Raw genomic sequence first — 72,089 nt, forward strand, 5'->3', positions numbered from 1 at the left:
ATTGGAGTACCAGACTGTGACATCTGGTGGACTCGGACAGTAATATTTCAACCACTGCACAGTGTGTAGTCCAGGGACAGAGCCGAAGGCTGGGAGCTGAAGAGATTCAAACATCATATAAAAAGAGATCACAGTATCCTAGACTGCTTGGGATTAGAAAGGCCATTGGAAGATTATCTAGTTCAAAGCCCCCGCTAAAGTGGATTCATCTAGAGTGGGTTGTACACGATCACATCCAGGTGGGTTTTGAATATCTCCAGAGAAAGGGATTCCCCAGCCTCTCTGAGTAGCCTGTTCCAGTGCTCTGTCACCCTTGGAAGAAAGGAATTTTTTCCTCATATTCAGATGGATCTTTCTGTGGTTTAGTTTGTGAGTGTGGGGTCTGGTAAGAAATAAAAAAGATGCTGAATTTGGCTCCACTTTACTTGCACCAAGAGTTCTGTGGCTTGGTCACTTCAATGACTAACAACAATTGAGGGTCACAGTTGTTGACACTAACTTTAGGACATCAGCTCCATGGTACTCTACACTCTCAGCTAGTTAAAACTTTTGGAGATTTGCTACTTTGAGCTAGTGACATGGAATAGGAAGCATGACCTGCAAAAATTAACTGTTAACATAAATTATACTAATAAAGACCTAGTAAAGTTTTTGTTTACAGGTTGCAACTGGCTTGATTTATCAGTTTTATAAATATTTTAGTGATCTAAAATTCCCTAAGTAATATATGTGTATCTGTTATATACTTTCTTATTTCATTATAATTAGTTGTTATTTGATTCTTGGTCAAAGGGAAGCTGTTGACCATTAATATGGCAGTAGCTGTACCTGAAGTTCAGACAGGCTTCACACGGCATCTGGAAACTCAGCACTAACCAGCACAAGTTAAGAAAGCTCATACACCTGAAAGATGCAAACTTTAAATGGTTTTGATCAGATCTATTAGATTCAGTAAGTATAGGATCTCCAGTTCTCAAAATGGTTGGGGACTAGATTTACCTCAAAGAAGGCCTTGGACACCTTTAGCTAGAGCAACCTCATATTGAAAGCCTATATCCTCATAATTTTCCACATTTTTTGTTTTAACTTAAAATGTCCATGCATTAATTTAACTGAAACAGGTATGTTACCGCATACAAAAGAGCAAATGTAGTAATTTTAAATTCTTGTGATGGTGTATTGCAGCTGCTTTATATGTAGGGCCATATAAAATTACTTCATATTTATAAGGTTCATGTGAATGCCTGCAACACAGCTCTTTAAAGAATATTTAAAAATCAGGTCTCTGTGGTACATTTCATACAGTCAGCTCTGAACAACACAATCAGAGCATTATATATTTTCACAGAGAATCTGACAGAGGTCTTTCTTCAGTACTGTTCTCTAGCATCATTTTTTTAAATGAAAGCTTAGCTACACATGAAATATTTTATCCCTTCTTTTATTTCCCATCTCTTATATATTACCCAATTTTTGTATCAATTTCTTATACTTTGTTTAGCAAAATAAGTTTTTCATTTTGTACATATGTGAGATGCACAGGCAATATCTGAATAAATACATAGATAATATATAAATACATTTACACATTTATTTTGGTGTCCATATTTTGCCTGAAAATCTGATGGCATCTCTTAGCAGAAGCATCCAAATATTACAAAGTAATGGTGGATAACTACTCTTTGTTCCTATATAAATAAGTTATCAATTTGTTAACAGCTGAGCACTTTTCAAAAGAAAAGTCTTCACTAAAAAATGAAATAAATGGGGCTTTTAAAAAACCCACAAAAAAATTACAAATGGATTTTTATGAACTTCAGAAATAAAAACTGATACATATTTTGGAAACTAATGAAAAATCTTTTTTTTTCTTCCTAATTTATGCAGTTCTAAATATATTTTCTTCCACTATACCTTTTCATGCTCAGAAATTGTTGCACTCAAAACCTTATTATAGGCAATAGAGAACGCACTTTAAAACATATGTAAAATATTTTCCTAGCATCTACCTACTTTCCCTGATGTTATGCTCACGCTCCCAGTACTCTTCTTTTTTTATATATATACCTTCACAGAGACGCTGGTTTTTAATGACATTTGCATTGAATAATTATTGCTTGCAACAATTAGTGCAATGGTTGATGTTTTGAAATGGGAGACAATTGGTTAAATATAGCACTTATACAGCACAAATTAGTACTATTTCAGATTGCTACATGACCATCAGCTGACTTTCTAAGAGAACATAAATGTACTCTGCACTGTTTTCACAAGGCCCATGTGGATATTCCACATGCCATCAGACACCTTACATGAAGCTGCATGACTGTTAGGCAAATAGTTTTGGGAGGAAGATTTAAACGCAGAAAAAAGCACCTCACTTTTTAAAGGGTTTGCACTTCGCTAAATAAGAAAACTAGCTTGGTAAACTTTCAGTAGCTGCCTTCCCAAAAAGGGCTCATGTAAAGAATACTGTATCAGGAGTTCTAAAATGTCATGTTTTCATCTCTCAGAAACAAATCAGAGTAACAGTGTTTGATTTAAAGGTTGTGATTTATCTCTACTGGTTTTTAAGTGCTGTACTTTGTGCTTAGAAAGTAATTATTTTACAACATGGTTTTCTTTGCCCCTCCATCTGGTTGGGATTCACACTTAGGGGCTTCAGTTATATACCTGTGCTGTTTCTCTATTAAGATGTCACACATCTAACTGCAGGGTAGGAAGCAACTAAGTGTGTTAATCAATGAAAATAAAATATTCATTTGACTGTGGCAGGAATCTTTGTCACCAAGTTTGTCTGATAGACTCTCTTCGAATTTACTTCTACTTCCTCTCTGTTTGTTTTTCTGAAAGACAGATAGTGGGAAAGGTGAGGGGAAGAGTTGAGAAGGGGAAGTGGAAGCTGAGGAAGGGGGAGGAGAAAAGAAACAATACATTACGCGGGCATCAGAATGAACAGACTCCAGGCTGTCGATAAGTGTCAGCAAGGTAACAGTCACACTTTAACTCCCAGGAGAGACCTGGGAATTAAAGACGTATTAATTCTTTGACTTTTCTTGCAATGACTGTGATGGGGAAAGTAGCCTTGGTCTTAATCAACACTATTAGAAACCACATAGTGCCTTTCATGTGGTGCTTCTACAAAGTAGATCTTAATTAATTCTTACATTATCTGAGATTAGTTTACAGAGTGATTTTAAAAGAAACCCTAAATAGAGCTTTTTTAAAAGTTGGTTGGTAATTATTTTGTGAAGCTTTTTGCCTATTAATGATAGTAGTTGTAGCTGAGGTTTGTTAGCTTTAATGCTATAGTGGTATTTTTCTTCAGTATGGTACAGGTATAAGCTTAGTCTTACCTGGGTTTGTTGCCACTGTATGAGCCTCCGACTTAGTAGTTTGCCCAAATTTTCCTTTCCTAGCCCTTCACTGACTAATGTAGCAGTATAAGCTCCTCTTACCATTCTCACATATTTAGCTGTGAGTGAGCCTTTTTTTCCCTCATGTCACCCCTACATTTATGCATGGGCAAGGTTTCATTAGGCTTTTCAAAGACCCTTCAAAGGCTCTTCAAAAACTCTGTATGTTAACCAAGTATCTGCAGAAAATGCTCAACCATGGTGTCCCTTTTACTTACCTCTCCTCTGATTGTAAGATCCATAAACTCTCAGCCAGCTGGTTGACAATCCCACAAAAGGTCTCCATAATTTGAACTGCTGTTTCAGAAGTATGGATCAGGTGGACCTTGTCTCTCCCCACCATTTCTTAATCTTCAAATAGGTTTTTAGGATCACAAGTGCTGAATCCCTACTGACCACATGACCTGTGAAACCAAGAATTGACCTGTAGAATCCACCTGCTCCTCCCCATGTCTTGCTCTTTCACCAACAGGATGGAATAGGAACCACTTGGACTGCCATGCCCTCCTTCACTTTTACTCTCAGAGCTAAATAATGGCTTTGGTTACACCAGAAGTCTCTGCTGGCATTATTATTGGTTCCTACATTAATAAGATGAAGTGACTTCATTTGAAGGCCAGATGAACCTTGGCAGGTTCTTTGCAACATCCCTATTCTGAACACCCAAGCAAATCTTTCAGATCTCTAGATATGAAATTAAGGTTGTCAGATGCTGTTTTCTCAACTGATTTCAGTGACCAGTTCTCATCTGACTCACACCCTCTTAGACATAACCTCTTCCCTCACCTTTGGGATCAGGTCACAAAACCTATGGAGATTAATATCTATGGGAGGAGAAGGTGGCTTTTTTTCCTCTTGATAGAAATCATAATATTCTAGATTTTCTCTTTCTCAGGAATTTCTATCTGATGCTTAATCTGGTCTTCCACTTTTATACACAGTTGGGGGTTCAAGATTTTCTCTCTGCAAGGTCTCTGTGAGACTCCTTTCAATCCTTTCATTTTGTGTGGTGCTGTTCAGTTTAATATTTAAATCTTTTTGTATATTTACCATTATTTTCACAAAAAAAATCCAGACAAAAAATGGTAGCCTGGAGTAGCAAAACTTATCAGCAAAATGTACAAGTAAAAGTCAATTTGATGGTCATAGTATATAAGCCAGTATCTATGAGATGTGAAAATGGAAGCATTAAAATGCAGGGTTCAATATATTTCTTGTCAGTAGCAACAGGTTGAATAAATATGCAATTAATGAACTCATCATGCTTCATCTTGTCATTATGGAGAAGTACAAATAAGTCTCTCAACCCATCATGCTATGGAGGAGATCACTTGATTCATTCAAAATATCAACATAAATAATGCCTTTAGAGGAGATGATCAACACAAATGTCAGGTTTGCATGTAATTTCACAAAATAATCAACTTCACAGACAGAAATTATAGAGATTCAATTAACATCATGCTACTCAACATGCTACTTCGAAAACTGTATAATATTTGGTAGCATTTACATAAATATTATCATTACCATTCTAAACTCTGGTAGATTAAAATCCAAGCTCTTGCTAATTCACAAGTCTTGCAGGGAAGAACAAATCACAGAAAAAATGGAGATGTTTATGGAATCTACATTTGAGTTAATTAACTTTGACTCCTTTCTCAGTTCTCTCAGGCTACGGAAATAGATACTGTTGTGACATTGTTCATCTCACATAGTTTAATAATTTATTTCTGGACAAGACAAATTGTGGCACAACTTATTTCTCTGTATTTACTGTAAAAAAACTAGCTGCACTTCAAATTTGATTCATCTGGTTTCATCCAATTAAAAGTGAAATATTTAGTAAAGAATAGTCTTCTGAACTCTCTGTTGTATTTATCTTCATCCAGAGTTTGGTTCTTTGTGTCTGTTCTATTCCAGGATTGGATGAATCACCCTGATTACATCTATGGTTTTTTACACATGGATGAAATCTAAGTGATATATCTAGAATAAACCCCAAAAAACTAAGGATACGAGTCCTTTTATCTAGTTATCTTTTATCACTGTGAGTGACTGAGCACTGACGCAGGTTGCCCAGGAAGGTTGTGGAGGTCATTCCATATAGGTATTTAAAGGTCATGTGGCTGCAGTTCTGGGAAACCTCTTCTAGGTGGCCCAGTTTGCACAATCTGGTAGGTTGTGCCTGTTGTACTAGTTCCTCATTAAGAAAAGATCAATTAGTTTTGGAATAATCCTGCACAAAGAATGATAGTAGGGACTATTTGTGAATACGGAAGGTACAAGTTTTTTACCAAAAGAATACACTAAAATAATGGATGCAGATAACATCTTCTTACTGTGCACAAACCACAGCATAAGTAATAAAAATAATTAAGATTGAGGATTATAGAAGGATTTTAATGATTATATCTGATATATACTGATGCCACATATGCCAGTAAACCAAAATTTAGATCCTTAAATATCTGTTCAAGAGTCACATAATTTTAAACATATGTAGGGTCAATAAACTTCACCAGTAAATCCTCTAGATTTCTTAAAAATTCTTAACAAAATATATAATTTCATTTTCGTATCTCTTTCATGTTTTGGTTCAATAACCAGAGCCCTCAGCCCAGTATTTCAGTATCCCAATTTCAGTTCTCCTCTCTTTCTAAAAGAAGTGTTTCATATATGATTGATCTCTCCATCCTCTGAAAGTGCTGCATCTTGTAAGAAGGAATTAATGGGGTGAAAATACAAATCTGATTCTGCAGTTGGTTTTTCATGGCAGTTACCTGCTAAGGTGAGACAAGAACTTTAATTAAATCTCCGGTGGGTATATATCAGAAATCTTTACAGATAATTTTATGACCCATCCAGGCCTCAGCTTTGATATTTTTGATCTTAGTAGAAAGATGACTGAAATTTGAGCACTACAGCAGTTAGTACTGAAATTTTGAAATCCTTTTCAGATCTAGCCTTAGCTTGTTTCTTGTACCTTGAGTAGACAAGAGTAGTCACAAAAGTTAACTAGGGAGGCTTGATGCATAAAAATGTCTCTATGATTAGAGGAGGAAAGTCAGTTTTTCAAGAGAGGCATACAGAACATATAAAATTAAGCTCTTGAACAGCCCTTGAGTGAAGTTCTTTCTACCCTCAGTAGTGGAGAGGTGTATGGAGACCTGTTGCACAAGAAAATTCTGTCCTGCACACACACAAAATGTTGTTTCCCAAGTAATTTGAAAATTAGGCAAATATCTAGCAAGAATTTGTAATGGTAAATGGAAGCTAGCTATGTAGTTATGAACATTTTTAAACATTACCAACACAATGGTTTTACCTCAGTCAGTTTCCAAAAACAAAAAAAGAAATTGTCTTCTCCTGGCATTCTTCCCTCTTCCTTTATTCTTCTTCCTTTGGTCATTACATCATTAGCGAAAGTTGTATAGATTCCTCCTAAAAGAATCTAAACCAGGATCTCCCAAGCATCATTTTAATAGCAAATTTATGTCCAATGAAATAGCTATAGCCTTAATGATGCACATGTTGTGAGCTCATATGAATAAAAGATTAAATTATGATTAGGAATAAATTAGCTGGATACAGGTTAAATAGAAAATAAACCAAAATCCCCTTGCATTATAGCTATCAGAGTTCTATAATTGCCTGATAAATCTAATATAAATTGGACTTCCCAGAATGAAAACCTTACATGTTCCTCTGTCCCAAAGCTCTGGAAGACCAGCCATTTGAACAAGGAAAATTTCCCCTTGTTATATGTACTTTCTTTCTTTTTGAGAATCATGTAAGCTAGTGAAAGGAAAAAATGTACTGGGTTTGAGAAATGTGGATTATATTTTGTAAGGCTTCATGGAGAATGAAAGTGTAAACAGCATAAATACATTCACGATTAGATATTTCTCTTTGTTAAACAGCAACAGAGTAGCATAAACTCTGATACCTTCAGGGAGGAGGAAATCCCAAGGAAATAATTTCCTTTATTTGCATCTAACTGTTAAATAGTAAACTATCAAAAACATCTTTAGACTGACTTTTTTTTTTAATTTATTTTATGAAATCTGTTTATTTGATGTGGGAACCTTTTTGGATAATTACTCATTATTGATGAAGAACAAAATAAGTCTTCAAGTGAGGTCATATATAATTTATAACTACATATGTTTCAGCAGCTGCAAGTATTATGCTGCTATACATGTTTTATATTTGCAATGTTCTCCTTTATATTAGAAAATACGTCTATTTCTAGCTGAGAAAATCTTTTCCCCTCAAATCTTTACAGTTGGTATAAAAGAAAAATTTTTAATTTACTCATGAAATCAGATGAACCACATGAAGCCATGTTTTACATAAGAAACAATACTTTATGCAGAAAAAGAGCTGTGAAGATTGTGAAGTGGAAGTGACAGCTTCCACTGCTTTAAATGGAAGTCTTAAAGCTTCCTCAGCTTTAAGACATCTGTGGAGAACAAAATATATTTAAAGTATTTTCCTAATAAACTATAACATAAGGCCAATAATAAACTTTAAAAGGTGTAAATTAATACAAACTGTGTGATCAAAAATTAAGAAAGTATAGCCACCAAAGATTTGTGTGCTTAATTGCATTTTTTCTTTGTTCATTAGTTGACATGCAGTGTTTACTGTTACTGTAATGAAAAATATCAACATTTAATTTTCTTTTTCCACAGAAAACATTTATATATGTCATTCTCAAGTTATGACATTATATATAATAAATAAATATACTATTTATAAATCAAAACAAAACAAAAACCTACCTAGAAGAAATATAACAAGTTTAGAAATAGAGACTTTCTGAGAATATGGAACAATTTTAAAGTGTCCTTGTGAAAAGATCTGATAAGCTATGACTGCATAACTTTTTCTCTACATTCAGGATGTGCTAGTACTACTTTTCAATACTTATTACAATACTTATTACAATAATATTCTAAGCCTCAAAAACTCAGTGTACTGATGAATAATTGCAATGGGAAATGTGAAATAGCCTAAAGCTGAATTAATTATGGTTTTTATATCTGCATGCTAAGGACATGTCCATATAGGTATGTAGTTAAAAGAATACAAAAGTTGAAAAATGAATCATTAAGATGACTACGAAATGTGAGAATAAAGGTTACACCTGCAAATACAATTCAGCCCCCAGGCAGATAAACATCATGTAATGTGGCATAATAATACCATTAGAAGCTATTTTTTGCTATAGGACAGCCAACATTTATTTCTGTTTTTCCTAACTTTTTTTGATTGCTTTGTAACTCTAATATTCACCAATGCATTATTTTATGCACAAAAGAGAGAAAAATCATAGCACTGAAAAATGTTAGCCACCCCCTGAAGTCATTGACAGGCTCAGGATCTTTACAAGAATTTCATTATGCTTATCATATGAATTAATTGAGTGAAATATAGCACTAAGGTGGCTGTTAACTACTCCATTAGCCTAGCTTTACAGAAGGATGGAGATATTCGGAGTTGTGAACCACTATCACAGAAACTCTTATAAATTAAAAAGGAACATTAAATTCAGGAAGAATCGTTTTCCACTAAAACTCTGGAGACAAGTTTGTCTGATATGAATGACTTCTACACTCATTATTATTATTTGACTTTCTTCTGACACTACCTTTCTATGTTCAGTGTCTGTTCCTGTTTTTTTCACTATTGCCATTCCAACAATCCCATGCTTGGCGTCTCCATTTCCTGGGTTCTAATACATATTTACTATCTCCTGCCACTGCCTAATTTGGTCCCTGCATGTCTCCTTCATTGCTGTACTTGACCATCCTCTTCCACAATCAGCTCCTGTCTTTACTGAACTTTGCCATTTCCCCTCTTTGGTAATATCCCTCTCTCATCTTCTCTACCACACAGGCCTACACATCTCCAATTCAAATACAGAATTCCCTATTAATTAATGAGAATATTTTTTCTTTTAATCAATCTACTTTTCAGCTATCAAGCAAACTTAAAAAAATGCTACTAAAACAGAAGAATGGTAAATGTAAAAAAGCAACCAGCATGACTGTACTTCAAATATGGAGATCTTTTCCTCAAATTCCATTCTAAAAAAAAAAAGTGCAGTCACTGCTGTGTCATTAGGCAAACATCCAGGATGGGCATTTTAAGTTTAAATGGTTTAACACTGGCAAAATTAAGAGCAACTGAAAGCATGATTTTCCTACAGGCAGCATCAAGGAAAATAAAATATCTACACTGCCTATAAATGGAAGATCATCACCTTGCAATGAAATAAATTTTTTTTAGAATTAAGGAATTATTGACAGAATAAAATTGCAAGGTATATCTGAGGATTATCTAATCCAACCTCTTGTTAAAAGCAGGGCTATTTTCAAAGTTAGGTCACATACTCCTATCTTTTCTAGATGAGCTATGAAAATATCAAAGGGTGGAGATCTCACAGCCCTTCTGGGCAACCTCCTCTGATGCTCAGATTCTTTCACTGTCAAGCATTTTCTCCTCAAGGTCAACCACAATTTCACTTATTGATTGGTTTTGCTTATTATTCTTCTAGATACTTGACAGGAGAAACTCTTTTCTTACAGCCCTGATTTGAGTAAATGAGAACTATAAGCCAATCAGTCCACTCCTTTATCCTTTTATTCTCCAGTTTAATCAGACTCAGCTCCCTTACACATTTCATTGCATTCTCTGGTTTGTCAACATCTGTCTTATACTAAGGTATCAAATATGGGACACCATTTTCCTATCACCTTGAAGTTTTCCAGCCTCATAAGTACCAGAACAAGGGTACTCCACTTCCCTGATATAATGGCTGTACAACATCCTTGCAAAAGTAGCCCAGTATGCAGTTGACGGTCATCACTGAAAATCCACAATGCACTTTTAGTTTACAGAGTTCACAAGATTCTGCTTCAGTTACACTAAAAACTTATATAATTATCCTAATTCATTCTTCTTGTATTTACTATTTTTAAAACATGTTTCATTCAAGAGCTTTGGCCAATTTTCCCATATATATGAGTATAAAATTATTTTCACAGTTTAAATATTATGAACAATTCAAGACTTTTTTAAAAAATCAATTAATAAATAGTATATGCTATTTCCAACTACTTTTAGTAAAACCTGCAGTTTCTAAAAGCTGCAAGAAGTAGGGTTTTACAAACATGCAGGTGTCCTTTGCTATCTGGCAGTGCTCCCAGGTTAATACCTCCATGCAACAGGCTATGGGTTCACTGTTGTTTTTTATAGACACCACTCTACTGCAGATATCACAGCAGCCTGTCAGGATTTAACCTCAGCAGACTGCTCAGCTCCATACAGCTGCTCGCTCACTCACTCCTCCACAGTGAGATGAGGAGAGAATTGAGAGGCTAAGAGTGACAAAAAATGGGAGTAAAGACAGTTTAATAGGTAAAGCAAAAGCTGCACACACAAGCAAAGCAAAGCAAGGAGTTCATTCACCACTTTCCATTGGCAAGCAGGTGTGCAGCCATCTCCAGGAGAGCAGGGCTCCATCAGGCGTAACAATGACTTGGGAACACAAACGCTATCAGTCCAAACATCCTCTCTGTTCTGCTTCTTGCCCCAGCTTTAAATGCTAAGCATGACACCATATGGTGTGGGATATCCTTTAGATTAGCTGGGATCAGCTGTCCTGGTTGTGTCATCTCCCAAATTCTTGTTCACTCCCAGTCTCCTCGCCGGTAGGGCGGGGTGAAGAGCAGAAAAGGCCTTGAGACAGTGTAAGCACTGCTCAACAATAACTAAAACTTTTCTGTGTTATCAATACTCTTTTACTCACTAATCCAAAAGACAGTAATATATATAGGGTTTTATAAAGAAAATAAATTATGTTTCAGTCAAAACTAGTACAGGAATACAAACTGAAATCCAGAGAAGGCATGGGTAAGAGCCATCTTCTATATTATTGTCATAATAAACATCTTTTTCCTTGTTTTTCCTTCTGTCTTTCAGTAAGAACTTTATCTATCATAGATGAGGAATTAGTTTTCAGGCATAATTTTGATGTCATATTTAGCACTAAGAATATTTTGAATCTCCCTCAGCTTACAGAATAAATATCTGCTCCTCTTTTTGAATAAAAATAAGAATGTAGGGAAGCTTCTGGCTAGCTCAGTAACAGATGCTGTTATTGATTCTTATCCAGTTGTTGGCACTGCCTTCCCTCCCCACTGTTACCACAACAAAAGAAAAAAAAGGAAAGTTTAATTTAGCTCTTAACCTTCAGCCCCTCTGAGGAATGTGTCATCATTTCCATGTGTTATGCCAATTGATTTCATATGCATTATTTTGCTTTCATCCCTGAAGTGGTTTTGCCATGTTTAAAGCAATTAAAGCAAATAGAAAGTACAATTGCAGAAATCTGAATGAAAACTTTGACATCAGGGAATAGGTAATTATATGCCTTGGGGCAGGATCCAGTGGGAACAGACATACTTGAAGTGGGACTTAAGTGACATTTATTTGTATATCTCAAACTTCAGTTTTCTGTTTTCTTCTTCAACAGCTGTCTGCTTATTATAATTTGACCTTTGAGCAGTTTTAACAGGCCTAAGAATCGTAATGCTAAGCTATATTCAATCTTTGAAACAACTATGCTTCTACCTGAGTCCTGTGAGAGGCCTTATCAGGATCCCTGTGAAATACAGAGAAGGTTATCATTTAAAAAGTATCTACATGCATATATGACATATGTGGTAATCAGAGCTCACTGAGCAAACAGAAAGCTTGCATTCAGTTCTTTCCTCTATTGCAGGAAGTTTAACCCATCAGACTTAAGGCAGTGCACAAGACCTAGAAATACTTCCATCTATTTTACTGAGACTTTTATTGAAAGAAACAGGAAGAGTATCTTATTCTACAGTCTATTTGTTAGGGAATTTTACTTGTGTAAAGAAATCTTGGTTTGCAGTCACTTAGGTCTTACTATATATACACCTTCAAATTAGACTAAAAGTCTCAGCAATAGGTATGAATAACCATCTATCTGTCACTCAAAACCTCTCCTTCTCCTTCTGTTCCATTAAGAAATACGCTTTTTCTCATCCAGTAAATTCCTAATCTTTAGCAATCACCCTTGGTATGTTTCCCCATGTTTAGTGAGAACTATGATATTGCATAGATGGATGTGGTTTATGTGCTTTAGATAGCATTTTCGAGGACACATGGGACCTTTTACTCAGTTTCTGTCCCAAGTTGGTCAGACGTGATCCAATCTAGTCTGGCAGCTGCTGGCTTTATTAGCACAGTGCTTTCATCAGGGTAATACTGTGAGAATAAAGAATAAAGTAAACCCTGCTTCTTCTTGAAGTACATAACTCGTTATGCATTTCTGTCATGTGAAAAGGGCAGATTTCTTTGACCCTCAGTGTTTCATTTGTGTGTCAATGCGCCAGGAAAGCTGAGACCCTCATGCCTAACCAACCTGTCACTGTTAAATTGCTGAATTTAAGCTCTTTACCTGATGCACTTGGAGGTGGCATGTGCAAAGGTTTTCTTTACATGATTTACATATAATCTTAGAATTTTTTAGGTTGGAAAAGACACTTAAGGTCACCAAAAATTAGTCTAACTACTAACTTAGAAATGCCAAGTCCAGCACTTAGCCATGTCCCTAAGTGCCACCCCTACACATCCTTTAAATACCTCCAGGAATGCTGGCTTGATCACTTCCCTGGGCAGCCTGTTCCAGTGCTTGATAATCCTTCAGGTGAAGAAGTTTTTCCTAGTACCTAGTCTAAACTTCCCCTGGTGCAACTTGAAGCCATCTCCTCTTGTCCTGTCTTACACAGTATATAAACATAAAATGTTTAAACTCATTAGGCAAATGTTCCAGAGCAGTAGTGCATGTCAAACTTTGAGTCACAGTCTACTTGGTCTCTTTCTCACTTACTGAAAAATCATTTCCTGTGCACAAATTAATCTATGATCACAGAGAGGAAAAACACATTGAGATCTGATTTTCTGTTACACCAATGAGTTATTACAGTGAGAAATAGGGTAAGGTGTGTTTCTCACTGTGCCTGATATTATAAACATTCATTTCATCTAGTGAATTTCTAACGACAAATATGTGTACAATACAAGATTAGAGCCCACTATCTCTTATGTCCAGGCTCTCAGAAATCTGTTTAGGTGCCATAATACACAGACTGAACACAATTTATTGGGGGTTTTTTAGAGATGTGTCTGTGCAACTTCTCCTGAAATCAGCAGTATCTCAAAGATAAAAATATAACGTCAATTAAAACAATAGCAAAGCCAAAGAACAGTAATAATTTTTAAAAAAAAAGTTCTTTTGGTTTTAATTATATAATTGTGAATGTGGAAAACAATGATTGCTTTGCCAGAGTTCATTAGAACACCACAGGTTAATTTCTATCTATTTACACTGAGAGTACTACCACTTGGTATCTGAAATTTAGGTTTTAAATATTTTATCATAGAACAGTGATAATTTTGTATAAGATCACTTGTAATAACATAGTAGTTACAGATACTGACATTTGTAAAGCTCTGAAAACAATTCTAATCCCAGCTTTCAAAATAATATTATTAGAATAAGATTTGTGTTAATGAATACTACCCATTTAATGGTTAATGTTCATCATTTCCTTTCTATTAAACTTAAAAAAAATGTTGAAGCATATTAAGTATATGAATGCTTATTAAATAATTCAGTATTTATGTAGCAGGAAGACAAACACTATGCACGCATAAAGGACAGATAAACCTGGGTGTTCTTTTTTTTTCCAGAAAGAAAATGCTGAGTTAGAAACAAGACACAAATCTGAGTGCCTTCCAACTCCGCTCTATAAAAATATATAGCCATTCTATCAAATAATTTTCTATGGAAGTTCATCTGCTTTGTAAGGAATTAAATGAAACACTAATTTTGGAGTTCTAACTTCTTGGCATGCCTACTGCTCCACTTACAAATTTTATAAGAAAAGAGAACACAGCATACACATGAATATATACAAAGCTATTTTTGTCTAGATAATGATTTAGTAGTCTAATAATCCATATTGCCTGAGTAATTCAGAAAAGTCTCATTAAAATGAGTAAAACTTGTGTATGAGATTTTTTTCTGGCTGGGTTTGGTTTTTGGCTTTGTTTCTAGTTTGGGCTTGTTTTTTGTTTTTTTTTTTTTTTGTTTGTTTGTTTTTTTGTGGTTTTTTTTTGTTTTTGTTTTTGTTTTTTGTTTTTTTTTTTTGATTTGTCATGTCTGTCCTTCCACCTCTCTCCCCCACAATTAGTTCTCAATTTTCAATTTTTTTCCCTGTATTTATGCTCAGTGTTTCTCTGGGTCCCTATGAAGAATGACTATTGCAGGCTCCTTTTAGAAGGTCTCTGACTTCTTTGCTGGGCTCATGGCAATTTATTCTTTCACCTCAGCCTTAGGCACATCTGGATTTAGTTTTATAATTTCTTACCACAGTGTTTTTGGTTCACCATCCCACAGCTATTCATCTGAACTAGATCCAGTCAGGAGTTCCCTTGTGGTGTCTGAACAGACACACATCTGATGAGTCTCTAATGTCAAGCATATGAACATTACAGGAGTTGGTAAACAATACTCGTAACCTTCAGTTCCAGAAATCTGTCTCAGTTACTGCAGTAAAGAGAGTGAAAGACTGTCTTGTTATGGAATTCCCTTAGAAACATGTACTCATGAATGGTTATAAGATCTGAAGCCCCACAACAGCAAGTTGGGGTATTTTTTCCTTTATATCTGGTTCAGTTCCTGCATTTATTGCTTTTACTGACTAGAAGTAAGCACAGAACATTTATTTTCACTTTGTTTTTTTTTTTAACCTTGGGGCTGCAGACAGCAGAAAAGAGAACCCATGTTATTTTCACACAGTATTGAAGTACAGGAGACAGGCCACCATCACTCAAAAAAAAACTCCTCGTAATACAAAGTTATAAAAAAATAAACACATACACACTTATACAGACCACATCTGAGAATGTACTTGAATGTTTGCTGGTACTTCCAGCCTGCATAAATTTTAAACCACACTGGCAGTTTTTCCTGTCACAACTTCAGCAATAGCAGAAACATGTTATTCATCTGGTTTTTCGTACAGCTAGCGTTCCAAAGGAAGTTCAGGAAAAGAAGTTGCTTCTTCAAGGATTTATAACATTAAAATAATAATGAAAAATGCATTTTAGTTACTGCCTTCCATTTGCTCTAAGTATTATATATCACAATCTCAGAAAATTATCTTTTTTATATTCATCATAGTTTTTTATATAAAACATTATACAAAGTAAAAAGTGAGGTTTTAGGTCTCTTGGATTTGAAAGTCTGTTTCAAATCTTAGTGGTTTTGTAGAACTTCAGAAGACCTATAAAAACAAACTTATTATCTAATACATATACTGAAGTAAAATATAATTTTGATAATTCCAGCAGTATGGGATTTTCTATCCTGTATTTTAACAGGAACATTTTTTTTTCCCTTTCCAATGTCTACAAGTGCCTTTAAAACAGTCAATTGAACCCAGAAATATCCTATCCCAAATACAAATATCCTACTATAAGATTCTATTTTTCCTTTCATATTTTCAAAATTATTATAATATTCATAGTTCTCTGATCATGATCATAAGTCAAGAATGCTGTATAGGATTTGAGATTTGCCCTGGTTAGAGAAAGATTCCCAGGCATCCAAGAGTAAATGATCTAGTCTAATAATTGAAAACTTGAGCAAATAAAAGACAGATAGGAAATAAAGCATCAGATATGCTGATAAGATTTAGATGAGCTCTGAAGGCTTTTGGTTTATCACCAGTGAACCTTGTCTAAGCAAACAATAGGGCATGGATGAAGAGATGTGTGGGCTGCAGTTCTGACATCCCAACACACGAGTTACTCAGGGTTGCCTCTGCCATTCTTGGATATGCTGACAGTCTTGAATGGTACTGGATGACTGAGTCTTCCTTTTTATTAGGAAAAAAAAAGCCTTTATTGACTACTAAAATATGAGACATGCTTAGGTCATCCTTGCAAAATACTTCTAGACCAACATCAGAAAAATTTTATGCAAAATACACGCACTGGTATTTGTCATTAACTTAATAACCAGATGATACCCTGGTGTTCCTTATTCTTTGGTGCAAATTCTTTACATTCACTGGATGTGATTTTGCTGTTTATTTATTTACGTTTTCTTTTCTAGATGCAGAAGGGAATTCTTTTAATTTTCTGATCATCATGTCATCCATGATTCAGACTATCAGTCCAATTTCTGCCACAGCAGGTGATTTTCATGAAAACATGCACTGGTTTTAAAAACTCTGAGGGGAAATTAAGACTGCTCAAGCCGCACCCTCTTGATAGTGAGGGGGAAAAAAACCCCAAAAAACCTAAGAGAGATTGTATGTTGGAGTCCCAATTTACTAAAAAAATCAGGAAATTCCCTTCCACATTGAATGGGTGGTCTTGTTATGGATCAAGTGAGAGCATTAGAGAAGCCTTGCCTTAGGCTCAGATTTTGGCAGCAGCTCTACTTAGGTGACCTGCATCTAAATTGCTCAGGCTCACAAGTTCTAAGGAATGGCAGATCAGGTCTCTCATGAGTTATTTATTAAATAGACAGGAGACAAACAGAAAAAAAGGCCTTAAACAGAGTTACTTACTACACAGGATAAACAAAAGAACTACTAGTAGATTACGTGAAACAGTGCACAACATTAAGGTACCTATATTAAAGCTAGCAAAGAAACAGTTTAGATTAGGAGTCAATGTAATTTACCACCAAATTGATGATGGGGTACACAGAGTCCTTTACTCAACTCTTGAGAGTGTTACACAAGATAGGCACCCCAAACTTTGGAGAGAGATCCACACATATTTCCAGGGAATGTGCAGAACATTTCTGCTTGGTGAAAGTTTGGTGTAACTTTTATAGTTTGTAAAGTGAAGTGTCTGTCAATCAGAAATTCAATCTTATCTTCCTATGATCTTGCTTTCAAGGTAAGATGTTTATTGTCAGCTTGGAATGTCATCTCCATGGTGCCGAAATAACTCACAAGCAGTTCTGATTGAACTGTTTCACCAATTAGCAAATTCATGTGAGGAGGAAGATGCCTTGAGCTATGGAAACAGTTGATAGGCAGAAAAGATAAGGCCTCCCATGGTAGAGGAAACATCCTGCTACGGGTATGGAATAAACAAAACTCCACCCCTATCTCTGTAACTAGGAAAAAACCCTTCATCAGTATATGGCTTTACAGCTGCATTTAGCAGATCTTAACAACAGGATTTCCCCATAAACCTAGTTTCTGGCAAAGACACAGTAAAACTGTCCTCTGTAAGCACAGATTATCTAACAAATGGCTGCTGAGAAAACAAAATATGATATTACTAGAAGCTGTAATTGTTTCCTGCATTAAAGAGTACTTGCAGGACACCATGATATTGTAATGTTGGGGGATTGTATTATTATTATTGTTATTATATGATTAGTAGTAGTAGTACTGTTAAATGGATTTCTTTAAAGGCAGAACAACCATAAATACTTCCAATCATCATTGAATAGGAAGAGAACCATACAGATTCCTTCAAAGGCAGCCATCAACATAGTATTTAATTTGCCACCATATATTTTTTATGTACTTTACTTTGGAATGCTTAGTGAAATAGTGGAAATGATAGGTTGTGGAAATTTTTGAAACAAAAAAGCCAAGAAGAGAAAAATAGCTTTATATGGCTAATGATTTTTATTGGCTTTAGTTTGCATTCAGGTACTGGTTTTGGATCAAATAGAATTTTTTTCTACATATTTCATACTGTAGTTTGGTCATGAAAGAAAAGTAGGTGGTAACTTGAAAATCCGAGCCCAAAACAACCTGATTGTCCTTTCTTTGCTTTCAAGAAAGAGCCTTCTAAGTCATAGTTTTACCACTATATGATTAATATTTTTATCTATTTGAAGCCTGTGATATATATATAGATAAATGCATATATTTGTGTGCATGTGTATATATATATATATGTATATGGTTGCTGGTCTTCAGTTCAATAGTCACATGAATCTCAGAAGCAAGAGGTGAAGGTGTTGCTTATGAGACAGAATATCAGCATTCAGTCTGTTACGATTTACTGTGTGAATGAATGCATGAAATTGCTCTTAATCTGTGTCAGTTCAACTCTGAAAGGTGTCTGTTCCTGTTTAGGAGCCGGTGTCCCAGACACTAAGAGAAGCACAAGACATTTCCTGCCGTCAGAGACCTGAACAGATAAAGTCCTCCCTCAGTACCCTCATTTGGGGTGAGCTCTCTAATTTGCAGAGACATACTGTCCAGCTAGCGCTAGGAACGGTACTCTACTGCAAGTAATTTATTTTGTTTTACTGTCTCTCTCTAGCAGTCCCATGCTGTCCGAGCTCTAGGGTCTCTTCCATGTCTTCTCATGCATTTAATGTCAAAGTTTGGTTTGCTCATCCTGGTTGCCACTCTCATCATCAGTTCACAGTGCTCCCTTAAGGTTGTTGAATAAGTGTCTGGCATTGCCTAATCACCTAACTTGTGAAGCACTTTATCAGGAAGCAGCTGAAGCAGAAAACTGGCTTTGTTTTCAAACAGCAAACAATTTTCATAGAATCAGACCATAGTCATAAAATTGTTTGGGTTGGAAGGGTCTTTTAAAGATCATCTAGTTCTAATGCTCCTGCTCTGGGTAGGTACATCTTCCACTAAGTTAGGTTCTCAAATTTGGGTCTAAGCTGATCTTGAATCTTTTCAGGTATGGAGTATTCACAGATTCTCTGGGCAGTTCTTCCAGTGTTTCAGTGCCCTCATAAGAAATAATTTCTTCTTTCATCCTACCTGCTAAGTCCCTGCTTGCTGGCCCTGTTCACCATGTTCCTAATCAGAAACATATGGACTAATTTTAATAACATCTATTCATTTTCAAATAAACCTGGATAGAATATTCAGACCTACTTTTCATAATGATATTTTTTCTAGATGAACTTAACAGCAAAAGTTAACGAAAAAAATATGGTTTCCTGTATTGATTTACTACATATATTTCTCAATTACTCTTGCTTTAAAATTCTAGTTCCATTGAATTCAGCAGCTCTACTCGACTACTATTATGTTAAGATTCAGAATGTCCAGCATTTAATCCTAACAGCTCACTGTTGAAACAGTGAGAAATAAGAATAACATGAAGCAAAATTTTAAAATACTAATTTATTTTCCTATAACAAGCTCAATTAATGTAGTACATGATCATTTAACAACTGATTTCTGTTTTAATAGTTTTCATGCTCCCTGATTTTCTTTCTTTTTTAAATGTTGAGACAAATGATGTCTTTTTCCAAGTACATATTTCACAGAATTGTTGCAATTTCAAGTATACAAAAAACATAGTTTTACCAATGTATATATCTATACATAAGTACTTTTAATAGAACAAGATTCTAAAATTACAATGAATCCTTGAAGTGTTTGTATGTTTGGTGAGTAATGAATGACTTTTCATTTTCAGCATTGCAATATCTCATGAAAGAATTTTTATCTTTGCTCAGTGGGGTGAAAATCTGTGCTTCACTTCCTTAACTCAGCATTGGCATCATCTTTCTGAAGCTGTTGGAATGGATATTCTAAGAAATTGCTTGTGCATTAAGTTTAAATTAGCTGTGATTATTATTCAGAAAATAATGAGACTGAGAGTAAATCATGCCATTAGCAAAAGCTTTTGCATTAGTATCATATTTTCTACTCTGTTTACTGCTAAATGTACAGTTTACCTAAAGAAGGGCTAAGAGGAGAAATACTGATAAAGGAATTAGGAGTGAGCAGGTAAAATGACAGGAATATTACCTTGCTAGAGCATAAGCTGTAGTGTAAGAACATGGTTTTTTCAGAAGTAGGATATATGACCTTGTGTGTAAAATATTTTTTAAAACTAACTGTAGGATAATGATTTATATCTGACACTTTCCCTAAGAAAGAGATGTGTCAGGTTTTTTTCTTGATGAATAGACAGATGTGAAGGAAAATTTGAAATCAGGCGTGATATTATTTGTACTGCTTACCATAGAGTGTAAATATAAAGAGAGACCTGCAACAATTAGAAAGAAAAAAAATAGCAGTAGTTGGAGAAAAGTTTGTACTTCAAGGATTTTACTAATTTCACCTATACAAACTATAATTTTCTAATATTAACCACAGATATGCCTTGTTTTCATCTGCTAGTTTTAAAGCAAGATTAAACCACTATTTTTAGGTGTAATGTTAACATTTGAGCTATATCAGAAAAGACCAGAAGCACGAGACAAACTCAGGAGAAGAGGATGTCAAAACCAGACAGTTTGGAATAAAAGGCCTTAACAGAAGGAACACAATTCTGGAGTGTGATCTAATAAAGATGGTAAGCTTGGGAACAAAAAAATTTTAAAAGGGAGAAACCTCACAATACTGGAACTGAGAGACACTATAAATGAAAACTAGAACCAACGTGAGATCAAAGTATTAGAGAAAAAAAAAAGAAAAAACCAGTTAAAATTAATATATGAATGTATTTACAATTATTGCTGTTTAAATTCATAAAGATACTACTTCTCATGTAAGTGCAACATTTGGTCTTAATAAGCTATCTATGTATTAAAATGTGAGTTGTCTGTAAGAAAAACCTCATTTTTGGACTCTTTATTATGGATTTTCTACAGGAAATAAACTTCCAAATCTGAAATATATAGCTACATATTAAAAAGGAAAACAGTGGGGGTTTTTTTAATTTCATTAAGTCACTATAATCTGTGTCTATCATTCCCAAGTGGGGATGGTTGGGGAAGTTGTGGAGAATGCTATGGGTACAGGGGAAACTCAGAACAGGCAGCAACAATAATCCTTCAATTGTTATTCATTTTACATTTACAAAACCAGAAATTCCTGTAGTCTGATCCACAGCTATTCTTAGTTTCCTACGGTTTATCACTCTATGAGCCATTCCAGTATCTCCCTCTACCATTAATGCCTGAATTTGAACAGGCTACCTTTCCTGCTACCAACATGAAATTGTTATTTTTAAATCTACTGAGCAGGAAATATTTCATTAATACTTCTACCCCAGCACTCTCCTAAATTCTAGTGGTTCATTACTCAGGCAGATTTAAGCTAGTATAAAAGCATATTTCATATGAGCAACTCAAAGGAGGTTATTCTCCAGTATTTGACTTCTAAATTCGATGTCTAAATGTCATGACAATTGATTTATAGAGACATATAGACACATGGAAGTAATTGAAAGTTCCCTAGGCTAAGACCTGTAGATGAGAACATAGAAGAGACCTGTGGCTGACATAGCACTACTTGAAGATCAGGACATAATAGAGGTATTGGAAAAGCCATCAGATAACTAAATATGGGAAAATGGGTCAATGCCATCGTGTAGCTTTAGAACTAATTCACATAGTTCCTTAGTTTTTCTGATTGTTTTTTCTCCACAATTTCAAATAATTCTTAATTGTACAAGCTCTGTCATGAGTCTGACTCAGTTCCAGATTTATTCTGGTTAGAAGGTCACCTTGAAAGTTCTTCACATAAAGTAGGGGTCTTGACTCTCGCTGTAGCCACTGTGGATCTATTTGGGACGTTCAGAGATATCTACAAATCAGTTCAGTTTAGGTTTTTTTGGCAGCTAGAAATCAGTTCAGCTGCCTGAACACAGTATTTTTGAGACATCTGAGGTTTTCTAAAAGGTTCAGAGACAGTTGGCACATGTGATTGTGGAGACAGAAACCTGTCTGAAGTGGCAGCTGGAAGCCAGGTGGGATAATATAGGACATCTCAAATGACATTTGGTAGGAAATATATGGGCGACTGAACTGAGACCATAATGTCTGTGTGGCTTTTCTTCAGTTGCCTTTTATTTTAGCACATTGAAATTATGTATGTAATTAAAACCAACAAACAAAACCTGTGATATGTGGATAGTGTTACAAATTCTCTGAACATTTACCATGTTATAATATTATGACTTTCTTTTCATATCCAGTTTTTCAGACTTCATTTATAAATCTAAAGAAAAGAGTAGTGTTAGAGCAAGATAAAAAATAAGGAAGACAGTCAATGGAGAAAAGATATGTTTGAAATGTAAAATGAGATGGCAAGCTGATGAAGCAGAGAAGCAAGGGAATGTTGTTCCAAACGGCAGTAGTTAAAATCTTCTAATACCTGCATGGTAAGCGCAGATGGAAGAATAAAAGCAGAGTAGATTGTTAATGAAGGGAAAAAAAAAGATTATTCAAAAAGGAAACATTGAAGAAGCCTGATGGGGATCTTAAAACACGGTTAGCAGAATATAAATAGGACAAAGTAGAGAAAAATTGGATTGAATGCAGGAACAATAATTATCTTTTCACGTGAATGACTGTGGTAACTGTTCCTTGTACATATATGAGAAAGGGATAATTGTCTTAATTTCTTTATATTAGAAGTTTAACCAGTTTGGAAAGTCACTGGAAGAGAAGGTGATAATAAAGAGCAGAGAAAATGATGAGTCTATGATAGTCCAGGAATTTACCTACAACATAAAATAGAAAAGGAAAATATAAATAAAAACTGGACAGTTCTTATATATGCTCATGTGGTAAACAGTAGCAAATTAGGAGAAACTTGTGTTTTGGAATCTGAATGAAACTCGAATGGAAAGCACTTCAACTGTAATCTCCCCTCTGAAATTCAAAGCATTCTGTATTTATGACATTTATCTCTCTTTTCCCGGATCTTTTTGAGACCAAGATGTAAATACACCATCTACCCACTGATTACTCTTCCTATGAAACAGGACATTGGTTTATCTCATCAGTTGAGCACTTATGCAGTTAGTTGAGTAATTATGCAGTAATTATATAGTAATTGTGTAACTTCACTTTAACACAATCTCCATAAATGGTTAGAGGAAGTATCTTTCCTGATTGCCCCTTTTTTACATCCTTCCCAAGATATCCTTTGGTGTCATGAGCTAGATGGACCCGTGGATGACTTTAGAGAGAGATGGTCTTCTGTTCTTTGTTACTGTTGCCCAGAATTGTATCATTTTGTAATGTTAATCTCCATACAACCTAAAAAAACTGTTCATAATTTTCCTTCATTCAGGAAGACCTAATAACACAGTCACAGTCATAATCATAATTCTTACATGATCAACTTCAGTTTGTACAATACACATATTTCTAAATTTATTTTGGTCCTAACAAGAAGGGTGATATAATACAAAACATTTAATGGGTAATGCAGAATCTCCTGGCAGTTAAAAGTACTTTCTTGACAAACAGCTGATATGGATGCAAGTGATCCATGCAGACACATCCTCAGGATGTGGAAATACTTCAACCAGAATGATTCCATGTGTAATACTGGGTGAACATACAACTGATAGATGAAATGCAGGTAATGTATATTCAAATCTCAGATACTGATCTCTTCTCTCTAGTGACCAGTGACAGGACCTGAGGGTATGGCATGAAGCTGTGTCAAGGAAGATTTAAGTTGGATATCAGGAAAAGGTTCTTCACCCAGATGGTGGCTGGGCACTGGAACAGGCTCACTAGGGAGCCTTGTTCACAGTGCCAAGCCTGACAGAGTTCAAGAAGCACTTGGACAACACTTTCAGGAATATGATGTTATCCTTTGGGGTGGTCCAGTGAAGGACCAGGAGTTGGACTCAATGATCCTTTTGGGTCCCTTCCAACTCAATATTCTATGATTCTATGAAATTATATGTTCCTTAGTGTAAGTGGTGTCTAAAATTTAGGTTTGTCCAAAATATAGGTGTTTATCAGGTAACTAAATAATAAAGCAGTGAAGTGTACTTCATAGGTTCAATTTGGAGCAATACATTTAGAATTTCAGAAGTCTGAATCTGAAAAAAAACCAAACCCAAACAAACCCAAAAATCAAAACATGTTCAAAATTTTCCTTGTCAGCAACATGGCTTTTCAAATACATAATTTCGACTGGTGCTTGAGCAAGATGTGAAAATAGGAACAATACTAACTAGGAAATTTACTAAAGGAACAATGAGCCATTTGAAGCTAAGCTAATGTTAAAAGTTAAAAGAAATGTGAAGTACTAGTGCAAGACAATTAGATCTAGAGTAAACAGTAATTTGGTCTCCAGCTCAAAATACCAGATAGCTACAAAGAAAGCTCATCTGTATTGGAATGTCAGGAAGGGATAAGTGTAGCAAAACCAATCTGAGCAATAGTAGGGATGTGACATTGCACTAAGGCTAGTCCAATTGGGATATTTTGCATTTTGTACTCCCAGGAAAATTCTGATAATATGATGAAGAAGGCTGGAAAAGGCGGCTGGGTAGGCTCATTTTCCAGTTGGCCTGTTCCATATGGAAGTGTTAGGAAGAATTACAAGACTTGTTTTTTATGAAGAAACTAAAATAATCAAATGCATATAAAAGTTGATATCTGGCACTACTTACCAGAAGAGAAAATTTTGTGGAAATTATGCTATGTTTTTTTAAGCTTAATAGTATTTTTACTGGTACCATCCAAAAAATCATCCATGTATCTCCTAGAAGATTGTTTTGACAGACAGCCACGTGTTTTGTTCGCTCTCCAAAAAATTGCATAGGAAAATAAAAACTTCAGTGTGCAGACAGTTTTATACGTAGAGTATCTAGGGAGAAAAAATTATGTGAGGAAGGGGAAAGGAAGACATTTATAAATAAAAACCTTAAAAATCTTGGAGTGCAACTCTGTTAAGGAGGAAAAATCAAATGGTAGCAACATGCATAAGAGAGAAAACAGACCCAGCAAAATTTACACATCTTAAGAAGAACTGAGTAAATAGCCCTAAGGAAAAAAAAAGTCTTTAAAAACTAAAGGTACTAATTCTTGAAATCTTTATTTTGAGACAACACTGCACCACACCAATTGTCCGTCTGAGTTTGTCTTCTGGGACCATATTATTCATCAACTGCTACTACCCCAAGATCAAAATGTCTTATTGCTATTTTGTACATGGATGGAATTGACAAAAAATTGTCTCAGATTTTCATCTTAGACATTTGCACTGAACAGAAGATGGGAATTCTGAGGTATGAGTTACTTTCATAAAAAAAGATGGTACCTCAGGGTGAGAGAAATTTGCACTGGGAAATGTCTATTGGCTATACCAGCTGTCTTGGCTTACAAACTCAAAGCAGACACCTACATTTTAGGAGAAAGAAATCTGTGTATTTGGATGCTTACATTCAGAGGACCATTTTCTTTGTAATGAATATATAATTTCTTTTCTTGCTTATTTCTATATTTTTAGTAATTAATACAAAGAAAAATCATCATATTAATTAAAAAGCCATGGAAAAAGAACCCCAAACCTCCAAATATTCAGAATTTTATTTCTTTTGTTTCCCAAGCATAAATTTACAATCCTCTAACATAAACTGAAATTATATAGGAATTTAGAAAAAAAACATTGTAGTTGTAGATACATTGTTTAGGTATTTGACAATTTTATTTTTTGGTATTGCAACACTTTAACAGTCAGTGGATTCTTCCAGATTTGCAAGGGTGAACTGTTTCACAGTTGTGCCTTTCGCATATATATTCCATGCCTCAAATGATGGGATTCTTCATTTAAAATAATTTCCTACTTTGTCATGTTGAATAGAAGTCATCAGATAACTTTTGATATTGTCTTTTATTTGTTAGTTTTCTTTCTCTTATGGTGCCTGGTTTCTTTTTTTAGTAACTGCTACTTTAGAGGGCAATCTTGAAGAATGAGTATAACCACAAATATAACAGATGTCTCATAAAATTAACTTCAATTCCTTCTATATGACCTCTGCTGAGGAAGTAAGACTCAAATTGAAGTCAGCAAGAGCAGCTGTAGATTCTGCTGTTAGATAACAGTGACCTGCATTCCCAAGGGTTGTGCCCATAAATGAGAATTGTGGTCCTGCAAACAATAAATGTGATTAATGCCAGAATAACTTAGCAAGCATAGCTTGAGCCACATAGTGATGTGACATCTTGGGTCAGAAAGAATAGATTCAGTAACAACAATTAAAATTTATCCACTAGGTAAGCAAATCTCAGCAGTACTCAGGAGAGAACCATATACTGAGTTTAATGCCATAATGATTTTATCATCTTTGGGATTGGTTTTTTTTTTTTCCTTCTCCTCCACTTCTTACATTCTCTCTTGCTGAGTGTCTCTGAGTATCTTGTCTATTTAGGCAGAATATATTTATTTATATAGATGTATCTGTTTTGCTACCTTATGAATAATCTAAATGTGAAAAAAATTGAAAAGTGCTCTCTTGCCCTTTTATCTCTTCTTACCAAGTTGACTCCAGGGGAATGAGAGACGGCTGAGAAGGACATACTATTGAAATAACTACATAGCATATTGATAAATGTAACTATGGCAAAATAGAGCTGGTATAATCACAATGATCCAAGTATTTGCTCAGCTTCTTGAGCAGGCTTTACAGATCTTAGAAAGGTTTTTGCTTTTGCCATTATATTTCTCAATATATCTTCATATTAGGTGAGGTGACTGAAGAGTAGAAATGCTCAGACTTTTGAGGCCACAGTAGTCATGAGAGTACAAGGACAAAGCCCATATAACTTACAGATTTCGTTGGACTCATATATCAAGACTACTACCTTTCTTTTGACATGTCTCAATCAGTTCACTGCTCAGAATTTTGTACGCATGCAAGAAAGACAGAGAGGTTACACTCAACTAAAGTCTTTCTGACCATATCCTGTCACATATTTTGGCCAAATACTTTGAAATGTACTATTCACTGCATCACAGATAAAAGCTGGTTCATACATATATTGATTTACATTTTCACTTTAAAAATTACTTTATATGTGGGCCAGTTTCCAGAACTGATAAGGTAAAATTACAGATTCAACATTTTTTCCTCATCTCTTGAATTCCTAGTATTATTGTTCTAAACTAGCATCAACCCCTGTCATGTAAAACTATTTGCTGGTGTCAGATACAATCAATTTAATAGAGTATGGAGCAGTCATCAAATCTTACTAGAAATCATATTTTTATTTAACAATGAAAGTCACTTGTGCACATCCATTCTGTTTTAACTTAGTTTCTCATCATATTTTTAATGGTTGTTGGTAATTTTTAGGCTTTCTTAGGATTAGAAAAGAACATGGACCTTTTCTTGGAAGAACCATGGTCAGTTTTGTTAAAGAATTAAGGCAGATTAAGTCTCCCAAGACAGACTACCAACATAAGAAACTGCCATGTTTCCAAGTGCTCCAATGACATTTTAAGGTACCATGGCTTCACTGTGTATTTAGACTGACTGTTTTGCATATCTTTATATCCTCCAGCAATAAAAATTAGCATCCTGTCCAATATAATGACTAATTCCTGAAAAGATATTCCATTACTGCTCGAGCCATCAACAGAGAAAAGCATAACATCCACATCTTTCCTTATAATAGGTGGTATAAAAACAAAAAGTATAATGCTGTACTCTAGATGCAACTTTCATTCATAAGCAATTTTAATTCATCAGGCAAATTATGGAAGGGATTCTTATAAAGCACGGGGAAGGAGTACGGGGCATAGCCCTACAGCCTGATAAGTACAATGCTGTCTCTATTAGTAAATTGACAGGGTTTTTATTAGCATATGCTAGAATTCTAGATTTGCCAAGCTCTGTCGGAAATTCTGTTGGCTTGTTTGCAGCTTGTTTTAGCTTGCTTAGTTGTAACAGTTGTCTAATGACCAGGTGGCTAAAACATAATTTGTCTAATTTGTCTAATTTTTGCTTAGCTTTCTATAATTGGATGCCCTAACACTTCTTGTTAATAATTTTGATATAAATGCAAAAAAGCAAGTAGTTAAGCTGTGTAAAATGACCTACCTATAACCCCAGAATAATGATGCTGAATAAAGGAGTGCAGGCATCAGACGACATCAGAGGTTTCAAGTACCTGAGTGTAGGATGGTATGGGAAGTCACAGGGTTGGCAATAACTCAACACTGCTCACAAACTAAGGAAATGGGTGAAAAATCATTTCAGGGATTATGAAAAGGGCAAATATAAAGTATCTAATATTTCTGCAGGCACCAGGTTGCAGGGTGATGAAGAAAGAGAAAAGAAATTTAGAAAAGACACAGAAAGGACTCAAACAAAGCTCAGACAGAATATTAAAAAAAAATTCCCAATGCCCAAACCAATCAATGCCTAAGACCCACAACACTGAAACTGTGCCTCTGTTGACAAAAATAATATAGCATATCCCCCCATTAACATCACACCCCTCTTTAGGAAGAGCTCAAGGATGGTGCCAAACTGATATTCCTTTTAGTGTAGCTAAACGTATCAGTTTGGGATTAGGGAAATAACACCAGATTAAGACTTTTCTTGCATAGCAATTTTATTTGCATCACTGCTAGTAATTTGGTTTTTATTTGTATCAAAGTAAGTTAACTGTGGACTGCCAGCACTGATTTACTATATCTGGACTAACAGTATCAATAATTTGCTGCATTTCAATTGCACAGTTAATTTTTAAAAATTAGACTGACAATAAATTCCTGATTTCACATAGAAGGTGTTATCATGGTTTAGCCCCAGCTGGGAACTAAGCCCCAGAGAGCTGACTGCTTACTCTGCCCCAGTGATATGGGGGGAGAATCAAAAGGGTAAAGGTGAGATAATTCATGGTTTGAGATAAAGCGAGTTTAAGAGATACAGCATGCCCAAACAAAGAAAAATGGACTTTGTTCACTATTTCCCATGGAGAGGCAAGTGTTCAGCCATCTCTAGGAAAGAAGTGCTCTACCACACATAATGGTAATTTAGGAAGACACACATCTTTCCTCCAAACCTCCCTCGTTCCTTTCCTCCAAATTTTTCATGCTAAGCATGACATCATATAGTATGGAATATCCCTTTGGTCAGCAGCAGTCAGCTGTCCTTGTTGTGTCCCCTCCCAGCTTCTTGTGCACCCCCAGCCTCCTCACTGCTCAAGCAGGGTGACAGACAGAGAAGTCCTTGAGGCTGTGTAAGCACTGCTCCACAGTGAATAAAACATTCCTGTGCTATGAAAAATATTTCACAAATACAAGTCCAAAACAGTCCCATACATGGTACTAGGAAGAAAGTTAACTCTTCCCCAGCCAAAAATAGTACAGGTGTTGTTTTACTCTGTCCTATTACAAACAAGGTTAAACAAAATTAAAATCAATAGACTACAGAAATTTTAAGCCATCCTTGGCATGCTTGGTGTATGTATGGCACTGAAACTGAGTATATATGGATAGATACAGTTTCAAATATGCTGTGTTCCAATTAAAAGTATTTTACTAGACATTTTCTGCTTTCTTTCAGAAAATATTTTGAGGTGAGCAAGAAAAAAAACATAATATCAATTCATTAATATCTCTGGTAAAACCACAGATTAAATTTCAACCCAGCAGCAAAGCAGCCTAGAGCAACATATTTAAAAGTACAACTAGACTGTGAGTAGTTATTGTGCAAAGTGTTTATGCTTAAACAAACATATTTGTTATAACTGACAGATTTAAGTAAGATTCACAACCTGAAATGTTTATTATGAGCAATTCAAGGTGGGTAAAATTAAATAATGTTTCCTACATTAAACTATGTGTGCTCACCCATTTATCTTAATTTCTGACTAAGATTTCAATATCCATTTGTTGAACACTTAGTTTTTCAGTCTAGACTACCCAAGATCTTGTCAATTTATATATACAAATGCATTTTGCATTAAAACATTAGAACTTCCTCATGAGGGGAAGAGGAGGGGCAAACACTGATCTCTACTCTCTGGTGACCAGGGACAGGACTCAAGGGAGTGGCCTGAAGCTGTGTCAGTGGATGTTTAGGCTGGATATTAGGAAAAGGTTCTTCACGCAGAGGGCAGATGGGCACTGGAACAGGCTCCCCAGAGAAGTGGTCACAGGACCAAGCCTGACAGAGCTCAAGAAGCATTTGGACACTGCTCCCAGCACATAGTGTGACTCTTGGGGATGGTGCTGTGCAGAGCCAGGAGCTGGACTCAGTGATCCTTGTGGGTCCCTTCCAACTCAGCACATTCTATGATTCTGTGATTTCCTAGCAATAGTTTGTCATTTTTGTAGGGTTGAAAAAGTTTCTGTGATACAATTTTACTTTCTATAAATATGTAGATGGATAATAGTGTTCAGAATATTCCCATGGCAAATTGTAAATTCCTGTTTCACTTTGTGAGACGAACTCCTGAGAAATACAAAGTCTATAAGAGTATATACTAGACCTCATCTTACAGGAGATTTTTTTATATTTTTAAAGTCCATTTTTGTCTTTCCCAGTTCTAAAGACATTACTTTGCTTATTGTTTTTTATTCCTACTTATTGATAAGTTTATTAAAACAAAAGGATACAAATTTTGTTTGTGTGTGTGTGTAATTTTAGATATTCTGAGGATCATGAAACAGTAAAAAAGTGATCTTTCTTCTCTGTGGTTTCCTTCATGCCTATACGTCAAAGGTATGACTCAAGAATAGCAGTTATTTTTTGTCTCCCTTTCATCATGGAAATTAAAATATGTTGTAAAATGGTGTTTTAAAGTATATGAACTAACCTTTTAATTTTTTTTTCCTATAACAAAAGAGAATTAATCTTACTTGGAATTTTATTAGTAAGTTTTTATTGATTGATGTGATATTAAAAACACATTACTATGTGTTTCTAATATGACATTACCATGTGTTTTTAAGGATTAAAAGGATTAATTGTCTGAATTTTAGATGTTTTCCACAGTTTCTGATGAGAAGATTTATATATTCATTCATTAAATGAATGTAAAATTCAGAAACTGTTTAAAAAAATGCAAGTTGTAAAGTGTATGCATCTATTTTCACTACACATTTTTTATTAGTGTAAATGAAACCAAATATGTTCACAGAAGATAATAGTTTCTTTTTTCTTATTCTTTAATTTTCCTGAATTAATTTATGCTAAATTTGTTGCCAGTGGCTTTGCCAGATATATTTCATAAATGATTTTCCACAAAAAAAAAAAATATATATATATATTTGGTTTATGTTGATTTTTTTTGTCCTGGTCATGACTTTATTGGTGCTTTAGCAGTGCCACAAAATAGTACCAGATAATGAAATACCTGAGCTGCTGCATGTGTAACTTCTGGGGAAACATTTTCCTTTCCACTTATTCATATCTTCTATGAATTGACAGAAGTGGCCTATCTTAAACCCTTTTCTAAATCCTGTCATTCAGCCACTTGGGGTTTGGGTCCTCAATAATGTTGGCAGAATTAGGGAGACCTGGGTGGAAAGCCCAAGAAAAGCCTTACACAAAGAATCATATAAAAATAACTGTACAATAGTATTTATACATTTTCTCCTCCATGTTTAAAGTCATTAAATTCTGTAAGGATATGTTGACAAGTCTAAATTGTACACCTACTGATTTCAGAAATTAAAGTGCACAGCAAATTGTATCTTCAAAGGTATTTGGTTTTTATGTATGCCTACTGAAACTGAACTTCACCATTTTCAAAATAAATGTCTGAAAATGTAACATTTCAAAGTATATTTCAACATTAAGCAGCTTCAGTTATAATTATGCATCAAAATCAGGTTGATATTTTAACTTTTGTCTCCACATTCTGGATGTCTGGGAAGTGGTGAGTTTAGTTTTATAACATATTTTAATGTTTTATTCATGTTTGGAGATAAGTTATAAAAATGTCAAATTACAATTATTACAATATTTCTTTTCAAAGTGTGTGCATTACTATAATTATTTATAAGTTAAAAAATATGGCTTACAGAAGCCTAAAAAAGATAACAATATTTTGTGAGGATTCTGAAAGCAAACCAGGTTAAATACTTAGAAAACAGCAGAGTCCTGATAAACAGTTTTCCATATAATATGACAGAAAATTGGCTTAAAATGAAAAACTATTCTGTAAAATTATATGCATTCTCTAACACAAGAAGCTCATTAACATCATTCACCGATCTAACATCATCCACCACTGCAGGGCACATCTGAATCCCTCAGCCAAAACGATGGTACCTTGGGGAAAATGTTGCTAAGAAAGGGTAAAAACTCGGTGCAGGCACAGACTCCACCAGTTCCCTGGGCAGTCTGTTTCACTATTTGACAGCTCTTTTGGGTAAGATATATTTTTCTTAATAGCTAGACTAACCCTTCCCACTGGTGCAACTTGGGGTCTGTCATCCTGTCAGTTGTCACCTGGGAAAAGAGACTGACCCCTCCTTTTCAGGTAGGTGTAGAGAGCAATAAAGTCACCCCTCAGCCTCCTTTTCTCCAGGCTAAATAGTCCCAGCCCCCACAGCTGCTCCTCGTAAGGCTTGTGCTCCAGACTCTTCACTGGCTTCATTACTCTTCTCTGGAAATGCTGTTGATCAATGCATGTCCCAATGGCATGGAAAAAAAAATAATACAGACAAAGGAAAACCACAGCGTTATTTTTGAGTTTTGTTTACTTATGGTAGGTGTTGCAGAGGAAGGTACAAGATAACATGCAGGAAGAAAAGATGGCATAATATAACTGAAAAGAAAAAAAAAGGAGTGAAAAAGCTAAATATCAGGAAAGTTTATTCCTAAATTAATAGGATTTGTAGTTCGTTCATTTTCAGAGACAGGAAGTTTATAGTCCTATTTTAAAAAAAAAATTCTTTACAATACTTCTGCATATTCTCTGTGTTTATATGAATTCCTTGTCTTTTATTGGGCATTGATATACCTTGCATTTAATTACACGTGATGAATAATATTTGACAGTGACTAGAGAAGCACCATTTGTTTGTAAAATGTCCTTAAATATTCTGAGAACAGTCAGATTTGTCAGCAGAAATGTTAATGAAAAAGATAGTGTTGAGAAAATGCTGTGGAACTATATATCTGGAAAGACACTTTGATTTTTTAAGGTCAGATAGCTGCTTTATCTTTAATGTATGTAACAGTGAAATAATGTGTAATTAATAGGGGGATTAATCTTGCCTATAGCTATAGAGAAGTTACACTGGTGGTGCACACCAGTCATTCAGGTACATACAGAACCTCCTTTAGAAAGTGATTCAACCCTCCTCACTTTGTCACTTAACATTTAGAGTAAATGTTGTCTTCTGCGAGATGCCCCTTTCCATTGACTTTAGAGGACATCCAGATAAATAGCTTACATTATGTGCCTAAGTTTTAGACAGCATCTTGGTAGATGAATGTCACTTTACCCAGCTAATGAATATTAAACATTCTCAATTACTATGTATTTATGAACTAATGCTTGATACTGACAGATGCTTTGAAACTTAAGCATGTTGACAGGAAAGTCTGTAAGGGTGTGAAGCTTCCAGTTCTTGCCAGAATGCTTGTCAAAGTTGTGGTACCATCAAATAAATTACCTTGCAAAAATAAGGGCAAATCTACTGAACTGCATTTTGTTGCATAGTTTTGACTTCTATAAAAGACTTTTTGAATTTCATGTATAAGGGGTTTTTTTAATTTAAAATTCAGAATAAATTTATATTCATACTTATCAAATAAATATCTGTTTAAAAAACTTCTAATAGATGTAAAGGTATTTTGCCATGACTTGAGAACATAGATATATAAAACACCAGACTTTCTGTGCATTATTGCTATTAAAGATGTTGTTACTGTTACCATCATTTAGATTTATGTGGCAATAAAAAAAAAATTTAAAAATTGGCTGTTCTAAAACCAATTAAACTTTCAATCATAACGATGATGACATAGTAGCATTAAGTTCTGATGTAGAAGTAACATGTTAATAAAAAAGTAATGGGAAAAAAATTGCACTTCACACAGAAGTGTAGCTTCCAATTTTTCCAAAACCAGTAGTTCAGCACTGTACCCTAAAAGACTGTTTGGCAGACATAATTATGTATTGTGTTAATGAAGTGTGAATATAATCAGAATTTATAACATAATTGGGGGCTAGATCTGCCCCATTTTTGGGGGTCAGTTTCTGTTTAAAGTCCTTGCACATAAAATTGAGACTTGAAAAACTCCAGTTCACATGTGTCTAATTCCGTAGATACCTAAATCTTTGCCAGCAGCATCTCCTAAATTTCTTCAGACAAGTCTAGACTTTGCTAAATAAAAGGAACAAAAGTTAAATCTAAAGGAGCTTTTAATTCACGGAACACTGTGGGATTTATTTTTTTTATCTCTTGTCCCTTTTTTATAAGCATTCATCCTATGCAGTCATAGGAGTAATTCAGTAAATTAGCAGAGAATCTCACCAAGCCACAAAGCCACTGAGGTCAGTTACAAGTTGAGCAAGAAATAATGAGGAAGTGCCTGTGCTGAGGTATTCAGTGATCTTTTGAGAGAAACCTAACAAATCCAGTCAAGAAAATTACATAATTAATCTAAAACAATGGGGGCCAGGTTCTGATTATCTTTTAAAATTTGTAATGAAAGGAAATAGCTAAGATGGAACTGGTTTCCCACAACACATCATCTCACCCACTCAACAACAAAATAGGAGATGTGAGCCCAATGAAAGATTGAAATTTATTGAAATTAACATTTTTATCTCTTTATAGAATTTCCTAGTCATCAGGTTATTATTAGAAGGTATGCTTGGGAATGGAGGAGTCTCTGCCAAAGCTGTTTGCTCAAACAGTGGAAAAGGCGGTTGTTTAGGTTTTCGTTCTTATGCTGCCCTGCCAGGGGGGAAGCCTGGGGAAAGTGGGAAGCTACTGTTGTATCAAAATATATTATATAAGATAACTTACTTTTCCTGTCTTAAAGTAACAGTATCAAAATAGAAATACAATCAAACACAATATATTTTCCCCTTTTTAATTTGAATGTGGACCCCACAAATGACAAAACCCTCATATTCTGCAGAAACCCCAAATAGCAATTTTTTTTTTTTTTTTGTCATTTGTAACTGGATGATCAAATAATTCAATCAGGCTATTCTGGGAAGGGAGTTAAACAATTGGCTCTGAACTCATCTCCGAAGCAATATTTAAGCAAATGCAATTTGCTCTAGGTTATCTCATTCCATTTCCTTGTATCGGTGTTTGGAGACAAAATCTTATTTCCTTTTTATTTATGCATTTACTTTCTTTTCATCTCCCACTGCTTCAGTACTGACAGGCTGAACTAGTATGCAAGGAAACCAGACAGGTCTCCACTGACAGTGAAAAATTATTTGACATACAGAATAACCACAACTTAGAAGATTATATATTCATTACATTCTGTCGTCTGATGGTATTTGTACTGGCAGGAAGAAATGAGACTCAATCATGGACATCTATAGAATTTTGCTTTTCAGTAAGCTTGAATAACTGTTGCCAGAATTGTCCCTTTGACACTTTATAAAGCACTAGGTGACATAGTGGCAAGGATAATACAAATTGTAGTTTGTTAAAATATTCAAATAGGTAAAATGGAATGTGTGAAAAACCTAAATAAAAATTGGCAGCCTTTCTTCCTTTAAAAAAAAAAAAGACTATGTTTGTTCCCAAGCCACTTGTTACAGTTAGCCAGCAGCCTGACAAGATTTTATAGTGGAACTTTTGAAAACACACCAACACAGATTTTCATTGAAGCATTGTGTAGCATCACTTTTGAGATATGAACAGTTCATCAAATACAGTTCAATTTGAAGTGAGAGGACAATAAAAATAAGAAAATAATGAAAAAGGTTATTTTATTCTCGTGTAAAGATGTGATGCAGAAACCTAGGGAATAAAAGATATAGTTTTTCAGTTTTACAAATATTGACTGCTGTGTTTGCTTCCTAACTTGAATATCTGTATCTGTGGCTTGGCCAAACATCCTCACGAGGCACTGAAAACATATGATTTTAATCCAGTCATCTCACTTGTTATTAAGCCAATTACTGCTGTTCATCAAACATATTTGCTCTCTAGTGTTGCAACATATCCAGCAATTTTTAACTATCAAATTTGCCTATTTTTTCCCAGAAACTCAGTAAAACATATAGTAATCACTCATATGTAATGAGACTAATTCATAAGGCTGAACATGAAAAACCATTAAATGATCTTACATATTCATAGCTCATCCTTTGAAGGATGTGTCTTGCATAACAAATCAAAAATATTGAAATAAAATTACTGGAATTTTTGTGATTAAACTGAAAGACAGCAAAACATGATAACATTGTTCTTTAAGACAAAGAGTTTAAAGAAATGCTGGAATTTACTTGAAATTTTGAAGTTCTGAGCAAATGATAAGAGTACAGCATTGGTTGTGATGTGTTTGGCTATATACCATATCTATCAAAATCACTGTAATGCTCTAACTGATTTTTACTGAATTCAGATGAGAAGTTTTCTAAAACTTTCTCATCTGTGGTATATCTTTAACAGTCTATGAAGGCAAAGTTACTGAATTTAATTTTTTGGTTTTTTAGTTTCCTGGAATGATGTAAAAATAACAAGATGCAGTATTTTAAGGTATACACTTATACCCCTAAAACTCCTGCTTAAATTCTAACCTTTCCTAGGTTGTAGATGTAGGTCCTAAATAATTATGTGGTACAAAGAAGATGAAAATCCCTAAAATTGGGAAAGAAAGGAAAAAAAATAGCTGTAAAAAAGACTCAGACTTTCTTCATAATTCTTCCAAAACTTGTTTGTTACGTCTGCCTCCTTCTTATCCCTTCCTGGACCTCTCTTGGCAATTCTGCTTTCTTTTCCATTCTACAGTCTGGCTAGAAAGATGTTGAGGCCTAAATGTGAATGATACATAACTGTCTATAGAAGTTACCCAGTCACTGATAGCATTTACATACAAAAACAAATAGCCTGTCCACACAAGAGAACAGATGCAGAAATATGCAGCTAAGCCAATAAAAGTTTATGTCCTGTTGTCTTCTGTGTTGCCAAAAATAGTTTTGAGTTATAAAGTAATTCAACACCTTTACACTGCATATGGAATTAAAAGAAATTCATTACCAACAATAAATGGACACATTCAGTATTCCATTCAAATTCTACTTGAGTAGTGAGCCAATTTTTTCTCCACTTGCTTGTTTTACATAAACGGTGAGGTGATAAAGTAACTATGACAATCTAAAATAACTCAGAAACTGTTACTGAACAACTGCTGTAACTCTTAGTGAGATAGTAATCCTAACTCAAGAAGTGAATTTCTCCAAAATTGCAGAATATGCTACGAATATTTTTCAAAAAGAGTAACAAATGAAGGGGAGATTCAGTCTCCTAAATATACGTGTCTAGCATAAGCTAAGTTCCTCTTTGGCCTCCATTTACTTGCTCACATACTTGCTGCAGAAGTACATGTATTTCTTGTACCAGGGTGACTGGCTGCCCCAGATTTGATGACATATTCTAAAAGCTACTTGATAGGTATCAGCTTGAAGCTGAAAGAGGGTAAGTTTAAAATAGATATCAGGAAGAAATTCTTTACTATAGGGTGGTGAGAGACTGGAACAGATTACCCAGAGAACTTGTGGACTCCCCATCCCTGGAAGTGTTAAGACCAGGCTGGATGGGGCTCTGACTAGTCTGACCTAGAGGAAAGTGTCCCTGCTCATGGAAGGGGAGTTGAACTAGATGATCCTTAAGGTTCCTTTTAACCCAAACCATTCTGTCATTCTGTGATCATGCCTTCACTTGCATGCTGACAATAGAATCACTACCAAATAACCCATTTGATATTTGTTAGAAAATAAAGGTTTATACAAAACATAAATAAAGGCCCCATCAAACATACTGCGTACCTCTTGTTTAGTCCTCAGAGTAGAATTTCAGACACAAAGCTGCATGTAGAGTTATAATGTCAGAAAAGTTATAAAATTACCTTTTTGTCTCTTTGCTATGGAAAATATGTGGTAAAATCCACATGATCAACTAAACTGATAAAAGATTTATACAGACAAAAATCACACATTCTTCTTTGAACATTAACTAAATGTAAAACAGCTACACAGTAAGACATCCTACTCTCTTAGGTAGATTTGCCTCACAAAATGTGGGGTTTTTTTAATATTTATAAAGCATTTGAAAATATAAAGAGTTATATATAAATCACAGAAATAAAAATTAAAATTTTAGCTAGGTAGAAGCTTGTCGATCTATCTAGTTCCTATCTATAAATAAAATCAGATTGACACTTGATAATTGAATTCTTCATAACTAAAATTATTGACAACAACTTATTTCTCCTGTTAATTATATGTTAACGCCTTCTGTCTTGCAGTATAAATTATATTTTGGGGCTTGGGGTTTTTTTTCTGTGTGTTAAATGTGAGTTTAGTTTTAAGTGATTATTGGTGTCTTTTTATTTTGGGAGGTATGTAAAAAAAAATTTAAATATCTCCAGGTAGAAAGAGAGCTCTTATCAGAAATAGCAATAAAATAGCTCCCATGATGTTTCACATATATCTATCTGACACACCTTGCAGATGACCACAAGTATTTTTTTATTAAGGTACATCTACAAACTAGCAATTTTCAGTTCTGAAAACAGAAATTCTCTGTCACCTTTTGCAATGAATTCAATAAATGAAGAAGTTATACACAAGACTCCTGGATACACCACCAAAAAAGAAAAAAAGTGAGAGTTTTAATGGCAGATATAGTGCAGTGGGCATTAAATAAGATAATAAAGATACCTACTTTCTTGAAAAATACGGTCTGGGGCTGTGTTGGAGTGTAAAACACTAGGCTGAACAAGGGGAGAATTCATCAACTATACATTACACCTGACAAATATTCATAGTGTATTTAGTATTGTTTCCCACTAAATATTGCACAGAATATTTAAAAACAAGTGTCAGTGACGCTGTTTGTTGTACTTATGGAAAGAAAGCCTTCATTTCCTGATGAATAGGTAAAGCCACAACAACCTTTAAAAAAAAAAAGAAAAGAAAAAAAGAAACAAGACTGTTCACATGTTGAAGACTGCCCTTTCTCCATAAATCTACTATCAAAATCTTTCTCTTAGGTTTTCTTTTTTTTCATTTGTTGTTGTTGGAGTTTGTTTGTTTTTTAATTTAGAGTAAAATCCATGAGTGCCTGCTGTTATAGCTGATGAAGAACAGACATGGTAAACTTGAGGAACCATCTGTTGCTTAATAAAACACCATAGCAGTGTCAAGAAGTAATTCTGGCTAACAATATATTCCTCTAGAAAAAAACAACAAAAAAAATTGCTGCTGCAGAAACTAAAGACAATAATTCTTAAATCTTTGTGAAAGATTGCTTGTGGGTCAGAATTAAAAATTAGAAAAAAGTATCTTGTGGAATGACAGTGTGATTTCCATCTCCTTAGAAAAACTAATATTTATTCTTCTAAATTTCACTTACAAATTATAGAGATGATAAAATGATAATAATAAGACAATATGTGCTATGCCACACAGGCTTTTTCTGAAGACTATCTATAGCATGTTCAGCTTTGTAAGTTCATTATGTGAAATAATTATTTCTTTGTGGATCCTAACACCTTTATTTTTTCAGACGGTTATTTTACAGTAAACAGAAAAATAGATACAAGATCTTAGGTAAAAGTATTGATATATAATAAGTGGATTTCATTATCTAACTTCACCACAATATATTCTGTGAAACAGGACTTCAGTAGTTCATGACACAAATAATGTGTGAACAGGATTTATACATGAAGTATTTAAGAAACATATATGTTTGATGTATAACAGAAGGAAAATCATAGAATGTTAAGAGTTGAAAGGGAATTTGAAGATCATTTAGCCCCAAACATCCTTCACCCTGCCATGGGCAGGAACACCTCCCTAGAACAGGTTGCTCAAGGCCTTATCCAAAACATTACCAGGGTTGGGATATCCATGACTACCTGGACAATCTGCTTCAGTATATCACCACCATCACAGTAAAGAATTTCTTCTGTTTATCTAACCTGAATTTCCCCTCTTTCAGTTTGTAGCCATTATTACTTGTCCCATCACTGCAGTTCCTGATAAAAGAGTCCATCTCTGTCTTCTCTGTAGTCTCCCTTCAGATCCTGAAAGGTTGTCATGAGGTCTCCAAGCAACCTTCTCCAGGATGAACAGCCACAACTTTCTCAGCCTGTCTTCACGGAGGATGTACTCCTGTCCTCTAATCAGCTTCTGGCCTTCCTCTGAATTGCTCCAACAGTTCCATGCCCTTCTTATGTTGGGAGCACCAGAACTGTATGCAGTATTCCAGGTAGGGTCTCACAAGAGCAGAGTAGAGGAGGAGAATCACCTCCTTCCACCTGCTGGCCACTCTCCTTTTGATGCAGCCAGGGATTCAGTTGGCTCTGTGGGCTGTGAGCACACACTCCCGGCTCGCGTTGAGTTTTGCATCAACCATCACCCCAGAGTCCTTCTCCACGGGGCCACTGTCAGTCAATTATCTGCCCAGCCTGTAGGTGTGTCTGGGATTGCCGTGATCCAGTGTAGGACTGTTGAGGAATACATTTGGTGCAGGTAGCTTGGAGCGCAGCAGCAATGCAAGTGGCAGGCTGAGCTCTGGGGGCAGGACACAGGGCAGAGGAAAGAGGTCTTGAACTCCTGATTATTTGCATAACAAAGGGCACGGGAACCTGTGACCCATCCAGGTGACAGGACATTCAGTGATGTGTCAGGAGCCGACACCCCCCAGCCCTTACTGTATTTAGACTGTAAGAGTATAAAAGCACAGGGCTTCCCTTGTTTGGGGTCCATTCCCAGAGACACCCAGCTCAAGCTGATATTCTGTGATTTTATCATTTAGTTACAGCACCAGGAGTAAATTATTTTAAGGATAGGGACATTTGAGACTCTCCTATGGAAAACCTAAAGTCAAGCTGGTAAGCAAACCTGGTCTAATTGTGTGAGTGTGGGGTGTGTAGCTGCAGACAGGCTTCAGTCCCAGCTCAGGTGGTGCCAGAATGACTGCCAGAGTGGCTCCTGGATGGTCATAGAGGGAATTTTCCTTAACAAGGACCCTGCATTTCACTTTATTGAACTTCATGAGGTTTGCATCAGCCCAGCTCTCAAGTGTGTCCAGGTTCCTCTGGATGGCATCCCTCCCCTCCAGTGTGCCAACTGCACCACACAGCTTGGGGCCATCAGCGAACCTGCGCTGCTCATGTTGTCAACAAAAATGCTGAACCTTAGTACCAGCCCCAGTACCAGCTCCAGGGGACCCTACTCATTACTGGACAATGATCTATCTATTCTGCTTTCTGAACTATGTGACAGGTAACAGAATTTTTCAAATGTATATGCATTTCAGAAATCCAATTGTAATATTTTGGGACTGTTGGATCTCTGTGTCTTGGAAGTTCAGTCATGCTGTGGACATCTGCATGCATAGTAGGAGGTATCCAAAATTATTTGGAACTAAGATAAATAGTGTCATAGACTGGAATGTTTTAGCGAGGCATCACTGTGTGAATTTGGCTCAGTTGTGCTTAGAAAATTGTTGGTGATCTGTGAGAAAGCTAAGGCCACATCAAAATTTTAAACACATTTTTGAGATGGTAATAGTTGGCAGGTCAAGAATTAAAGAGAGAAGATGTGGACAAGAAAATGTATAAATACCTTAGAAATAAGTAGAGAATCAGAAAATGGCATGTCAGCAACATGAAGATCAGCATGTTCACTGTAAAATGCCCACACAAGTCAAACCAAGGCTGGTTTAAAGGAGAAATAATGTTATTTATGCATAATTATATAAATATATAATGAGAAGCAAATGACAAAATTACAACTACTACTGTAAATTTCCTAGGAGGAGTGAAATACTTTCAGTTTTTGTTTATTTCTATGAATGCACCAGAACAATCACATCAAACATTGTGAAAAACACAACAGCTTGACCCAGCTCTCTCTGAAGTAATTTACCTAAATGTGGATTGAATTAGAACTGGACTAATTAGTCAATGAACACAAAGTAGGTCATTTCTACATAGTTAATCATTGAAGAGGATCTTTAAATAAGGAAATTCACAGCAGGGTGGGATACATGGGATTTTTTTTTCCACTTGCAGGTTCAAAATGGCTAAAATGCATCTAGTATCTAAACAAGAATCTATTAAAAGAATATGTTTGTGATGTTATTAAAAAAAAAGCAAACTCATGGTTTGTTAAACATTGCAAAACAACTTTTTCCCTTAAGGAGCGATATCACGTGAAGCTAAACATTGTTACTGAAAACACATTAAAATAATTATTGTCTTCTTCTGCCTGATGAGAAAATACTTTTGTGCATTTTTATCCAAAACTACTTATTTTCTTGGTAAAATATTATTCTCTCTATTATCAGCATGGATTGATTTTCAATAATTCAAACAAGAATAATGGAGAGGAGCAGATAGACTACTTGTGTTTCAGAGATGACTGAAATTTTCTACAAATCACAAGTGAACACATAAAGCACTCACATAAATTTAAATATTTTTAATTTGTACATTGAGAACTTATGGTTTAAAAAATATCAGAACTAGTATAGCTATAAAATTATTTTTAGAGTCTTTTTAACCAAAACTCACCAAACTAATTAGTTCCTGATACTAGTATATTGAAAATATATGTATTTAGAATTACTTTAAAAATACAGCATATGTATGGGGGACGGGAGGAGGAAATAAAATTTTCACACTGAACAACAAAAAAATACAGCAAAATTGTGCAGCCATTTGGAACTTTGTTTCTCCCAGAACCTCTTGATTTCTTTCCTGTTTTCCCATAATAAAAATGCTGTGATGATGGGAGATTTCATATGCCTTCAAAAGGCTTTCTTTACTTGTCAGGTGGGGAACTTTTTAGAGATGTTGGTTCTGAATGCTCTCAAACTAAAATAAGAATCTATTTCTCATCTTCTGGTTTTGGGGTAAGTTCTACAAGCATTTCATAGAAAGGGTGATACCATTTTGTTTTGTTCAAAGAAATAAGGAAATATCACTCATTACTTCTTAATGAGGGAGTCCAGTACCATTAGTATGTGTCAGATGTGCTTTGAAAGCATTATGAATGTAATGTGTCCAAAAAAAAAGCAGAAGAATGTGTTGGTGTTTTTTTAATTGAGAGTGTTGAATTTTGGTTAAACTCTTAAAAGATTGACATTTGCAAATACAAAAATCTCAGGCAATGAAGAAGCTCCTGAAAGTACACAGCTTAAACATTTCCACTGTTATGCAGAAACAAGATTTTACAGGATCTTTTGCTCTACAGGATCTTTTTTTTTTTTTAATTAGATGACATTGTTCTGCTTGTACTAAGTATTATTGTTTTATTTTGTTTCCATATACAGGGTTTAAATTTGTCATGTGTCACAGTGTGTTCTCATAATGAAAAAAGGGATATATATATGTATAAAAACAATATTGTATGTTTAGTAAAAATGCTGTTGTGTTTTGTACAAGGTTTCAATCTCCCTGTAATATAGCTCTTCAAATTCGTGCTGGCAAAATTCCAAAATCTGCTCATTTAGTTGATTATAAAGCAGTCATTCTGAAAACAAAAAACAGTCCTCTGAGACTGTTGTTGAGATCTGATATTGGAAATTCTTAAATTGCAGGCAAAAACAGTTGTTCATAGAGCTTTAATAATTTTTTAAATAAAATATTTGTGCAAGAATAATGAAAATAAAGAAGTGCAGGTATCAGTAAGTTTTCCATAATTATCACTAGGAAGATAGGGTAGAAATACTCACATGTAAAACAGATAATCTGGCAACATATTAGGCACTCAAATTTCAAATTTTAATTCATTCAAATGGGTATGGTTTTTTCTTACAAATTATGGATATATTGTATCTACATATAAATCACAAATGAAGCTAGCTATATATTCTAATATACATGAGCAAATATAACTTGAAGTGAGAAAGGTAAAGTTTCACACCGCTCAGTTTCTCTTCAGGATTCTGAAAGGCACTTTGAACTAAATGAAGCTCAGTCAATGTGTTTCACATGATTAAAAGGATGAGCAGAGTCATTAACAAAACTGACTAATGGACTAGAGGGTTCTAAAACTCCCAAATGCCATCATGATGAAATGAAGGCATTTTCATATTAATTTTCTTGCATAGATCTTAGCTGAAGAACCAGGAATCTGTTATTACTTTGGAACTTCCCAGACTGTGTAGGTGTCGTAGGTGCAGAGTGATATTTCTTATCCTATAACTATCACTTTTCTTTTGCATTCTACTATAATAAAAAGGGTAATATCTGTTTCATATTTCACAAGTTAAAATATAAATTCAAATAAACAAGAGGGCAAAGACGTATACATAATCTACCTACACACAATCTTTGACCAATTAAAGGATATTGCCATTTATCTAGAGCATAAATTGCCAGTTACTTAAAGTTCTGTAGAATATAAGTTCAGTTTCTTATGCAGACTTTGTTTCTAAAGTTAACCCATGTTCCTAGGTTAAATATTAGATTTTAAAAGTAATAGATAAGCATCAAATACTTAATTAAATAAAGACACATACCTCCATACTCTAGAATAAATACTTGTTCTGATGCCAGATTTTGATTCTACTTACACAAGAGAGCATGATTTATCAAACAGGAAGTGCATTAAATAAGGAAGATGGCTTCTTAAACATTATGAGCTTATTAACTCTGAAGTGAAAATTTATATTTTTAGTAGCAAAGACTGCAAAGTGTTTTCCCTTATACTCAATCTCCATCTTACTACTATGTAAATTCAGAAATTGATTATCACAAATTTATAGATCATAACCTTCAAAGTTTTTGGACTTATTCACCTTGTGGCTATGTTTGTATCTGCACCACATTAAGAGTTAAAGATTCTCCTGTAATTTATTCATAACCTGTGTTTCCAGCTGGTGCAGTTTTAAATAGAAATAAAATACCAGTTTCCTTGCCTTCATTGCTAAAGTAGTAATAGCTCCTAACAGAAGAGTTCCAGCATACCATGTTTGTAATAGTTTGCAGCAGCAATAGTGTCCGGCAGGACCAGGGCAATGATCATTGGCACTGGTGAGGCTGCAATTCAAATCCTGCAACTTGCTTCTGGGCCCTTTGCTACAAGAAGGACATTGAGGTGCTGGAGAGTGTCCAGAGAAGGCCAATGGAGCTGATGAAGGGTCTGGAGCAGCAGCCTTATGAGGACCAGCTGAGGGAACTGGGGTTGTTTAGCCTGGAGGAAAGGAGGTTTCGCAGGAGGGGGGGGGTGTGTGTTTGTGTGTGTTTGTGTGTGTGCACAACACGATGACAACGCCTTATCACTTTCTTCAACTACTAGAAAGGAGGTCTAAGTGAGGTGGTGGTTGGTCTGTTCTCCCAGTTAACAAGTGACAGAACCAGAGAAAATGGCCTTAATTTGCACCTGGAGCGGTTTAAATTGGATATTAGGAACTTCACTGAAAGTGTGATCAGGTATTGGAACAGGCTGCTCAGGAAAGTGACGGTATTATGATTCCGGGAGGCATTCAAAAGGTGCCTGGATGTGGCAGCTGGGGACATAGCTTACTGGTGAACAGGGTGGTGCTGGGTTAACAGTTGCAACTGATAATCATAGAAGTCCTTTCCAACCTTAACTATTCTATGATATTATAAATAATGTGTCCTTCCATTGATTCCATTATCCAAAGAACTTGGCAATTGCAAGACAAGAAACCTACAAGTGAAAAAATTATTTTATTGGGCTGTTTTTACACTCAGTCTTGGGGGACAGGTGTTCTATACTTTATAATCTCTACTTTTAATTTATTTTAAATGATTCTACCACTGTGGATTGGGAGAATGTCCAAATCAAATTACCTAGATGACATATGAATATATTTTCAGAAATCCAGTTACATGGTGATTTGGTGTGACCATTAGCAGAATAATCTGCAAATGGGATACCAATCCATGACTTTGCTGGTGGCAAATACAAGTATCCAACGATTTTGGTAATCTGGACTGGAATCAACACCCAAAAAATTGCTCATAAATTATAGCAATATCATAAATGATTATTGTCTTCTAAATGAAATGAAAATCTCAATATAAACTGTTGTAGGTGAAAAATAACTTGTTTCTTACTAAGAAATTACTTTCATTATTCATTAAAATTCACTGTAATTACACAGTATACTAAAAATTAAAAGCAAAACAAGAGAGAAAAATATCCCTAAAATACATTAAAATTGAAAAATAAAATAAAAAACCCAAACAAACAAAAACCCAAAACCTTTTCATGTATTGTCTAACTTGGGATGTGGAAGGAGTCTATAACAGCTAAAATTCAATTATCATTATTTTTATTCCCCTAATAAAAATTTACAAAATTCCTGGTGTCAACAGAGCTCGTCTGTACATCTCCAGAAGTAGACAAGTAGTAAGAACATCAAAAATTTCACTCAGTCACAAAATAAACAGGTATGATTTGCAAAATAAGCATTCATCTGTTTAATGAGAGACATTATTAGATCATATTAATAAATCACATTTAATAAGATATTTGAGAAATATCTAGTGAATGGAAATGGTGCTTCTAATTTATGAATTATTGGAACAATTTCATGAAAACCTGGAGAATTAAGTCAAAAATCCCACCTCTTCTGACATGACTATAGTATAATACAATTTCTAAATTTCAGGAAGATGTAGCTGTCCCATGACTTTTGACTAATCTGGGACAGACATTTCTCCCAAGGATTTCCATTTTGCATGCAGTAATTAAATATTCAGAGATCCAGAGTGAGATCCCAGCTGGAGAGAAGAAATATCCCAATGAATATAAGTTTATTTTATTCAAAATGGAACAAAATCCTCAGACATTTCAGAAAAAAATATATTTTATAGTGCTCTATTCCCAGTGTTTCTTCAATCATTGTTAGGTTCTCTGCTTGCGAGGTTGTTGGAGCTATGATATAAGGATGTGATTGTGTTTTTAGTATAGCTATTTTTTAGGGGAATAAAATAACTTTGTTTTTACCTATGTCCAGAGGATGAATCAAAAAAGCTATTGGAAAAATACCAAAAATCACATAGACTACTAAAGGAGAACTTAATGTCTATGTTCAGAAGAGCAGGCTAAGAATTATTGTCCCTACAAAGCCTATACAAACAAAAGTCTGTAGTCCCACAGGTAAATATGTCCAGAAGCACAGGTGTTACTCATGTAAATAGCTACTGCTGATGAGAGAAACAGGATCATCTCACACAGTTTTCAAGCTCTACAAAGTAGATGTCAACATTCAAACTAGTTATCTTCTCAAATCATGCATTGGAAATCCTTATTTATTTGCATTGACTAGTTTAAGTGAGATGTCTAAAACCTACACATAAGACAGTAAGCAATTTGAATTTTATGTGGAAGGTCCCCATTTCTATATCTTTTGAAAGATTCAATTTGCTAGACATCTTAAAAGAACACCTCACACTGAGAGCATTTGTCAAAACAAAATTAGATAAGGTGTTCCAGTGACGACCTACCCCTCTAACGCTTCTAACATAATTGTCTAGTAATTGGAGCTTTCTGTCAGAAATCGATCTAGAGAAAATCAAGCAAAATGAAACATGACTTGACAGCCTACTGCTTCAGTCACTGAAGACTTCAGTCTACTGACTGTAGAATATCTTCTCACTGTGTTCTGTTTAATTCTAGAAAGGGGGTGAGGGATACTTTATTTTTAATCTGAAGACTCACAGGAAGAGGAAAGTTTCCTCTTTCCTTAGTTTTTGTGGGTGAGTATGAATAGAAAGTCCTGGGGTTTATCAGTTTCTTGCCACCTGCACATGGAAGCTTTCTGACATGCCGATTTTCGCGGTAGGCATTCTGAGTAGTCAAATTCCTCTCCACCCTGCCCCCATTCTCACTCTGTGCTCCACTTTCTTTTGCAGACTGCTTCCAAAAGAAATGGGTTAGCTTTGCTTTAGTACAGAATCACTCTATGGGCTTTTCACAGTCGTGAATTCCCAGAGCTGGGAATCTAAGACTTTGTAAGTGTACAACACTGAATATTCAACCAAATGTGGGAACTGCTTTTGGCTGGGGTCGAGTTAACTTTATTCACAGTGGCTGGTATGGGACTGTATGGGACTTTGGTGAACACAATGATGATAATATAGAGATGTTTTTGTCATTGCTGAGCAGAGTTTACACAGAGCCAAGGGCTTTTCTGCTTTTTGTACTGTCATGATGGCAAGGAAACTGGGGGGGTATGGGAGGTTGCACAGCCAGGACAGGTGACCCAAACTGGCCAAAGAGATATTCCAGACCAAATGGCACCGTGCTCAGTATATAAAGTGGGGAAAAGAAGAAGGGAGTGTGGGACACCTGGGGTCATGGCATCAAGTCACTGTTAAGTGTGATGCGGCCCCGCTCTCCTGGAGATGGCTAAACACTTGACTGCCTGTGGGAAGCAGTGAGTTAATTCCTTGCTTTTCCTTCTTTGTGTGCCCAGCTTTTGCTTTCCCTATTAAACTGTCTTTATCTCAATCCATGACCTTTCTGGCTTTTACCCTTCCTGTTCCCAGTGTGTGGAACAGGTGAGTGGTTGTGTGGGGCTTGGTGGCTGGCCAGATTTAAACCACAACAGTGAAGGATGATTATTAAAATCTCTAAAAAAGAGAATCAAATTTGGCCTTCAGTTTCTAAAAGAGCAGATATGAAAACTTTGACTAAGCATTGTAAGTAATGACCTCAGACAGTCAATACTATTATATTCAGATTCTAGCTGTAGTGAAACACTCCCTGGGTTCTTCACTTGTTCCATGCATACGAAGGTCATAATAATTTGATTATAAAAAAGTATAATTTGATGAGTACTGTGCAACTTTTGTGACATGAGGTTTTAAGTCAGAATAGGGACATACCAGCAAAGAGATACATCCTCTAACTCATGGACATGGAGTGATATAATCTTAAATTAGCAGCCTCTTTCCAAATAATACAAAAAATACTCAGCACTTGTTAAACACAGCTTATACTTAAACACCTAACAAACTTATTAATTCATTGCAGAAGTAGAGCCTATAAATGTGCTGGACCATATCATCATGGCAAATGAATTAGATCATTAAAATAATGTTGAGATATTCTAAAGTTACAGTCAGTAAACCAAGACAATTTTAAAGGGAAAGGAATTGAAATATCATAGTCTATCACTAACTTGTTTCATATTTCAGTGTAAGGTCACAAAAAAAATCACTGCAGGAACATTTCTATTGATGTAAAAAATGGCAATGAGGGCTGAGAAAAAATAAGATTGTCTCCAAAGTACTGTGCTGGCAAGTTTTATTTGTTGACAGTATATTACATGTGAAACATATACCCAAATTTAATTTACTTTGAAAGAGGACGAGAGGAGCTAAAAAAATACAAACTTTATTCATGAGATTATACATACAGAAATGGTATTTTGCAGTAATTCTATTTATACAGAGTAGGTTGACATTGCATATTTGTTATTTGAAAAGTGCCTAAACTGATTCAAGAGCAGACACAGTATTTCAGGGCTTTCACAACAACCAAGTACTCACCAAAATACCAATTTATCTGTAATACAGATATACGAATTTTTGTAATATTTTTTTTCTCTCTAGTGTTGCAATATGACTCAGCAATTAGTTCTTAGCTTAGAAATAAGCTAATTATGAGTCAGCTTTCATTATTGTTTGTAAGAAAAATAGCGGAGAGAAAAGAAGAAAGAGAGATGGAATAAAAGGAAGGAGGGAGGGAGATGGGGGAAAGGCTAGAGAGGGAAGGGAAGGAAAGGGAAAGGCAAAGGGAAAGGGAAAGGGGAAGGGGAAGGGGAAGGAGAAGAAAAGGTCCCAAAGCCCTACTGTCTGTAAGATTCTGCTTACATGGTCATGCTTCCCCACTGCCATTAGTTTCAGCTAGGAAATTTTCTTCTTAGTATCTGGTACAGTACCATGTTTTGGATGTACAATGAGAATAATGCTGATAACACACTGATATTTTAGTTGTTGCTGAATAGAGCTCACTTTGAACATTCAAAATTCTTTCAGTATATTTTATGGTGCTCTGGAAAAAATATTGTCACCATATTTGCCTCACTACTCTAGCCAATATAAGATTTCCCCATTAAAAAACCCCAACAAATAAAAATCAAAATCAGTGTCCAGATAATGTGAAGAGAGAAACATGGAATATATTTTCCATTAGTTAACTTCAGTGAAAAATTCAAGACTCTCTAATACAAAGAATCACATTATACTTAGCAGAAGTGAAGAAAAATTATGAATACAAGGCAGGCCAATCAAGGTGTGTGGAAATATCAAGTGTTCTTTAAAAAATTAATTAGTCTGATAGTATGCTAACCATGGCAGCTAAAATTTTTCATAATTTAAATACTTTATTGATCTAAGAGTTGATAAATACAGCTGAAAGAAACTGTGAAATTGTATACATAATAATAAGCTCATGTATAAAAATAATGCTTGCATTAGTAAACAGACAAAAAACCAAACCTGCAAATTAACAGAAGGCAGACCTATTTTCTTTGCCCCCAAAAAAGAAACTGGACACACTAATGCTATCTTTCCCCACTGAACAGCAAACGTTGCACATTTCACTTAGCTTTTTGCTACATTTGGTACAGTAATGTCTATCAAGGGGTAAATTGACTTTCCTTTTACAGATCATTAGCAGCTGCAATCAGCCAATAAGTTTGCATGAACTGGTTCTAGATTGTCTCTAAGTTTAGACATGGGTTCATTCAGCATTTCAAGCCACACTAAATAAAAAGAAATATATCCTTGAACTGTAATGCACAACTTTTGAGCTGTAATTATAACAAATCATTTTCTATATTATTGATTCATCATTTAAAACTTTAATTTGCAAATAATTTGTGTTTAGAAATACATAAACTGTATGTGTCCAAACAACATCTTGTGATAATCCATCAGGAGTCTAATCCACAATATCCATAGGTATCATAATAAAGGTGAGAATCAATCTAAGCATTTGGCTGACTTTGAACAAGTCTTGACTTTGGCTTGACTGCTGAACTAGCAAAACAGGAGTCAGAGAATGCTACACTTTCTCTGTCTTTTAGGTAAAATACTTCATTCTAAAATTATGTTGGTCAGACCTTTGATATGAACTATGCATGCATGGGTGTGGATTTCTTAATGTGTATTCTCTTCTAGAATTCAGACTCCAATATGCTTACATTTGTCTTGTATACATAACAAGCATTTTTGTTCTTTCCCTCAAAAGTCTCACTGAATTATCTACACAAAAATGAGAGCTCTGGAGGTGCATTTTTTTCACCCGAATGCAAGTTCCTGAATGGCAGATGAGTACAGTATAATTAGCTGGCTTTTGACATAGGGAAAGGAAAGGGCATCTGCCTCATCAATTTTCTGTCTAAGGATTTGTCTCTTTAAAATATAAGCACAAAAGAGAGGCTCAAACTCAACAAAAGGTGAGAAACAGGAATGCCTTGGTTCACTTTCATCTCCAAAAATCATACAATTATTGAGGTTGGAAGGGAGACTATCTGGTCCAACCAAAGCAAATCATATTGCACTGGCCCATATCAAATTAGTATTTGAAAGTTCCCAAGAATGGTGTATCCACTGCCCCTCTGATAGATCACCTTCATGGTACACAGTGTTTCCCATTATCTAACTGAAACTTGTCATAACACATAGTCACTTCTGCTTTTTACTATGCACACTCAGCGAATGTCTGTCTGTCTTCTAAGTGCCTTTTCAAGTTGTGTCAGCTTTCACAAGTAAAGTCTTCCACGCCCCAGTTTTGTAGCACTTGCTTTATGAGAACAAAAGGAATTGGGGTTGGTGAGTCTAGAAAAGAGATGGCTTTGGGAGCACCTAACAGGAGCCCCACAGTACTTAGGCTGAGTTTACTAAGAGAAGTGAGACAGGTACTTCACAAAAGTGCATGGTAGGAGGAAAAGAGACAGTGGGCATAAGCTGAAACAAGACAAGTACAAAATGGACATGAACAAAAACTTTCTCACCATGAGAACAAAAAGTAAAGGAGGTTGCATAGAAAGGTTTTGCAGTATCCATCTCTGCCAGGTTTTGTTCCTGTCTGGCTTAGACTCCCCATAACCTGCTTTAATTTCACCACTGACACTAGTAAGTGTTCAGCCTATATTGCTGTGTGGGGTGTTTCAGTCTCAGCTGCATTTTACTTTGTTAAGCTTCTTGAGGTTCCTGATAGGTCATTTCTCTGTTTTGTCAAGGACTAGTGTTGTAAAATCCCGTCCTTTGAGTGCATCATTTAATGCCCACACTGAACATCACTTTTCGATGCTATCCACAAATTCCTTGAGGGAGATGTCCTTCACATTATCCTGATACAGACTTAAAAACTATAATTACCAGTACCTAGATAGCTCTAAAGCTAAAAATAGTTCTAGATACTTTTGAAAAACATCAGTAATTATTGGCCTCCAGGTGGACTTCATACTCTGATTACTACAACACCCAATTTAAGCCAAACATTTAATTCTCTTACCTTAAAGACACCTGTTCAAACCATACCTCACTAGTTTTGCTAAAAAGACAAGGTCAAAAGTCTTCTTAAAGTCATGGCAAACAACATCACTGTGTAAAAGATACTCAGCTAAACACAAGACCTACAATTGAATTGAACTATTTTGTTCTTAGTTTCAACATAAAATCAGAAAGAACACTGTCTATTAAGGTATGGTCTATATTTTAGTAGCAAAAACAGGTGACCATTTTATTCACTAGCTGATAAGAGAAGAACTGAAAAGAAATTACTTTGGTTAAGAAGAAATGTAAATTACTAGTAGATGACATTAGGCATAATATTGACCATTTTTTGCAAATTCACTTTTTTCACAAGTCTGTAAATCAAAATCATTCTTTTGGAATTGATAGATTGAACACATCACAAAATCGTGCTCTGAGATTTTTCCAATATCATGATATTGTAAACAAAACTGATTTAAAGGATAATTGCTTTCTCTGAAATTTTGCATTAAATAGCCCTTTAAAGAAATTATGAGAGCATCAAATGGCATATAAAAAATTAATATTAGTGTAGTTTTGCAACTCTTCACCACAGCAGAAGAGATTTTTACAAGCAAAATATATTTGTGGTTACAAAAATGACCCTGATTTGTAAGACCTAACTGGAGGTTAAAAGCTGTCTTTAATATCTTCTGGACATTTTAAAAGTTCTGACAAAGGCAGAAGTATTAAGCATAAGTGATGTACAGCTGGGAAAGAGTAGAGCTCAATGTTGCATAAGCAGCTATCCCAGAAGAAAAAGCACAGAGGAACAATGGAATAAACTGCAGTTGATGGTAAAATTGGTTGAATTGTTTTACATTTGCTCTTAGCTAAAAACTTTTTCTGCTTTCTTTACTACCTTCTATGGAGAAAAAATATTTTAAAGTGCTTTTTTATGTATTTTGGGGAAAAAATTCCTTTTCAACCTATTTCCTGCATGGAAAAAACTGGGATGAATTTACCGTAGTCGGCCAACCTGGCCATAAATCTCCGGTGGTTATCATGGACATTATCATGATGAATCCTCAACTCAACATGAGATTTTTGCTCCAGAAGTTCATGACAGCTCTGGGCCACTATAGACTACCCATATCACCCACTTATGTCAGTCTATCAGTTAACACACAATTTTCTGCCTTACCCTTAAGAACAAAAAAAAAGAAACATGAAAAAAGAAAAAACAAAAATAAGTACATACGTTTTTCATAATGGGATGGTAAGCTCTGAAAGTTGGTTACATCTTTAGAAGTCTGTTTGATTTCATGTTATTCTCAAAATGCAAGAATGCATGAGTGGGGTACTTAAAGTGCTTCGGCTTCACTGCACGTTTTGAAGAGATGTGTTATTAGTCCTGCAGTCCCCAAAGTACAATATAAACCCTATCTACTATAAAATCTGTAGAAATGAAATACTTTTCTTGGCTAATGAGAACATGATAATAGTAGGAGCAAACCACACAAAAAATAGGCAGTTTAATATAGTGCCTGTAATAATATGATTGTGTAGGCCCCGTTTTATGGCCAAGATAACTTAAATGTTTCAAGATATTATAATTATTATGAGACCTTTCTGCAATTAATGTCTTTTCTGAAAGTCAGTTCAAGGAGGCTTCACTCATTAAAACAGTCTCAAGCAGCTTCAGGCTCCTCTTTCACCCCTACTTGCTGTTTGCAGATGAAAAGTATGTTACAAGATCGAGTAATAACCATAATCTCCTGAGATGCAAATCAGCAAGACACACCAAGGACTTTCTTCTTCTGGGATGTTATTAAACTGTAAAGGTTCAATGACCCATCACTTTCAAGATCACTTTCAGGATCTTCTAGTCAAGCCTTCAGTGTTACCGCTGATGATAGATAGAGCTCGTGGGAGCCAGCAAAGCAGCAGCACATGGGGACGATGCAGTCCCTGCCTGCATCTGCTTTCCGGGACAGCAGAGAGTCTTCAGGTGTATTATAAGGAGTATAGTGTATTATAGGGAGGTGTAGGTCTGACCACACTAATGTTTGACCTAATATCTTATTAATCCCTAATATCTCATTAAATGTCTTGTTGATTGTGTACTAGCTAAGACATTTTCACTTTATACTTTTGAATTATTTACAACCTATTTTAAAGCATCTCTGCACTCAGCTAAAGATGTCCAAATCGTTCCATAAGATGGGCCATAACTTTTCTGTAAAGGCTACCCTACCTTCTCAAGGTAACACCTGAAGTTAGTTATATCATGCAAACAACAGGCCCTCTGAGACAATCTTCCTCATAATTAGAGTTAACACTTGAAACTTACACTTCCTACATAGGTTTGTAACAATGTTTTCACTGCAATTAAGCCCAAACTGGTATATTAATAGTCCCATATGTTCTTTGATTGTACTAATTTCCATAATTTCATAAAAGACGGCTGGTGCTCACATATATCCTCCCTTTCCACACATGGCATATTGGATTAGATAACCCCTGCTGAAATTCTGAATAATTTCTGATGGGTGTTGGGAATAAGACAAAAAAAATTTGTCTTTTATTAAATTTCTTATCTGAAACATTCTTATGAAACCTGTGCATTCTTCTGAGTAAAAAAATGGCTATATCAAATTTATATTTAATGTAATTTCTGTGCACCATTAGGACAAACACACTGCTGTCCCAAAAGTGCCCGTATTTATTGAGAAACATTTTAGTAACTCTGGTAATGCCAATTCCCCACTCAGAACTTGCAGAAATACTGCAAATTTAGTAAAATTAAAATTAAATCTGATATTTTGTTACGCCTTTTCATGTCTTCTAGACTGCTCATGTGTATTTACCAGCAGAAAAGCGAGCAGTGTATTATATAGATACTCATTTTATATGTGAAGCCTTTTAATTAATATATTTTCTCCAAGGAAATACTAGCTCTATTCTGATAACGATCATAAAAATACATTCAGATCTAAATTAAGAGGTTAGATCAACCTATACAAATAAAATAATAAGCCAGTCCTTTGTATTATAAAATAATAAGCCAGTATTAAATTATCACAATTGTTTTCAGTGTATGCAAGACCTCCTTACTCCTAAACATAAAGAAAAATAAAAAACACAAGTTAAATGTCACATCATTTATAGGCATGCTGAATAGCACAGAGCATGGGTTCCTGAGGGAATTCTACTGGTGATCACTTTCTTCCTGACAGAAATGAAACTTTAATCCTATTCTGTTTTCTTTCTCTTGGAACAGCTACTTCTTCCCATTAGAAGCTTGCTACTTATTTCACTTCCTTTATTTCTTTGCATATTTACTGGGAGAATTTTTGAGGGCCTCTCTAGATAGAATTACTAAATGATGTTTGAAAAATAAAGAAATTATTTCAATGTTTGCTGTTTACTGACTCCTTTAGGGAACCTTGATAGTATCTAATGGTGTTTTTTTCAGAATAATTTGCACAAACTTCCTTTTAAAATTATTTAGTGTTGTGTTGTCCCCTGAATGAACAAACCCTTAAATTTTTAAAATTGAGTCTCTTCTTCCACTTCCCAATCATATGTTAGCACAGGTGATTTGAAAGAGGCTATATTTGCAGCTGTTTGCTCAGCTACATCTTCCTTGATTTTCCTAGGTTTCTAGCATGATTCGTTAGTCTTCATTCTTTTGTTGTGTAAGCTCTACAAAAATGTCAGTTTGCAACAGATCCTGAAACACAAACCTCAAGAGGTACAACATGGAAAACTCTTCAGTTTCTACAGGGTGATCACAGAGGAAAAAAACCCAAACGAACTTTTAGCCTTTCTAAATGTGTCCTAACATACTCGGAGAACGCCGGTCACCTATTGGCTCATCACATTCTATGTTCTTGAAAAAAACATTTTTACAACCTTGGCAAGCTGTTCCCGAAACTCTTTCTGACTTACTGTGTTGCATTATCATCTGCCAAAATTTCCTATTTATTTATTTAGACACTATTTCAACTTCTTAAAAGACTTTTCTCCTATGAAGACCATTCAATCTCTTTATGTAGCTTCATCGCTTTTTCTTAAATTCTTTCTGTGTGAGTGACAAGTTTTTGTCACTGGTATTTAACACGATCAAATCTTCATATAATTCTCTTCTATTACCTCTCTGTATGGAACTTAATTGCTTAAAATTAGACACTTAATGTAATCTGAGATATTGGATATTATATTTTGCTTCCAGCTGCCATGTCAGAAAGTTGAAGATCTCTGGTAGATCCTGTGTCCTATCATCTATCCTCATGGGGCTGGCTTGGATACCTTCAAAGACACAGTAGATGCACCTGATGCCTATGTCTAAGTACCTGAATCTCCCCTGCTATAAACCATTCTTATATTAATGTAGCTATATGAGACTCATTACATAATTGTTCCTGGGTATTTTTAATCATGGAGAGTATTTTTCTAATTCACAGCATTTTATTTTCTTATTTTTTGTGTTGGGTTTTTTTTTTACTTTATTTGGGGTTGTGGGTTTTTGCTCTTTTCCTCCTTAACATATCAGCTAGGAGATTATTAGCTTCACACTATTTTCTCTCTTCCTTACAACTTGCTCAAATATTTAGAAGTCTCAGTTCTATTCTTTCTACAACAGAGAAAGGTGCGGTACTCCTTTCAACCACAATAATGAAAGCACAAGTGTGCGAATGCAAACACTATGAGAACTGAGTTACTGTGCACCAAAGACAGGACTAAAGTAGCTAGTAGTAAAGCATTTGTATTGAGCGAAGTCTAGTCCCTTCATACAATCATGGAATCATTAAGGTTGGAAAAGACCTCCAAGATCATTAAGTCCAACCTTGGACCAAACACCTACCACCATGCCTACTCAACTATATTGCAAACCTGGGTTTGTGTCTGATCACAGTTTCTTATTCAATGATTGCTTAATTCAAAACAGTCCTAGAAGCGGAAATCAGAGTAACTAATGTTTATAATTAAGAGCTCTGACTGATGGGAGGAGGTTCCTAGTTTCTTATGCTTTCTGTGGCCTTTCATTCCTGAATTCACAATAGCTCAGGTTAAACAGAAGAAATCAGATAGATTTTAAGATTGTTTTGTAGATTAATTTTAAGAAATTCTTGGGTGAAGTGCAAATTTGAAACCATTTAAATTTTGAGAAACAACACTAATTTGTCTTTTGCTATGGAGGATCAGTTGTAGCAGTACTCTGTCATATGGAAAAATTGCCTCTAGGCTTATCTGAAAGATTCTCAAGCCTGCTTAACCAGTCCCTCAACCTCAGAAGAGACTCTGCCCTGGATCCTGATAGGATGAATGCACCCAAGCTTAAGTTCAAGAGCTGGAAATCCTCACGGTAGTGGAAAATGAGCCATTCAGCTGCTGCCTAGATTCCAAAGTGGAGTATGGGGAACTGATCTGTGTTTCTTGTAGAGCTATACAACTCCAAATATTATACAAAACTCATTTGCCTCTAATGCTTTATGGGCATCCCCACAAATGGCTGTAAACATGCACAGGATGTTGCAAACAAAGTAGCTGTGTCTGAAAACTGCATAGCTGTGCAGCAAGGCATAATGCTCAAGCCAATGTGTTTTGCTTTTGCTTCAGATACCTATTCTGCTTCCAGTATTTAATTCCATGATAATGATGTTCCTTAATTTCTATTTTTGATTGCCTTTCTATGCCAGACTGAATCTGAGCCTGGCAAACTTGGTCTGTCTGAATCTTCTGTCTCCTGGCTTTGCTTATTTACCTATTTCTCTGCACTGCAACATCTTCTTTTGGATACATTTTAGATATTGTGAAACTTAACTTGAGTCTTAAAATAGTTCGAAAGTTAAGAAAATCAAGATTTAACAAAACTTGATGCATACATTTCTAAGGCTAGAAAAGAAAGATACTAACTTTGACAAGATCACAAGGACTTCAGGTATTCTTAGGCTTAATTTACTTTTGCCTTGGAGTTTAAGCCTATGAAACTATGGTATCCTTTTCAGCCTAATTCTAAATATGTATATATGTATTTCTAAGTACATCCCCTTGTAGGGAATATCATTTGTTGTTGGTATCTCTTCCATGTATGATTTTTTCCAACTGCAGCATGAGTAATGTTAAATCAAAATTATTCTAAAAAAATCCCCACCTGAAATAATGGGACTAGATGGACAGAAGGTTTTTTTTCCTTATTACCATAAAGAATTTCTCTGTATCTAATTTAATCTCTTCTATTAATAAGTTTCAGCTTCTTTGATATCAAATTAAACATTTTTCTTTTCTTTTTTCCTTAATTTAATCACTGAGAAATAATACCTGCACAAACTAATTGCTTTCCACTTTATATTCTGGTCTAATAGTTTTCTTCAAGAAATACAACATCTGGCCTTTCCTTAGATAATTTGCTATAATTCACTTACTCTTGATGTTCATATTGGATGGTTTAGGTCAGGCATGTTAATGGTGCACGATTTAATATTTGATTGCACCCTTCAGTTTTCACAATGTTTGTCCTTATTAAGGCTTTTTATCCCCTTTTCCAATCTTGATATAGCAGCTGAAGCTTAAAGAGATTAGCATCCTTGTTCAGAAATCTAATTCCCTTCATATTATCTTTTAACCCCTCAATGCTCTGCTTTGCTTATGTGTATCCATATGGCTCCAGGTTTCTGCAGCTTTTACATGGCTCCTACTTAATTGAGCTTTAGCACTTTTTTCCAATTGCCCACAGTATTTTAATTGACTTTATACATGTATTGAATTCCAATATTGAACTAGGTTCAGATCAGTGTAGCTACAGTGACTTCCAAAGTTGCCTCTTTACTTCCTTGCAAATTTTTGCTCTTGGATTTATAGTCAAAAACTTTTTGTCTGTCTTTTTGTAGACCTTTGGATTTGATAAAACTCCTTTTGTCTTTATTTTTCATCTGAGTGGTAAGGTTTCTACTTTGGATGCAACTGTTGTTTAGCACTTGACTCCATGAAAAAAGAGAGTTAGAGTTCTATTGCTACCAAAGAGCCTAAGCTCGATTTTGAGCTACTAACAATTGGTACAATGCTATACATTGTGAAGATCTGAATAACTTAACATGTACAGATTTTGATTAATTCAAGTTATATGACTTTTTAAATAGAGCACCAACCATCCTCTGTGCACGAAAGAATAGTCACCAATGAATGGATTTTTATCTCCTACAAATAGCTGCTAGTCTAATGATCTTGATCCAGCATATCAATATAACAATATCTACTTTATGTCTCTTTATACAGTATTCACGGGAAAGAATGAATTAATCATTTTAAGGATTATTTTACAATATTTCTTGAAATAAACTCTCTTTGCAATTGTACAACATGGCTTTTTAAATGCAAATACAGTGCCACAGTTTCCTAAGAAGTCTTCTGAAACAATAGGAGTGATCATATGTTGGCATTCTCAGTGGCAGACTCTTGACAAGCTGATTATCTCCCCTGTGCTTGCAGCAGTCACAGCCTGTAATAAGTAAGAGGCTGTAAATTGAAGGGGCCACTCATTTTCCCGTTTCACTGTCTGCAGGAGCTAGTGAAAGCTGAAAATCTTCTATTCTGCCCTTTCATGTCAGTTAAGATAATGACCAAATTTACTTTTTTTTAAGCAGAATATAATTGAGAGATAGGTGATGGTGCCAGAAAAGTGAGATCACTTAATCAAAGGTCAAATTAGTTTCTCACTCCTTCCACCCGTCTAATCAAAATTTCTTTTTCTTTTTTTCTTTTTTTTTCTTTTTCTTTTTTTTCTTTTTTCTTTTTCTTTTTCTTTCTTTTTCTTTTTCTTTTTTCTTTTTTTCTTTTTTCTTTTTTTCTTTTTCTTTTTTTCTTTTTTCTTTTTTTCTTTTTTTCTTTTTTCTTTTTCTTTTTCTTTTTCTTTTTCTTTTCCTTTTTTTTTTTTTTTTTGTTACCTGCATTGGAAATTCAAAGATAACCTTGCCATCTACTTATGCTCATCAGACATTTCCCAGAGGTGCTCTGTACATGACATCCTCTTACAGAAGTGCTTCTATGACATTTCTGTTTTATTGTTTCTTGTCCAAGAGCATAGCCCATAGGGAAAAAAAATTAAAATGCAAGCATTTTTTTATGATATTTGATTATTCCCTATTTCTATAAAATTATAGAAGATTTTAAAATGATAAAATAATTGAAGAGAAAAAGAAATTATTTTCTTTTTTAAACCCATAATACTAGCAAGTTTAATATTCCACCTACAATAAACCCTACTTTCTGCAGTCTAAAGGATACTTGGGCAAAAGATACATTAGCATAGCTTTCTGTCAAAGGCAGGCTTTGTGTTTTGTAAGCACAGACCAACTGCTGGTTGGCACTCTGCTCAACGCCTTTTTCTCCTGGAACAAAACTAGCATTAGCCTGGCAAATAATTCATTATTCTATTCAAACTTCTGTTTGAATAAATATTTTAAGTATAAATGGATAGCCATTAGTGCTACATTAGAGAGTTACTTTTTTTTTTTAATTATTGGAGTTAATTCTTGTTTACTATTGTTTCATATCTCTGCTTGTCATGACAGGATTTGGTACTTCCATTCACTGTCCTTTTTAGGGAACATATTTTCATAATTAGTTCTTCTCTTTCTACCACATTAATACAGTCCTATCATTTTATAAAATCACCATTAATCAAGCTGTTTTGTGAGATCCAAATGAAAGGATGGATGCCTAAACAGAAAAAAAAGTCACATCAAAAAGCAATGAGAACTCTGTATTGAAGACTTTCATCCATGGACAGACATCCTTTGAATGTAGAGGAGTTACAAAATACAAAATCCAGATTAAAAAGAGGAATTTTTTGAACAGGATGGAGTCAATATAACATAATTGGCTACATATCAAAGGGTCACACTGATAAAAAAAGTATTATAAAATTTAAATCAGGTTATTTAATTTATTTATCATCTCCAAACAAGATGAAAAGTTTAAAAAGAAAAACCCATACCTTCTGGAATAACTAAAAGATATTTAAACAAAGAACATGGAACTCCATGCAAGAAAACCAAACACAGATTCTTATTATGTATTTCAGTTGCAATATTTCCACCTCAGTCATATGCATAGATCTCAAAAGAATAATCGTACAGAATTAATCATTGTCACCTAAGCAGAATTTGTAATTTCACATTTCAGAGTTGCGGGATTTTTTAACAGCAGGACTTTGACATCTGAAATGTCTAGTCCACAGTTAAAGAGTTTTTTGAAAGAGCAAGGCAATTCCAGGCATAAGCTGCTATAATACATGTCTGGGTCCTACAGCTTGAAAGGAACTCTACAACCAGTATTCACATGCGATGTACAGTTTCATAAGTCAGAACACTTCAGACCCAGTGCTCACACAGAGTGTATGCACAACCAGACTGACTCCTGCTCTGTTCAGTTATAATCCATCTAAACTCACTGCTGAGTAGTTTTCCTTTGTACCTTAATTTGTGGTTGCTCTCAAAACCAGTCTGAGATTAAGACAAAAGCCTTGAAAGACATCACGGATAGTGTTCACCTGTCTAAACAATAAAGAACACTTCTTGTTTGAGATGTCACAGGCTATCTGAGACATCTGCAAGGGGCTGAACAACATGCTGTAAATTGTACGAAAGAGAGGAATCTTCTGGAAACCAGATGGAGGCTGAACCAGTTATGCTAAGAAATTCAATGTCATTAGACATTTTTTGACATTTAAATGTAGTCATATCACTCACAGTTAAAATTAAAAAAATATATATACGATTATTATATTATATTGTATTATATTATTTTATATTATATTTATTATTCTATTCCATTCCATTCTATTCCATTCTATTTATAAATAAATATATTAAAGCTGTAAAACCAGTCCGAATATATTTGCTTACGAAACTTCCTGCCATGGCTTCACTTCAAAGTGCCATGAAAAGCTAGACTAAAATTGAGGTTTTGATTTAGTTTTCTTTCTTTTTAGAATGGCAGTTTAAAAGCAAGCTTTCCATTCAAGAACAGGTATTTTTGTAGTAACATATTACATATTTATCTGATAAGCCTCCTATGGTTTATGTGGTACATATACTTGAACAAGGTTTCTCAAAAATGTTATTTAGTTGATTTAAAGAAATTAAAGCCTGCTATGCAAATTCTCATTTCTCTTAAACAAAATGACTGTCTTTTATAAGAGTTTTAGGAATGAAGGTGTTAAAAGAAAAGGAAAATAATGGTTCGCTTACAAAAAGATGCAATTACCAGAACTATATAAAAAATTTCTGGAGTTAAATTTTAAATCAAATTGCTTGTTTAACAATAATTTATGATAACCCTAGAGAAAGCAAGAAATATGTGAGTGGTTTTTTTTCACCAATTATAAATAAAACGAATAATTGGACAGTTACCTTTCTGAGCACTACAAAATTATTTAGTTACAGTGTGATTGATTGTAGAGAATTCTTATTAGCTAATTAGAATATTTTCAATAAAATTCCTGTTTCATTCACTATCATCTGCATACAGTAGCACTTCAAATAGTGTATTATAAACAGGTTGATTCTCATATGAGATACTGATTACAAACTCATTATAATCTGATTTAATTTTGTACAAGTTAAGTATGTTAAAATAATTTAATTTATTAATTTGGAGACAGAAGAGCTTTCGTGGACTCATTTATATTTGTTTTATAGCTGTTTCACTAAAAGAAAAATAGATGAAACAAATGGGATGGTACTTTCCTCTTGCATTTCTTAATTTATTTCACACACCATTATGCTTCACACCTTCTGTTCAGACATCCTTTATGTCTTTGTTTGTCTCTTTAAGTCTCATCTCTTTCACATATGTTTTCAGTCTTTTCTCAGCTTTTTAGAGCAATTCATAGGCACTTCATCTGACTAATTCACTTGACTGTATTAATATTTTATTACTACTTAACTTTTACAGCAAGGAAGGCCTGGCAGTCGGACTCTTAATTATAGCCATTTCACCCTCATCTCCTACCAATGCTTCTTCACCTTTCAAATTTTTTTTTAATCACTCATCTTTCATTCTCCTTCTCATTATTGAATTTCAAAAAGATTCACAAAGACTGAAATTAAGTTGTGTATATTTGAATATTTATCTGAAATTTGAAGGCCTGCAATATTAGGCTACTTAGGAGATCAAGGTGATGTCTAAGTCCTTCAAAACTGTTTAAGATAATCTATCTAAACTGTAATTCAAAATTTGCTTCTTAAATTAAAGACATAAATGAAATATCATAAATCATTGACTTCATCACTGTCTATTTCAAATATTGAAATTATTATCTGAGCAATTAATTTCAATTTCAGAAAAATGGTCTTATTCTTTATTTCAAACCAACCAGAACTCATCTGCTCGCTATGACCGTGACAGTCTGTGGAATAGGGCAACTAGTCTTTCACTGTCACCTTAGAGAATTTTCAGTTAAATATCTTAGACACGGAAACATCCCACTTTAATGCAATCTCGTTCTGCAGATGGATGTATGCATACATGTAATTATTTATTTCTGTGAGAGCATTGTTACTAAAGAAAGATTGTATCATAACCATTATATTTTACAGAGCATCCAACTTACAAAGTCATTGTAGAAACTTCATAATAAATACATTCCTTCTGTTATATATGTATACACAAATTCCTTTTCTATATGATATATATTCTTCTATATATTCTTCAGTTGTTTTCTTTGCCTTTGAACTACTGCTTGTGTGTATTCTATATATATCAATAGAAGAGTATAGACTTCCTGAGGTGATTTTATATTGGTTTTACCCCAAATATTTTGCCTGATAGCTCTCAAGATAATGTTTTTTCATCTCCTGTTGGGGATTTACAATCACACTGTCATCAATAAATGTAAGAAAATCCTTTATTCACTTTGTCATCCAGCTGTTAGATCTTTACCTATTAGCAGAGATGGTGTTTTAATTCCCCAGCTGGATTGCACTTCATGTTATCATTTTTATTTCTTTTTTCAAGGTTGTCTTATTCTTCCCAGGAGACATTCAGGTGCTTCTACTGCTTTGTACATTTCAAGACTTTCTGTCATCATAAAAATCTATTAGCATCAACTACATCACTGCCATTAAGCAAAGTATTAAAGATTATCAAAATGAATCCATTGAGTACTCCACTAGTAATCTCCCTATCACATGATAATTTTTTATTCAACTTTCAATTCATGTACTAACCATCATCTTCAGTGAAAATTTCCCATGAGGTGCCATATCAAGTGTTGTAAAGAAGCCAAGATAAGTTAGATCTACCACAACTCTCTTGTCTTTAACAAAACAGTCATCTTGTTAAAGAAAATATTTTATCAGTCTGACACAATCTGTTTTTGCTAATCCCTTGTGTTGATTTATCCACTTTCCATTCAGCTCAATTTATGTAATTATTGCTTCCTTCATAATTCATTCTGCTGATTTTGGCCTCCTGTTGAGGTCAAGCTCTGTAGTTGTCCAGTTTTATTTTTCATTCTGTTTTTAATTAGTCTCATTGTAGTCTACTCCTGTAAGTTGGAAGGTTGTATTGGGTGTAAATGGCAAGTCTTGGTAGGAATGGTTTACAGGCTTGACCTCAGTGAGAAGAGAAAAGGGTGTGCCCTGTGCTGGACCCAACTAGCTCCACTGGACCCACCACAGAACACAGCTGAGCACATCAGCAAAGACAGTTTATCTTTGTGAAAACATATTTAAGAAAGGGGGAAAATGGCAAAAGTGAAGAACAACTGAGGGAACAGCAGAGAAAATGAGGGAATAAAAAGGTCAGAGGAGGCACTCCATGGCAGAGTAACTACCCATCTGAAGGGACTATGCTCCTGGAGCACAAAAAGTGTGAGAAACAAGCAGCATCAGAGAGAAACCACTATGTACTGACTGTGACCGTTCTGCATGACTTGTTGTCTCACTGAAGGGACTGATTGTAACCTATGGTGGTAACAAGGCAGAACAAGAAGTGTCTAAAATGAAATACTGAAGTAAAAAAAAAAAAAAAAAAGTGGGGGCTGGGTGGGATTCAAGAAGAATAATAATTTGGAATTAAATTAATTGAGCCTGGGAAAGGATGAAGAGAGGTATTTTATTGATTGTCATCTCTGTTTCTCTAGTCTGAACAGTAATGTAGCCTGACAAAAATTTATTAACAAAGCCTTATTGAGACAGTAGGAAAGATGAGCAGCAATGCACCCATATGGAAATTTCCCCAATTGCCGATAACAAACATAGGATCATAACTGATGTAGTGGCTTCGGTGCACTGTCAGGAACACTTGGTGTCCAGGTCATCTGACAGCAACAGTCAATCATGCAAATCACTTTTGAATGCAGGTAAGAGTTACGCTGACCCTTGGCTCACCAGTGGTAGTGTGATTTGAGAGCCTCACACATTACACTTGGACAGCAGCCTACCTATGCTGCTGATGTTGGTCAGGGGAAGGGTGTCAGTTTGCCAATGCCTAAATCAGTAATGAAATACTCCTGCTAATTACTGATAAATGAAGTAAAATTTTCACAGTCGAGTCTATTTTGCCCAAAATAGTTCTTGACAAGTCATGTCCCTGTCTTTATTTAAGTCTGTAAATTTTTTCAGTCTTGCTCTTTCCTATTTTTTCCTCTGTCCCACTGGGACAGAGAGACATTAGCCAGTGCCTGTGTAGGTGCTTGAATATTAGCTGGGATCAACCCACCACACAGGTTTATTAAGAATATTTTCTATCAGACCTACAAGTCAACCTATTAGTTCTTCTCAGAACTGTTGAGACAGATTTGATCAGGATCAGGGCTACTAAGATGGTGAAGAGCCTAGAGGGGAAGCCATATGAGGAGTGGCTGAGGTCACTTGGTCTGTTCAGCCTACAGAAGAGGAGACTGAGAAGAGACCTCTTTGCAGCCTACAACTTCCTCTTGAGGGGAAGAGGAGAGGCAGACACTGATGTCTTCTCTGTGGAGACCAGTGGCAGGACCCGAGGGAATGGCATGAAGAAAGATTTAGGAAAGTAAGGTGACAACTACTGGCCTAAGTGAAATATGGGCAAAATGCTCACTGAAAAGAGACATGAAATCAAACATTTAAATTACATGAAATAAAACCAGATGTGCAACTATGCAGAAGTTATTGAAAAGATATGTCATACAGCATACATGACAACCATCCACATTAGGGGTTTTTTTGTTAATTTGATTTTATTATTGTTTCTCTAATGAATAGGGGGTTTACACTAAATACAAATATTTGAATACAGTCTGAATGCATGAACACACGATTTCTTTCACATTAGAAAAACCACATAAACAAATGTGCTAACGCTCAACTTGGCAAAAAAAGAGATAGGAAATGTGAAAATAATATTTACTGGAGGGACAAGGTATTTTTTAAAAACAGATGCCAAGTGCATCAAAAAAGTAGTTTGGGACTCTCTTCGACACAATCCCACCGGCATGATTTTGTTGACTTACGATGTACTGTCAGGATTACACAAATATTTCTTTAATTTATTTTCCCTCTTTGCATATTCCCTCTATGCTCATTAATTGCCCTAGGAAGGAAGAGTAATAGAGACTTCACTTGTCTTCAAGAGCACACATGTTTAGACAGATGCTGAACTTTGAAAGGAAAGTAAAATGCCTTCCAGTGAAAATTTTGATAGATCTTATAGACTGAAGGAATAAGTTTGGTCTTCCACAGAGAACATTCTCCTCCCCTCTATTGAAAACTGAAACAAGATTTAGTGACACATGCAGTTTTATCCAACAGGGCAGCTGCTATGATTGGCATCCAGGAAAGAGAAACTGGAGTGATAACACTGGAGTGTCTAGACTTAATTTCTATGTGAATTGTGGATTTGTTTTTAGGTCCTGATTTCCTAAGAATCAAGTCTAATATCTCACTGAGGCACACATGATTCCCATGTGAAGTCACACCAGCTTTGTCAGAGAAGGAATTAATTTCTTCACAGCAGCTACATTTTACAATTTTGATCAGAACAGTGTTGATAACACACCAACGACTTAGCTATTTCTGAGCAGTGCTTACACATCATCAATTTTTTCTGTTTCTCACTCTGGCCCTGATGAGAATGTTGGAAGAGGACAAATCTAGGAGGGAACAGAACTGAGACAGCTGATCAAAATTGATCAAAAGGTAAATATTGTGTTGTGCTCTTCAATAAAACTGGAGGGCAAAGTTAGCCAGGAATTGTCATTACTTGAGGACTAGCTGGGCATCAGTTTGACTGATGAACAATTGCTCTTGCATCACTTGTTTTAATTTGCTTTGTTTTACTGGGTTTTTGTTGTTGTTGTTTTTCTGTTTTGCTTTGGTTTTCTTATACTTAATAAAACATCTGTATCTCAACCAATGAGTTTTCTCACTTCTGCTTTTCCAATTCTATCCCACATCTTACTGGGGGGAAGGAGTGAGTGACTGTGTGGGTCTTAGAAGCCTAATAGTGTTAACCCACAAAACAGACGAACATTGAAACTCTTTTATTTTGAAACTATGAAACAGGATAAAACAAGAGGAGCTTGAACCTTTGGCCCAGTCCCAGAGATTTGACATCACTGGCATAAGCAAAACCTGGTGGCTTGAGTTCTGTGATTGGAGTGCCACACTGGATGGCTGGAGGCTCTTCAGGAGGGATAGACAGGGCAGGCAAGGCAGGGGGGTGGCATTGTATGTAATGGAGGAGTTGGAATATATGGAGTGTACCATTGGCAATGGCACAGTTGAGAGCCTCTGAGTAAGGATTAAGGTACAAACAAATAATGAAATGTCACTGTGGGAGTCAGCTAAAGACTACCTAGCCAGGACAATGACACTGATGAATTATTCTTTGAGGAACAAAAGGACACCTCTTAATCAAATGCCTTTCTCCTTAGGGGGACTTGACTTGCTGGATGTTAATTGGGAGCACCACACAGCTGGCACAAACAGGTCTGGAAGATTAGTGAAACGTATGGATGGTAACTTCATGGTACAGGTACTAAGGCAGCTGACTAGGAAAGATGCCCTCCTTGCTTTGTTTTTTAACAGAGAAGGTTGCATGAGTGAAGTGGTCATTGGTGGCCATCTTGGCCACAGCGACCACAAAGCAGTTGAGTTTAAAATCTCTGTTGACAGGAGGAAAAGAGATAGCAACACTTCAACCCTGGGCATGAGGAGAGCAGACTTTAGGCTACTTGGGGAACTAGTGACTAAGATCTACTTTTGAAGGTGTTGGGGTCCACCAGAACTGGTCACTTTTAAAGCACCACCTTCTAAGGGCACAGGAGCAGGCAATTCCAAAATGTTGAAAGTCAAGCAGACAAGGAAGAAAGTCAGCTTCACTGAGCAAAGATCTCTTTTTCAAAATAAGGCAAGGAAAGAAGGTGTATGTCCAGTGGAAGCAAGGTCACCTGACATGGGAGGACTGCAGGGATGCCTCTGGAGGGAGAAAATTCATGTGGCCAAAGCTCAGCTGGAGTTAAAGCTGGACAATACTGTAGGAGGGAATAAGAAAGAGTCTTTTAAAATATATTAATAGCAAAAGGCGGTACAGAAATTAAATCATCCCATTACAGAATGGGGATGGTCATCTCACAAACAGGGACATAGACAAAGCAGAGATGTTTCATGCCTCTGTTTTCAACACTAACTGTGGAGTAAAGGGGCTGCTAGTGCTCTGAGCTGGAGGACCATGACTGCAAGCATGATCAACTCCCATTTGACATGGAACTTGTGCAGGTCCTACTGCTCCAGCTAGATCCCTATAAGTCTATGAGGCCTGATAGGATTCAAGAATACTAAAAGAGCTAGATTGTGTCATCGCAAGGCATCTCTCTATGATTTTTGTACAGTTGTAGGAATCTGGGAAGGTCCCAGTGGACTGGAAGCTGTCTAATGTTGTCCAAATTTTCAAGAAGGGCAAAAAAGGATGACCCTGGAAACTATGGGCCTGTCAGTCTCAATTCAGTGATTGGTAAAATTATGGAGAAGATAATTCAGAGAGGTATTGAAAAACACCTGAAGAACAGTGCAGTCATTGGTCACAGTCAGCATGACTTCATGATGGAAGTCCTGCTTGTCAAACATAATTTATTTTTATGACAAGGTAACTCACCTAACTGACCAAGGGAAACCAGCTGATGTAATCTTTTAGGATTTCAGTAAAGCTTTTGATACTGTCTCTCACAGTATCCTTCTGGATTAAATGACCAGCATTCAGCTGGATAACATGTCATGCTATAGGCAAGCAGGGGAGAGAGAGCTGGATTAGAGGGCTGGGCAATCAGCAAGTATATAAAGTTTAACAAAATCAAGTGCCAGATTCTGCACCTGGGATGGGGCAACCCTGGATGTACAGACAGACTGGGGAATGAGAAGTTGGGAAGCAGTGCTGCAGAAAGGAACCTGGGGGTCCTGGTTGATGGAAAGTTGAGTCAGCAGTGCTCTGGCAGCCAGGAGGGTGAGCTGTTTCCTGGGGTGCATCAGGCACAGCATCTCCAGTCAGGCAAGGGAGGCAAGTCGGGCAAGATTGTCCTTCTCTGCTCTTCACTGGGATGGCCTCACCTCAAATGCTGTGTGCAGTTTTGGGTACTATTAAGCTATTAGAAAGTGTTCAAACGAGGGCAATGAAGATGGTGAAAGGCCGTGACGGGAAGCTGTACGAAGAGAGGCTGAGGTCACTTGGTCTGTTCAGCCTGGAGAAGAGGAGACTGAGGGGAGACCTCATTGCAGTTACAACTTCCTTTTGAGGGGAAGAAGAGGGGCAGACACTGATCTCTTCTCTGTGGTGACCAGTGACAGGACCTGAGGGAATGGCCTGAAGTTGTGTCAGGGGAGGTTTAGGTTTCTATTTAGGAAAAGGTTCTTTACACAGAGAGTGGTTGGGCACTGGAACAGGCTCCCTGTATTAGGCTTGCATGACTAGGTTTTGTTAGAGGGGTAGCTTCTGTGAGAAGCTGCTAGAAGCTTTCTCCATGTCCAGCAGAGCCAATGCCAGACAGCTCCAAGACAGATGTGCCACTGGCCAAGGGTGAGCCAACCAGAAATGGTGGTAATGCTTCTGTGATAACATATTCAAGAAGAAGGAGAAGAAGAAGAAAAGTTACTGCACAGATGCTATTACAGCCAGAGAAGAGAAGGATGAGAGGAACATGTGAGAGGAAGAGCCCTGCAGACACCAAGGTCAGTGAAAAAGGAGGGGGTGGAGGTGCTCCAGGCACTGGAGCTGAGATTCACCTGCAGCCTGTGGTAAAGACCATGATGAGGCAGCTGTGCCCCTGCAGCCCATGGAGGACCACAGGAATGAAGAGATCCACCCACAGCCTGTGGAGGAGAGCCATGAGGGAGCAGGTAGATGCCTGAGAGGAGGCTGTGAACCCATGGGAGGTCCGTGCTGGAGCAGACTCCTGGAAGGGACCTGCAAACCTGTGGAGAGAGGAGCCCACTCCGAAACAGGATTCTTGGTAGGACTTGTAGCCCTGTAGGGGACCTACCCTGGAGCAGCCTGTCCTTGAGGGATTGCACCCTGTGGAGCAGTCTGTGGGGAACTGTTGCTAGTGGGATGGACTTATGTTGGAGAAGTTCATGGAGAACTGCCTTCCATGGGACAGACCCCACATTAGAGGTGGAGATGGACTCCTCACCCTGAGCAGTGGCAGGAGCGACCTGTGGCAAACTGACAGTATCCCCCATTCCCTGTGTCCCTGCACCACTAGGGGGGAAGAGGTAGAGCTGAGAAGGAGGGAGGGGTGGGGGAAAGGTTTTTTTTATTTTACTTCTCATTAGCCTGCTCTGATTTTGTTGGTAATACATTCAATTAATTTCTCTAATTCAAGTGTGTTTTTCCCATGATGGTATCTGGTGAGTGATCTCTCCCAGTCCTTATCTCAGCTCATGGACCCTTCATTATATTTTCTCTCCCCTGTCCAGCTGTGGAGGGGAGTGATAATGAGGAATTAGTGGGTGCCTGGCATCCAGCCAGGGTCAATCCCCTACAGTCTTTTTGGTGTCAAAACCCAGACATGCACTCAAATTTTTGCTTTTTCTTTAGTAAACTGTCTTATCTCAACCTATGAGTTGTTTTCCATCTTATTTTCTCTCTCCTGTCCGTCTGGGGAATAGTAGAATGGCTTGGTGGTGGCATCTGGTGTCCAGCCATCTGGTGTCCAGC

The sequence above is a fragment of the Corvus cornix genome, chromosome 1 (assembly GCF_000738735.6).
Source record: "Corvus cornix cornix isolate S_Up_H32 chromosome 1, ASM73873v5, whole genome shotgun sequence".
Taxonomy (NCBI): Eukaryota; Metazoa; Chordata; class Aves; order Passeriformes; family Corvidae; genus Corvus; species Corvus cornix.